Source organism: Balaenoptera physalus (assembly GCF_965194825.1).
Source record: "Balaenoptera physalus genome assembly, chromosome: 1".
Classification (NCBI taxonomy): Eukaryota; Metazoa; Chordata; class Mammalia; order Artiodactyla; family Balaenopteridae; genus Balaenoptera; species Balaenoptera physalus.
This window is the reverse complement of record NC_138882.1, coordinates 51,112,353-51,163,365: the sequence shown is the minus strand read 5'-3', so window position 1 is coordinate 51,163,365 and position 51,013 is coordinate 51,112,353. Positions and strand designations below refer to the sequence as shown.

The 51,013-nt window shown below is 53.6% G+C and overlaps 1 protein-coding gene across 1 annotated transcript; it reads left to right on the top strand.

Moving 5' to 3' along the window:
- The first annotated feature begins 6,213 nt into the window (after positions 1-6,213).
- Positions 6,214-45,344, top strand: QSOX1 (quiescin sulfhydryl oxidase 1). Its single transcript, XM_082422941.1, is given in 15 exon segments — positions 6,214-6,589; positions 15,673-15,773; positions 24,138-24,183; positions 24,737-24,839; positions 27,156-27,246; positions 29,914-30,059; positions 31,687-31,821; positions 34,109-34,238; positions 37,567-37,689; positions 38,480-38,627; positions 42,206-42,385; positions 44,431-44,627; positions 44,631-44,917; positions 44,919-44,985; positions 44,989-45,344. Coding segments are annotated over 15 exon segments (2,256 nt in total). The 5' UTR covers positions 6,214-6,321; the 3' UTR covers positions 45,223-45,344.
- The last annotated feature ends 5,669 nt before the right edge of the window (positions 45,345-51,013 follow it).

Sequence of the window (51,013 nt, the reverse complement as noted above, 5' to 3'; positions counted from 1 at the left end):
AAGACCCAACACAGCCAAAAATAAATATAAATTAATTAATTAATTTAAAAAATTTATCTAAGCACTTCAAAGATAGGCTGGAATTTTCAAAGACTTGACTAAAATTCTGAGGGCTGACAGCAAGCAAACAAATAATATGAGGTAATAAATGTACAGACATTACAGATTTCAGAAGTTTTCCACAAGCTTACTTCAGGGCTTGCAGACCTATATTACTGCCTGAGCTATCTTGAAATTGCTTCATTCTAATCCTGAAGATGTGGCAAAAGGTTTTAGCAGTTCAGCCTGGATTCCTTGCTTCCTAGCTATGAGTCTGGCTCCACATAGACAGCATTGTTTAAAAAATTAGTTAAATTAAAAAATTAAAATGTAGCAAACCAAACTGATTTTTAGATGCAGAGATCTGATGTTGAAATGCAACTCCTCCCTCATATAGCTGTGTGACCTTGGGCAAGTTATTTAGCTCTCTATGCCTCCGTGGCCATGTCTGTTAAGACGGAGATCACAATATTATAGGATAATTCTGAGGATTAAGTGAGATAAAACACGCAAAAGGTTCAGGGTTGATAAGTGAAATTTCCACTATACCCCAACCCCGAAAGAGAGCAAACTATAGGAGGAAGCGTCCCCCTTTTTTCTGGTCCTCCCTTGCCTCACCGAGAGTGAAGATGGGTGACTTAACTGCTAAGTTTGGAGAAAGGAACTCCACCGTGTGGCTCAGTCCCTCCAGAGTCTCCTTCTCTGGAACCTGGCAGCCTATGTGTGGGCAGGTGCCGTCTCATGTCTTCTCCTCCATTCAACCAGCTTACCAGACAGGCTCAGTCCCTGCAGAGAAGGCCTGGAGTTGGGGGTCATGTTTAATTAGAAACACTTTGTGGAAGCACATCTAAGCCACGTTCTCCAATCAGCTTTGTCTGTAAGGTGTAAGGTGGAGGAGTTTTAGTTTCCGTTTGTGTCTTGTGCTTATTTCTTACTTGAGAGGGGACACAGGGGTATTGTTCACTGACACCGCCCCCCATACTCCCACCCCAAGCCCCTTTACTTAGCACAGTGCTCGGTCCCTAGTAAGCGCTCAATAAGTACTTGGACATCTATTCTGGAAGCCTAAATTTCTCTCGGATCAGTCTCACAAGTATCACAAATTTGGCAAGGTCCCCAGAAGCCTCCTATGGGGAAGACAGCACCCTCTAACCCAGCGACTCAGCAATGTGGCCTTCTTGCTTTTGACTTTAGGCGTTATTTGATGACTTGCAGGTTCCTAAAAGGCTTCACTCCTCATATTGGCCAGAGAGCCCGAACAACAAGGCCTCAAGTGTACAGCCTTATATCTTCATTCCACTTTAAATAATCAGCTCGTCCTTGGAGGCAGAGGGTGAGGGGTGGGGGATGGGTAGGAGCATGCAGGGGGGCTATAAATGTGTGTATCTGGGGTGCCTATTCCCTTTGAATTGCCAACAAGTGACTTAGGACCAGGGAAGCTTTACCTGAACATGGGGTTCTGCCCCAAATATCCCTTTCACAGAGGTCCCCATCTCAATACTTCGATAGCTATGTTGGAAAGCCTGACAAGAATGGACTCTACCATTACCTTGCTATGTGGCCTTGAGCAAGTGCCTTCACCTTTCTGGGCCTCAGTCTCCTTGACAGATAAAGAATAAGACCATTGGACTAAGTGTGAACAGGAAAGAACGAGGAGCTGGGAAGGAATTGCTTAGCTGCCCTCGTGTGCTGGCTCTCTGTCTGGTGGATGGGTAGATCTCCAGTTCCCCGCTCCCACACAGGAGACTCACAGAAGGATGGTCAGGGGGTTTTGTGTTTTCCATTCTCATTTCTTGAAGAGCCCAAGTTTAGGTACAGTATTCTGCATTCTCCACCCTCCTCTAACCTGCCTTTTGTCCTGGAAGCCCACCGCTATGGGCTATAATCAGGGCATTCTCACCTCTGGCTTTGACTGTGTTTGGCCAGTGGGAGGCAATGGCAAGACAGCAGAGGACTGGGGGAGAAAGAAGGGGAAGCGAGACTTTCGCGATGCTTCCCTGCTCTCCTCCTGGCTCTGTGTCCCTGGCAATGGCGGCATTTTGGGGTCACCGCTCCTGTTGGGTGGCCACTCTTCTTGGATTCCAGCGCCCACTGGTCTTCCTCACAGAGTTCCCTCCCCTTGTCTCCTCCCCTGGAGGAGTGCTAAAAGGACTTCATCCTGTTGTCAGTTGCTAAGGACCTCACATCTCTTGTCGGTTCCCTCTACCCGCACACACCTCTGGAACCATACCATCCATTAACACCCCCGGAACCAGTCCATCCATTAACACCCCACTCAGCAAAACTTTTGAATGTGCCTTCTTTTTTCTGCTATATCTAAGTGATACAGACTCTGACTACCTCTCTTCTGACTCTCACAACTGGTATTCTAACCAACCCCAGCTATGGAAAGGTTCATCTGGAAGACCAAGAGGCAAGTTCTGAAGAGACAAAGCAAAGATTCTGGGCACTTGCCTTCCAGCTGCTCACACCGTCTCTGATCCTCAGTGCTAATGAATAAGTGGAAAGTCATCTAATGCTCTGCTACCAGATGACATATTTTACCTAACACTATTCTGTTGCTCACCATCATTATCTGTATTGGTGTATAAACTGCATTCCTCTTACCATCTATCTCATTTTTGGTGGACAGACTCCCAAATTCCTTCTCTTTTATTTATGCATAACACATGAATGATTCACAAGTGGGAAAGTCAGCAGGGCTCCTTCGACCTCAGTCTTCTCATCTGTAAAAACGGGATAATAATACTCTCATCCTCATAGGGTTGGCATGAGGATTAAGTGAGTAACATCTGTAAGTGCTCAGAACAGCAGATGTAAACTATTAGCCAATACTGTTATTATCCTCTCATCTGATTTATCTTGCCTCACTTTCCTACAGCCTCTACACAGGAAGGGGAACAGGGAAGTTAGCTAGCTTTCAATGCTTTCCTCAGCACACGTTTCCCCTCCACACCCCATTCCTGAGTAGATTTCCTTCTCTGCCACCTTTGCATCCCAGGAAGTTCCTGGAAGGGCAAGCAGGGAAGTTGTGATACTTATGTTTTCTGCTTTCAATTCTAGACCAGTGGTTTTCCAATGGTGGCCTGTGGAGCCCTGGGGTTCCCAAGAAGCCCCATGGACCACAGAAAGAGGTTATTGCCATAGGTCACAACTTTCATCTTATTTTTTTAAAATTTTATTTTTTATTAAAAAGACTCTTTTTGGAGTGTAGTTGATTTACAATGCTGTGTTAGTTTCAGGTGTACAGCAAAGTGAATCAGTTACACATATACATATATGCACTCTTTTTTTTTTAAGGTTCTTTTCCCATGTAGGCCATTACACAGTATTGAGTAGAGTTCCCTGTGCTATACAGCAGGTTATTATTAGTTATCTATTTTATATATAGTAGTGTGTATATGTCAGTCCCAATCTCCCAATTTTCCCTCCCCCCAACTTATTCCCTGGTAACCATAAGTTTGTTTTCTACATCTGTGACTTTACTTCTGTTTTGTAAGTTCATTTGTACCCCCTTTTTTTTAGATTCCACATATAAGTGATATCATATGATATTTGTCTTTCTATGTCTGACTTACTTCACTCAGTATGACAATCTCTAGGTTCATCCATGTTGCTGCAAATGGCATTATTTCGTTCTTTTTCATTGCTGAGTAATATTCCCTTGTATATATGTACCACATCTTCTTTATCCATCCCTCTGTTTATGGGCAGCTTGCTTTTATTGGAGACTCCTTTTAAGATTCTGTTTGAACAGACTTTCAAGACTTAAAGTTGAAAATCCCTGTATTGCTGTTCTGAGATATTGAAGCCCCAGATTTTACAGCTCTCAATGCTAATTTCTTTGGCCCCATTGCCAAGAAACTTTATATATTCCATTCAAATCATTTGTATTCTTTTCCATTTCTGATGTTCTGAAATAGATATGTGAACAAGCAAATCTTTGTGTACTTATGTGAGCTGTGCTTCCCAGGTGCTCTTCATGTTTAGCCAAAACTGTCCCCTTAATTCCCAGGGAATTCCCTGGGGAAGATAACTATAACATTTTTTAACAATAGAGACATGTGAAGGCACTTGACTTTTCCTGGCCCCTGATTTAGCCGCTGGAGTACGTCCACCCCTTGGAATCCAAGATTGCTAGGGGACTATCTATGCAGTTCAAGACTTTGAACTTGAGAATATGTTCAAAGTCTATTCTCTGTTCAGGCACAGAGAATACGAATTCATGAAGGGAGCAAAAGCTCCAACCTCCAGATCTCTGCCTGGAATGCTCTTATCCCACATTGCCACAAGTTTCCCTCCCATTCTTCATTTGGGTCTTTGTCTCAAATGTTACCTTGTTAGAACTGCCTTAAGACTAGGGCAAGAGAAGCCCCTACCTTGTCTTCTGAGCTCTCTGGCCCTCTTCCAGCCACGCCTCTTTCCACGGAGCTAGAAGACCATGGGGCAAGGGGATGCGTCCACCCAAAGCTCCTGTGTCTCACCCCTTCTTAGATCATACTGCGGGTACATGAGACCCTAGAACTCCCTACCCCAGTAGCACCAGGCCAGCTTCTAGAGACTGCATCAGCCTTTTCCCAAGGTCTGTTCTCTTAAGGAACCAAGGAGCGGCTATTTGCTGGAGGTATGGATGGAGCTCAGATGTGCAGAGAGGGATGCTATAGGTGTGGGCACAAGTTCCCTTGAAGTATGGGATAGAGCTGGGGGTGCAAAGAGTAGGAGGAAGGTTGCGGGCCAGGGACCAGTTACCACCTAAGCAGCCCCATTCCAGTGCACATCTTGGGGGAAGTCTGAGATTTCTAAACTTAAGTTTGGCCTTCCAGATTATTATGAAGGTATACTTGTCAACATGAAAGGACAGGAATTTTACATAACAGTTTAAATTGGTTTATAATTTTAAATTATGTAGACATATGATATGTGTGCCTCCATTTGCACTATTTACCCTGGCCCTGCAAATATCAGGGATGGGCCCATCCCTGACCTCCCTGTCTAAAATAAAATACCACTTCCTCTGTCACTTTATTCTTACCCTATTGTACATGTCTTCATAGCCTTTGTCAACATAGGATCTACATTTACATCTCTCTATCCCTATGCACACTAGAATGTAAGTTCCATGACTGTAGAGTCTTGGTTTTATTTACTGCCTCAGCCTTAGTACCTAGAGCAGTGCCTGGCACAAAGAAACCACTCAGTAAATGTTGAATGAATAACAAATCTAGTCTCAGATGGCTTACAGGTGAGGTGGCCTAACCCAGCAGACACAAAGGGAAAAGATCACGTGACAGCACTCTGAGGAACGCCTGCTCCCGTTAAGATAACTCAGCACTGGAACTACAGAAGGTAGACCACGGAAAATTAATCATCAACACTTTAGCACACATGAACACAAGATTAGTTATCAGGTTACTCGTGAGAGGGATATGTAAGTGAATATGGAGATCTGTGCGTAGGCTGGAGAGTTAGATGTGGGGTACCTGGGCTGCTGGGAGCCCCAGTTGGAGGAATCGTCCTAACAACCTTAGGTGGCCAGACCTGCGTGCTGAGGAAACTCTGATTCCACCCAATGGACCACGCCAATCCAGCCCAGCCTAAAATGGAAGGGGGCCTTTAATTCATAATTAGGAAGCCCTCAAATAATATTTTCCTTAGATGGTCACAGGCCTTGGGGGGTGTGGGGTGTGGGCACATCTGATCCCCGTGGGGTCATGGTGGTCACAGACTCAGAGACTGTCCTACCACCCGTCCTTCTCTCCCACGTGCTTCTAATTCACAACTTGTTATCGCTTGGTGGGATCCCCAGAACTTTCTGGGAACAGCATAAATCGGTCCAATCTATTCCAACGGACTCTTTTCCCGTTGGATACGGGGCCTGTGAGAAGCCAAATGACTTCCCGGAGTCCCCAAAAGCGACAGGAACGCGGGCCCGGGACTCTGCCCCGCGGATGTCCCACACCTATCATTTGGCGGTGGGGGGCTACGGGGCCTGGGCTGCGCTCCCCGCCTCCTGGGACCGAGGCGGGAACCCGACTGGCTCTGAGGTCTCGGCGGACTGCGAAGGGGGCGCTCGCAGCCGGGCCCGGACTCCAGCTTTCGTCCTTCGTCGGCTTTCCTGCCCACTGGCCGGAGGGCGGGGCGGGGAAAGGGGCGGCACCAGGCCACGGTGGGCGGGGTCACGTGGCTCCTCCCCGCGACGGAGACAAGAGGTGTGGCGGAGGCGTCCGGCACCAAGTCGTCCGAAAGTTGTGCGCAGTGGTGGACTCCGCGCAGCTGCAGAGGATGGAGTGCTGTGGACGCGGTTCCGGGCCGCAGCCGTCGCTGCTGCTGCTGCTGCTGTCGCTGCTGCTGGTGATGCCCGGCGCGGGCGCAGCCCCTCGCTCGACGCTCTACTCGCCCTCCGACCCGCTGACGCTGCTGCAGGCTGGCACCCTGCGCGGCACCGTGCTGGACTCCCGCAGCGCCTGGGCGGTGGAGTTCTTCGCCTCCTGGTGCGGCCACTGCATCGCCTTCGCCCCGACGTGGAAGGCGCTGGCCAAAGACGTCAAAGGTGAGAAACTGGGTGCGGGGGGGGGCTCGCTCCACTCGCCCCACCCGGGCGGATCCCCGCCACCTGCCTCACGGAGCCCCCTTCAACGCTGCCCGCTTCCTCCTGCCTGTCACCTCAACCCATCTTCCTCTCTGCCCCTCCCACTTCCCCCCAGTTTCTCAGCCCTCAGCTCCATCTTTACTCCCGCCCCTCCCTTTCTTTTTCCCCTTGGCCGGTGTCCCGAGTTTTCTCCCCCTCCCCGCGGTCTGGGTCCCCAGACCTGCTCTGCTTTCCTTGTCAGTCTTCTGCCGGCTTATGGCCCCCATCCCTGCGACGTGGTCTCCTTTGTTCCTCCTCCCTGACACCTTACGGCTTCCTGTAGTTCAGCCTTGCGGCAGACCCCTTCCTACCAAGTTCCCCAGCTGCGGTGGGATCAGTGTCGGGGAGAAAAAGAACTGATACTCATTCTGCCGCCGCCCCTATTCCCACTCCCGCCTTCCTTTCCCCACCCCTTGGCTAGTAGACCCTGCCGGTACGTAGACTTCCTTTCTCAGCTGTATCTTTGAGGCAGAGTTTCCCTGTTTCCTGTTTCCCGGCCGCTCCTGACCTGCTACCTCCAGCTCCTTAGCTTCTGGGCCGCATCCTTCTCTCTTCCCCTCCTTCTGCACCTTCTCCTTCTGCTTCAACCTGTGAGCCCAAAGGCCCGACTGAGGGCAGCCTCTTGGTGTGGGTTTGGCCCTTGCTCCATTTTCCCCTTCATTGGCCTGACCACTAATACCGTATTTCCTTCATTCTAAGAGACTGTCAGTTGTGAGACCCACCATTCGTTTACTAATGGCCTGCGGGGTAGAGGGATAAGACGACCGCTAAGAGATGTATAGAGATTTAAAGGTGTACTCCATTACAGAAAGGTTAATGTTTTTAAAAACTTAAGATTTGGAGCTGAGTAAATATGGCAACAATAGTAATGAATATTTATTGAGCGCTTACTGTATTGTATGTCAGACACCTTCCTGAGTGAGTACTTGATGTGTATTATCTCAGAGTTTCCTTTGCACAGGTAAAGATCCCTGTGGTGTCATCCCTGTGCCTAGCCCAGGTAGTGGGTATTTGGGGGTCTGGCGTGGCGTGATGGTAGTGGTTTGCTTCTGATTTGCTGCCTCTGAATGGAGTTATTTCCTGATAACTAGGTGGTGCTAGGGCCCTAGCAGGGCTCCTGACCTTCAGCGGTCACTGAATGAGGACTATGGGCATCTTAGGGCATAGGCCTCTTCCTGGAGAGGGAAGAACTGGAACTGTTTTTCCCCTGCTGTGCCGTTTTCTTGATAAACTCAACTCTTTGCGGTAGAGTAGTGCATTTGTAGATGTTGGTTTTCAAACTCAGGCCACCTCTTCCCTTGAGCAGCTTGCATGGTGGTTCCTGAAGTGGTTAGATGGAAAGATGTATCATCTGTTAGCCATATGGTCTTGGAAAGTTATTTTTAAACAAAACCGATAAACCGTTTTCCCTCCAATTTACACGCAGACACTTGTCTGCATGCCTCTCTGGTCCCATCACTTGAATGTGCCATTTCTCAGCAGCTCTTCACACTGCATCATTTCAGTGATGTCAGCACATCTGGTCAGGGCAGGAGGCAGGAAGAGTGTTGAACGTGGAACTGGAACACCTGAGGGGCACTAGGTGTTCAGGGGACACTGTGGGCCTGAACATCATAAAAATTCCTAGGTCAGTTTACACTTTGAGGCCATAAAAGTTCCTTAATGGCCGCAGGTGGACTCAGTCTAGAAGATTCTTACATCTTGAGAATGCTGGACAGAAAGATTAGCTTCCAGCTGACTCATGGGTTTGGCCTCTGGCAACCCAGAGCTTTCCAATGAATTGCACATCCAGATACTGACCCAGCCTGCTCCTGGATGAGGGTTGCCACTTCCCAAAGACCCAAAGGGGTCTTCTCCCCAGTGCATAGAATGAGAGTTTCCCTAAAAAAAGCGAATCAAAACTTAACCTCAGAAAGGAAAATGGTGTCTGTAGAGATGAACCACAGTCCATGGGAGATGGGAGATTCAGGTGAAAACTGGAAGTCTCCCATGAACCATGGAGGTGTCAGCCCCCTAAGCAAGATCATGGCGGGGGGGAGCGCTGGCCGAACCTGGTGTTGGCCTGCAATGATAAAGAATGCCTCCACTCCAATCCAAGGAGGTGTTTCCTGGTGAGGCCCTTCAACATCTCTGTATTCTGAGGTTCCTTGAGAAAGTTTGGTTGTGGGCCGGCAGAGGGTTGCTCTCGCACCACCCTGGACCCATGGGCCTGTGGCCCCTGCCCTCTGCCATTGGTTTGAATGCCTTGGGTAGGAGCAGTGAGACTGTGGAAGGTCATGAGGGGAGAGAAGAATTTTGCAGCCCTGCCCAACTGGCCTCAGGCATTGAATCTGACTGTCCAGGGCTCATTTCTTCAGTAAATTGTAGGCTAGGTTCTCTGGGGCAGTTGTTACCCTGGGGCAGAGAACTTGTTTCTAAGAATCTGGCTCACCCCTTTCTATTCCAGAGCAGCTCTTACTGCTTCACCATGTGTTTTGGAAATTGATTGTGTTCATTTTAGACCTTCAGTCCTCATCACTGGCTAATCAATCAGCAAATATTTGTTGAGTGACCTCTGTGTGCAAAGCATTGTTTACATTGCTATTGGGTAAATCACACAGCAGGGAAATTGACACCAGTAAGAAGCTGTATTTGAAAAGGGTCAGAAGAGCATAACTCAGCCATTTCTTGTTTTGGGAATTCAGGGAAGGGGAAAGTCACAGAGGCCTGGTCACCAAAGGCCTTTATCTAAGCAGTTATTTATTATACACTTGCCTTATGCCAGGCACTGTGCTAAGGGCCTTTATAGGCCACTGTTGTATATAATCTTTATGAGAAAATATCTGAGCAACAGATAGCCTTTTTTTTTTTTTTAACCGATAAGTAACTTGCCCAAGATTACACAGATGCTGGAGGGGGTTCTTTTTTTATTTTTATTTTATTTTTTTCTATTTTTGGCCCCGCCATGCAGCATGTGGGATCTCAGTTCCCAGACAAGGGATCAAACCTGTGCCCGCTGCAGTGGAAGCATGGTGTCTTAACCACTGGACCACCAGGGAAGTTCCTGGAGGAGGTTCTTTTTTTTTTTTTTTTAATACATTTATTTATTTATCTATTTATTTTTGGCTGCATTGGGTCTTTGTTGCTGTGTGCAAGCTTTCTCTTGTTGCGGCGAGTGGGGGCTACTCTTGGTTGTGGTGCGCAGGCTTCTCTTTGCAGTGGCTTCTCTTGTTGCGGAGCATGGGCTCTAGGCACGCGGGCTTCAGTAGTTGTGGCGCACTGGCTCAGTAGCTGTGGCTCGCGGGCTCAGTAGTTGTGGCACACGGGCTTAGTTGCTCCGCGGCATGTGGGATCTTCCCGGACCAGGGCTTGAACCCATATCCCCTGCATTGGCAGGCGGATTCTTAACCACTGCGCCACCAGGGAAGTCCCTGGAGGAGGTTCTTGAACCCAGCTCTTTCTGACTCTCCAGAGCCTGGGCAGGTGGAGAGGAGGGAGAAGGAGGAAGGGTACTCCAGGTGGGAAAACGACCTGTGCAGAGCGTGGAGATGAGATTTGTAAGGCGTGGGTGTTGAGTGACAGCGAGCAGTGTTGGTTTCCTCCCTTTCTCTCCCAGGGCATGGCCGTCCTCTCCTGCTTGTACCCCTGCGCTACTAGTGCAGAGCCTGGCGCAGGGTAGCAGCTCACTGAACACTCATGCAGACCGATGGCACAAGCCTCACGGGATTCCAGATGAGGCTGTGAGTGACCAGGCCTTCTGGGGCTGCCGTGGCTCCTCTTGACTCAGACCTGGGGTGTCAGCCAGGTGTGAGGGGCGGGGAAGGCATTTTGTCCGTGTCATGACCTCACTGCCCAGAAGCCGGCAACAAGGAGGAAGGGATGTCGTGGTAATGGCATAGGCCTGGCCAACTCGCTGTGTCAGGAGGACTCCCAGAGACTCAGGTGGGGGTCTCGTTCTGACCTCTCGACCTGACTGGCTCTTGTGGTTTGGGTGGGTCTGGCCCCTGCCTTAATAGAGGCCCAGGCTGCTTAGCCCTCAGAGGCCTCATGGCCATTCTTCTTGGCGAGAGTGTTTTGCCATCCAGCACCCACATGGTTGTCAGAGCTGAAAGGACTTGAGACACTCTCATCTTGGCCCTCGTGTGACCGGTGAGGAAACGGAGACCCAGAGAGGAGACGTGTGGAGCTCATGGTGCTTCGACCAGTTGCAGCTGTCTGCAAGCCCTGTGACTCTGGGTCCAGTGCCCCTTCCTGGCCTTGTGAGTGGGGTGGGTATGCCGCCTGTGACTCCAGAAGGAGCCCGTCCCCCTCACCAGAAAGCATCCCCTCTCCCGCCACCCAGGGTCCGCAGCTGTGCCGCCTACACTTACCTCCCCTCCCGTCCGCTCCATTTGCTCATTTACTCTGTCAGCGGGGAGATTACTTTGCCAAGGCAGTAATTGCACCAGGAAAGTTTTTTTTTCTCCCTAAGCGTAGGGCTGGACTGAGACTGCTAATCCTTTTGGTGTTAGGCCTGCAGGTTGTGGTATTAAGTCACCCGACACTTTAAAAAGCCTCTCTCACCCAGCTCTGTACCTCTTTGACCGCAGTGCACTTCCCATAAATGCAGCTTTGCTTTACCAGTGGATCACTCAGGTAAGGGTCCTCTCTATTCCTGGTACTGTTACTAGAATGACGAATAGTCAGGCCCGCAGTGATTAGGGTCAAAACAGAGCTTTATAGGTCATTATGGCTCATTAAGGTATTGACGTTGATATTCCTGAGAAACATTTCTCAGCCCGGACTCTCCCAGCACCTGACTGGCCCCAGGCTCCCCCCCCTCCTCCCCCTCGGGCTGGGGCTGGTAAGAAGAGGCACCGGTTCCATTTCATGGAGGTACAGGGAATCAAGGCGTAAAGAGAGGGAGTCACAGACCTTCCAGGAGCTGGGAGCTGAGAACTCTCAGGCATCACCTCCCGCCTCCATCCCCATTACTAACACCCACCCCACCCTGCCCCCTCTGAGTTTCCTGGCTGGGAACAGAGAAGCTCTCTGTTGTGTCCTGGGCCCTCTTGAGACCACCGGGGAGGCTCAGATCCTGGGTTCAGATCCCACATTCACCACTGATGAGTTGTGTGCCTTGGGCACAGTTATCTGATCTCTATTTTACAGTCTAGGAAAGCAGGTCTTGAGATGAATAAATACCTCCTTACTTTCTTCATAGCCTAGTTGCACACATTAAACTACATACATTAGGCACATGATAAACTCTCTGTAGGCCTGATATCACTATCATCTAAGTAAAGGCTGACTGAGTCTATGATATTGACCAACTCTTGGGCGTTATAGAGAATGGTATGTAGCTAGAAGACGAAACTGTTTTAACCATTTTCTCTCTCACGGGGAAGGTTGTGACTGGAGCAGACAGCAAAAGTATGAAGGTAGCCTCCTGACCCTGGTGAGGCAGAGGGACAAAAGTGGGGTTTTGGGTCTGGTAGCCCTTGGACCACTTGGAGGTCCCTTGGTCTCTGTCCTCGTTTGTAAAGCGGGTAAAATGGTGCCCACCTCCAATGGCGGTGGTGGAGTGGGAAAATCTGGAGTGTGCTGTGGACGCTCGCTGAACACTAGCTTTCTGTCCTCTCCTCTCTCTGTGCCTTCAGAGCCTCATGCCCCAGCGGGCAACAAGCAACAACTCTGGCCCGAGGGATGGCGGCCTGCACTCTTGGAGAGGAGAGGAGTGGAGCAGTTGAGGCCTGCTGTCCTTGGTCACCCTGCCAAGTGGCCTTGTGAGACCCCCTGCCAGGGGCCCTCACTGGTGGAAGGACACAAAAGTGCCACTCCTCCGCCCTTAGGTCTAATTGACGTGCTGATTCTTTTGCGAACAGTTGGGCCTCTCCTGGGGGTCTCCCTGAAAAAAGCCCTAGATGCAGAGCCAGAGCCAAGCCTGAAATGTGCCAGATGACCCTACGGGGTGACCTGTGCTTCCCACCCTCTGCTGGGCCTCCCTTGGGCAGGAGAGGAGCCATAGAAGGGAGGCCTGGGGTGCTCTGCCTGTGATCCAGGGCAAAACCCCATCCCTGGGCAGCTCGCTTCTCCTGCATTTGCAGGTGATGGGCATTAACCTCACCCCCTGCCTGGACCTGAGGATAGAGTAAGGCTGAGAGAAGATGTTCCAGCCCTGTAGCAGCCCCAGGACTGGGTCAGTTGTATAATTCAGTCGATAGTCACTGAGCACCTGTTGTGTGCAGGATAATGGGGAAGCTAGGCAAGGAGGATGCAAGGATGAAGAGACACTTAGGGATGGACAGGCTTGTAACTGTGTGGTGGAAACGAGAACAGGGTCCTGAGCCTTGGGCTTGGAAGGCAGCTCTTCCTGGGAGGAAAAATCCCGTTCAAACTGAGCTGTACCTGACAACTGGGAGTTTGTTGGGAGGGTAGAGGTGGCTGTGGGAATAGCCTAGATGAGCATTGTGCTTTCAAGGAAGGAGAAAACATTCAGTTTTCCTGGAGCATAATTTGGGGAAATGGTAAGAGGAAGCTGGGTGGGGAGGGACCAGATTAAGAATGGCCTGATGCCTGTTGAGTTTTCTTCTAGAGGCAATGGGAGCCACCAAAGAATATTGAGTAGAGAGTGACATAGATCTGCAGATAGAAAAGATCACTGGTGGCTGGGTAGGCTGGTGATGGGGCATATTAGAACCTTGGCCAGGAGGGAAATGAGACATTTCATCTGGACAAGAAACCGTGCACTAGCTCACTAGGAGGGTGGGTTAGAGGTGACGTGAGAGGTAAAGAACCCGGGGGTGGGGAGAGGAGACACGGGGGAGGGCAGGAAGAGACTCGGGAGGGAGGGTGGACAGGACACGGAAGCTGGTTGGGATTAGTGGTTCCGCGTGGCTGGACTGCCTGACTCTGTCCCTCCTACGTGGTGCCGCCAGTGGGGGAGGGGTCGGGGAGAGCAGAGTGTCAGGGAGGGCAGGAGGGACGCTGTGCCGAGCCCAGCGTGGAGCAGACCGTGATCACTGACCACAGCAGGCTGCCCTTCCAGCTAGATGTAAAGCTGAAGGATGCAGGCCATTCGGGTTGGCGTGTATTTGTAGCTCAAACTGTTGCCCTCCTGTGCTAGGGGAGCCGAGAGCTCCCCAGAAGGGGTTTGGTGAGATGGGGTAGCGGGGGATGTTGGGGAAATGGCATCATAGGATGTGGCTCACCTGTCTCTGCTGAACACTTGCATTCACACCCCACTCCCCCATCCCCACTCCCTCCCTCCCGCCAGGATTCAGTGCCAAGAGTAGATTGCCAGCAAGAAAGGAGAAGGGGGAGAGGGGCTGGGGAGGGAGCGGGTGTTGCCTCTGGCCTGCCTCACAGTGCCAGACCGCCTCCCTCGTGTCACCCCGAGAAGGACCAGCTTAGTTGCTCTGAACCTCCGGAGCCTTTCCTTTGAGGGATGGGTCAGGGGCGTCTGGGAGGCATCCTGGCTCCTCCATACATCTGTCCTGCAAGTGAGGGTGACACTCCTCCCCCGGGCGTAAAGGTTCTGGGAGCTCTGATGCCTTTGGAAATAGCGGTTTTTCAGATGTTGTAAGGGACAGGTTCTGGGGCGAGGTAAGAGGTCCCAGCAAAGCCACAGGTCTCAGGGATGTTATTTGGATATTAGTCTTCTGTCATTAGCGAGTTCTGCGTGGGCTGCCTGTGTAAGTCCCCCCACCCCATCCTGTGCTGCAGGTGGGAGGGGTAGGGCCCTGTGGGGAGCATGTGTGCCCTCCCCCACTCCTCAGGCAGGCTCGCTCCTTCCCTCATCGGCCTAGAGGTGCCCGCGTTCCAGGGTGCCGGGGAGCCAGCCCTGAGCCCCAGGCCGGCGCGCCCTCGCTGGCCCCTGCCTGCCTTCCCGCAGCGCCGCCTCTGCAGCCCGCCTGGTCTGTGTGAGAGCCCTCACAGCCTGCCCTGTCCACTCTGCCCTCCTCGTCTGCTCACCCCGGGCCCCGGTTGCCTGTCACCTGCACTGGCGGTCAAGGCTCCGCTCAGTTCTCGCCTTTCCTGCCAGGCCCCTGCTTGGTGCCCAGGGCTGGTCTCTCCTGCGGCCACGTTCCTCCAGGGCCCCGTGCCACACGGCGTGGCGCCAGTGCCTCGCCACCGCGCCGTCTGTGCGGCTTCACGTGCACGTCCTCCATCCCGGCGGGAGCAGCCTCACTGTAACGTGGCACTTTGGTAGGTGCTCCCGGGGCACCTGACCTGGAACCGGAGCTCAGGAGGCCTGCCCGGTTGATGAGTTTGTTTTCTGTTTCCCAGATCCGGGGCTGTGGCCCAGAACGGTGCCATTGTTCTCTCTGCCAGTAAGTTCCAGCGGAGGGAGGCCTTGTGGCCCAGGGCCTGATGAAGGAGCAGGGTGCCCAGGCAGCCGGCCTGGGGAGCTGTTATCTTCCGGACTCTGGCCTCAGGGCTTCTTTCCCTGTGGCTTCTAGATCCCAGGTGTCTTCGCCTTCCTCCCCTGGACTTCTGCCTCCACCTCTGGCCGGGGGGCCGGTCCCCACCACCCTGTGTCCCACCCACCCAAGCTGGGCTGATGGCCACTACCTCTGGCCTCAGAGGCCTTCACCGAGGGTCCACGGTGGAACTCAGCACTCCTGAGGCATGCTCTTCACCCTTCTGGAACTGATTCTCTCTAGAGGGCAGCAGAGACAGAGGCAGTGTCCCAGGGGCTTTTCCCCAAGAGGGCCAGGCTCATCTCATACCTCTCTTCAGCTCCTCCAGCCCCTGTGCCCCTCCCCCACTGCAGAATAACGGGGGACGCAGCTTGCTGTCCTGAGTGGGGTACCGGTGCTGTTTAACTGTGTCCTAAGCACAGGCTAAATGCAGAATAACCCAACTATCTCAGAGGCCGTGTTTTGAGGAAGGGGTGACCTTTCTCCTAAGAGCTTTGGGGGCAGGTGCCGTGGGCATTGGTGGTGGTGGGGTGTTGCGTGGGCGAGGTCAGCAGGCAGAGGTGCCAGCCCCTCTTACTTACCTCAGGTTTTTTTTGTTTCTTTTCTCTTTTTTTGTCCTTTCAGATTGGAGGCCGGCGCTGAATCTCGCTGCCCTGGACTGTGCTCAGGAGACCAACACCGCAGTCTGCAGAGACTTCAACATCACTGGCTTCCCGACTGTGAGGGTGTGTGACCAGGAGGGGCGAGCGGGCTCGGGGGCGGTGCTGTCGGAGCACAGTGCCCGCTGCTCCATGCTTCCCTGGTGTCTGCCTGGCTGCTGGGCTCTGTGGTGTCCTCCAGGCTTCTGGGCTTGACCTGCTTAGATCACAGCCCCTGGAGCATGTACCTATTTTAGAGGCAGAAAGGGGTGTGAACTGGGAGGCAGAAAAGAAAGAGGCTCACGTGGTCTGGCACATTCTCCCCTTTATAAGGAAAAGGGGCTGTGTGTGGTTGTGTTGGGATGGGCAGATTTTAGCTGTGAAAAGTGATCATCACCTGAGCTGGTGAGAGCTCCCAGCGCCCAGGGGCCTCTTTCCAATCACTTCCTCTCCCACCTGACCTCCCAGCCTTAGAGGGCTGATCTAAACCCTGTAAAACCAGGGTTTAGGCTCCGACCCACCTGTAGGCAGGATCAGACTCAGGGGGTCTCATGGTCCCCCAGAAAAGGTCCCCTGAGACAACTGGCCAACCTCATCCTCATCAGGCAAGTGCCTTGAACCCAAGAGGCTCACAAGTGACCTGGCAGGAGAGCCTTAGCCCAGTGCCTCAGGCAGCAGGCATCTCCATCACCGGAGTCATCACACCCAACACATGAGGGCCCTGTCACCCCGGCTCTGGCTGCAAGTAGCACGAGCTCTCTGATGAGGCCTTGCCTGCCAGCCTGCCCACCGCGGGGCATCAACCACTTAATTAACATCTGGACAGTTTCCAAGGCTCTCACATCGGAGGCCCTGGGAAGCCCAGAGCAGCAAGACTGTGCCATTATACTTAGCACCCTCCCCAGAGCTCAGGCCCGGCTGTAATCCAATTAGTTCTCTTCCAAATTAAAGAATCCAAATCAAAATCTCTCTCTCCACCTATAAATAATTAGCCTGCTCCCACCAGAATGGCATCTAGAAAAGCAATTTCCTCTGTGGCCACTAAGAATAATCAGGAAATGCCTTTGAAAACTGAAAAGCCAAGCATTGTCCCTGGAACAAGATATCCCTGAGTTCAGGGGCTTCAGTTGCCAGGCAGAACCATGAATCATATCTGAGCCTGATGACGCCAGGAGAATTCATCTGGAGAGCAAGGCCCCAGGCTCCTCCAGCAACGTCCAGCTCTAACTCCATGTGACCTTTCTGTTCTCACGGCCAGTGAAATCCTGCTGGGTTCAGGGTTTCCACAGCCCCGGAGAGCGCCCTCCCACACACCTGTTACTACTTAGGGTCAGGGCCCAAGCCCCCATTCAGCTGGCCTGGGGAAGTGTCCTGAGCCAACAGCTATTGCTGTATCATTTAGAGGTGGCAGCGGAGACATTGTTTGTCAACTGTCTCTTTTAAGTAAAAGGCTTCCATGACAGGACCATGGTCCTATCCTTGGCCCCAAGATGTGTAACTTAAAATATTCAAAATTACTCTCCAAGGGGAGGACAGAACCCTCTGTTCCTTCTGCTGAGGCAGGGCAAGCAGCCCCACGTGGGAAGCTGGGGGAAGATCAGTGTGGCAGCAGGAGTCCCTGCACAGGGGAAGGGGGTTGGCATTGGTCCTGTGGCCAGGTCGGGACATCCTGTGGGGGTTCGGTGGGGGCTGGTGCCTGGGGCATTCTGTTTCTGTCTGGAAGAGGCTGGGGCTCGGGGGGTTGGAAGGAGATGGCCCAGGTTTGTCGGGAGATCCAGAAGCTTCTCAGCACCTATCCGAGTCATGCAGCACACACAGCCTGAGTGCCCCAAGTGACTAATCATCTCCTCAACCGCCCATCCTGCTGTGGGAGGGGTGCTGGCAGGGCCCTGAGCTGGGCTCCTTAACTGCCTTCACACCAGCGGCATCTGGCTGGGCTGGGCTGGGCTGGGCTGGTAGTGACCTGTGCATTTCTTAAGAGCTCCAGAGACCAGTGTTGTGACCTCCCTCGGCCAAGCCCTCCCAGCCTCTCCTGAGGAGCCTGCAGTTCAGTTTCAGCAGGGAGAGGGGCTCGGTGCCCTGTCCTTAGGGCTCTGGTCCAGGGTGCAAGTGGTTCTAGCTCCTGATGGGTCTCTGTTCTAAGGCCCTAAGCAGTGGCTTTCAAACATTGTTACTGTGACCTACAACATTTACAGTGAGATCCAGAAGTTGGTTTGTATCTGTTATCCCTAAAACAATTGTTTCATAAAACGCTATTCTTAGTAAGTGCAGTACACGCTATTTTCTGTTCTATGTATTTTTTAAAAAGTACTGGCTGTGATTCACTAACTTGATTTTACAACTTAACCACTAGATTACTTCTAGTGTTTGGAAAACACGACTCAGATTCCAGATCTCCAGAGATTCTGGCCAATTGAGAGCCTGGTGTGCGTGTGGGCAGCGTGGCTGGACTCCCTGGGAAGCAGTACACCCTAGAGGTGGGCCTGGCTGCCAGCAGGCCAGAGAGACGGCCCTGTACCTCTGTCTGCCATCCCCTGGGGACTGGAGCCTGTCCTCGCTCCCACCCATCAAGGCTGAGAGCTCTAAGATGAGGACATGTGTTGAACAGGGGGAGGAGAGAGTGTCACTGGTGTGACAGGGACAGGCCCGTACAAGAGTATGGCCACGCCCAGTAACGTGTGTCACTGTCCCTTTCCTCTGCCTCCTGCGCCTTGTCACCGTGAGCAAACAGTGAGCTTCTACCAGCCCAGCCTGTTTAGCAAACAACTGGCCCTGCAAGGCTGGCCAGGTGTGTCAGGGCCCTATCAAACTGGAGCCGGTGCCCATCTGGAAGAGAACAGAGGGGAGGGAGGGAGAGGTAGCTTCAAGCTGGTTTTGGCTGGAGCTTGGGGACCTAGAGGCTGGAACCTCAGGGGTAGAGGCTTTGCCAGTGGGCTGCAGGAGTGCCCCTCAGTGGGTAATGGAATAGGACCCTTTTGTAACCAAAGGCCTGGCTGGGATCAAGATTACAGGAAGCAGCAGCATTGGGTGGGAGAGGACAGAAGTCTTCCCTTTGCAAGATTCTGAGGAGATAATTGACACGAGTTCAAATCCTGGCTCCCCTGCTTACTGTGACTCGGGAAGTCACTTAATGCCCTAGCCGCTGGCCTCAGTTTCTTTGTCTGAAAAATGGGATGATAATATCTACCTAATAGGATTGTTGCCAAGTATGAAATGAGGTCTTACGTGTGAGAGTGCCGAGACACTGTGGTATTAGCCGAAGTTCCATAAATGTTAGTTGTCTTCCTTCCTGTTGCCCTGTGGGCTCGTGCTAGCCCCTCTGTGATACCCCATTTGAGGCAGTCCATCCATCAACAGCTGTTGAGTGACTGTTTGCTCGGGGCACAGCACTGTGCTCATCATCGTGGAGAAGCCAGACCTGTAAGGCATGGCCAGAAACATAGGCGAGGCCGGCCAGAGAGGAAGGCGCTGCGCACAAGGGCACTCAGAGCTCCCAGCTAGTTGACAGGCAGGGAGTGATGTGTACACGGTGAACGCTGGGGGAGTTTGCCTGGGGTCACTGAGTTCCTTCCTTCCCACATCAGAGAGGACTTCATGGGGGAGGAGGAGTTCCCGGAGGACGGAGACTTCTGAGTGGATGGAGTTTGGCTGGGAGAGAGGAGGAATGCGGGCAGGATATGAGAGCAGAGGATGTGGGTGGAGCCCTGTGGGGAGTTGAGAAGGCTGGTCTGGCTGGAGCAGAGGCTCTTGTGCGGGGCTGAGGCAGGACCCCAGAAGGAGGGAGCCCAGGGATGGCAAGTCCTGAATTCAAGGCTGGGAGTGGGGAGTACCGTCTGGGCTGTTACTTTATGTGGCTCTTGTGAGATGTCAGGGAGGGGGACAGGACTCAGAGAAACATCTCCTGCCTCTCTCTGGAAAAAGGAGATAGGCCCCCCTCTCAGCAGTCACCTGCCCTCTGCCAGGTCTCTCCTCCACTGACGGTCCACAAGGTAGAACGGTTAAGCTTGTGCGTCCTCGCAGGCTCACTGTAAGGTATTTGGAGGTCACTCTCCTTAAAACTTGTTTTGAAAGCTTGGATTCAGTGCCATTGATGGTCGCCACTGCAAAGCGTGCTTTCTGTTTAGCCTTATTTGGCCCCCAGGAAGGCAGTTGCTCCTGGATAGGTTGGTAAAGACCTGCCCAGTGCCATCTGGTCACCTGCCTTTGGGGAGACAGGGAGGATTCCAGGGGCTCCACATTTGGGGAGGGCAGAAGCTCCTGTGTCAAGTGTTGAGAGGAAAGGGACTGGGTGCTGACTGCTTCTGGAGGAAAGGAGACTCCCTGCTGGAGTCTTAATTGCCTGTTTCCAAGGAGTGGTGGCCCTTTCCCTTGGGTAGGGCACACGCCTCCAACAGCTGACTTAATAAGCATGCAGATTAATAAGAGGACAAAAATGTGCCCTGACTCGATTTTAATGTGATTTTTGCTCGAGCTTCCAAGCTGATCAAAGGGTAGAGATTCTCTGTTCAACTGAACAGATGTCCTTTGAGTGTTTCCATGTCCTAGACACTGTGCCAGGTACTGTGGGGCTTGCAGAGGTGAATAAGCTATAGTCCTGCCCTCCCAGGTGGGAGGTGGGTGGGTGGGAAGTTCGGGTTCAAGCCCATCGTAGCTGAAATGTAGGGAATGGGGGCGGGGCAGTGGGAGGTAAGTGTGGGTGGAGGCAGATCCTGGAAGGACTCAAACGCTCTGAGTTTGGACATTATTCCTTGGCAGTAGGGAGTCATGGAAGGGCTTTGAGGAAGAGGGACATGATCAGACCAGAATTGTCCCTTAGAAACCCAAACAAAGTGGCAGTGAGGGTGATGGCTCCATCATTTGAAAAGATGGAGCATATGACCATTTCTGAGGGCATGAGGTGGGGACAGGTAGAGACAGTTGTAGTGGTCCAGGAAGTAGGTGGTAGGCCCTGGTCTCAAGGACTGTAGAAGAGGTATCACAAAGGTCAAGTTCACAGACCACAGGCGTTGTGGGAGAGGGAGATGCTGGTCTGGGTGATGGGGAGGAGGACGATCACTGGGTGAGATAAGGAACATGGGTGGAGAAACAGGTTGTGGGAGGGGTGACTCAGTCTTGGAGAGTGTGTGTGTATTGAGGGAGGGGTGCCCTGACACCTGGAAGAAACAGAAGTTAAGACAGGTGAGGACCTGAGACAGGGTTCAGGTCACAAACCATTTGGACAAGGTAGATGACATCAGCAAGGGAGACAAACAATGGGTTGGTTTGTCCATTCACCCGTTTATTCACTCATTCATTCAAAAGCGTAGCTTGAGCCCCTCGTTTGTGACAGAGCCTCCCAGGGCTTTTTAAACAGAAGAGTGCCATGATCCGACGCATGGCTGGAGGAGAAACTGGGGCCAGGAGATGGCACAGGAGAGGAGTCCAGAGCAAGGCTGGGACAAGGGCGAGGGGAAGGCTGTGAAGGTGGCCTTGAAGGCCTGGGCAGTGTCAGAAACACCAAGGGAGGGTGGTGACATGAAGGCAAAGAAGGAGAGTGTCAGGAAGATGTGGCACAAAAAAAACCCTGGCCAAGGGGGGAGAAACGGGCAGTGATAGCATCAGATACTGCAGAGAGAGCAGGAAGGGCCGGAAGGTCATTGGACCAGCCAAAGAGAAGGTCAGCTGAGCTTTCCTGGAGTGGTCCCAGCTGAGTGGTGGGGGCATGGGCCACAGCCAGCTTCGCGGGAAGGAAGAGGACTGAGGGCAGACACTGTTTTGAGAAATTTGGTGGCACCGGGAAATGGGACATGCAGCAACTGCAGAAGCCTCTATTTCCATCCTCCATCCCTTCGTGTCCTTTTTTTTTTTTTTTTTTTAACTTTAGATTAGGAGGAGGATCTGAACCTGTTTGCAGGCATAGAGAAGGAGCTGGTAGACAAGGGGAAAGATGAAAGAGAGATTAATTGATAGGAAAAAGTTCCTCTAGAGTGTGAGGTATGGGAACCAGCCCTCAGGTGGTGACATTGTTCTGGAAGGTGGCTGGGAAGCTTCTGGGGACAGAAGGGAAGGCTGCGTGACTGAAGTAACTGGAGAGAGGAGGGGGCCTTCCCTGTAGCCCTGCACCTCATGGAGGAGGGGAGCTCTTGGAATTCCTGCACTCCCCTATTGCAGGCTCCTGTCTGACTCCCCACTGCCCATGGCTGGGGCCTTCAGAAGGCTCAGCTGGGGTCTGGGGAGGCTGCCCTTTGATGGAAGTAATGCCAGCCCCTTTTTAAAAAAATTATTTATTTATTTATTTAATTTATTTATTTTTGGCTGTGTTGGGTCTTCGTTTCTGTGCGAGGGCTTTCTCTAGTTGCGGCAAGTGGGGGCCACTCTTCATCGCGGTGCGCGGGCCTCTCACTATCGCGGCCTCTCTTGTTGCGGAGCACAGGCTCCAGATGCGCAGGCTCAGTAGTTGTGGCTCACGGGCCTAGTTGCTCCGCGGCATGTGGGATCTTCCCAGACCAGGGCTTGAACCCGTGTCCCCTGCATTGGCAGGCAGACTCTCAACCGCTGCGCCACCAGGGAAGCCCCCAGCCCCTTTTCATAAGGCACCTGCTCAGATCTTGGAGACCTGATGGTTAAAGAAGAGTCCACCACACTACTTTACAGTAACTGACAATAACAACTGTAACCATGGAGAGCCACATGGCTTAAGGCGTCAAGATGTCAGTCATGTTTTTATGCCTATGGAAGCAAGTTGGAGTCTATTCTGTCTGTACAAGGGTGCCGTCACTGTGAATAACTGCAGCTGGGTTATTATTTGTGAGCAAACCAAACCCCAAATAGGTGTGTCTTTTATTTTGTTCCTGAGAAACAGTGTCAGCCCATAAATGCCTTAACATGCTTTATCTACTTGATTTCATGTCACAGTCCTAGAAAACTGTGCTCGTTTTTACAAGCATAAGGATAGCATATAATTTTATTAATTCAAAATGTATTCAGTGACTGCGAAGAATACTATTATGAATATATGTGGCATGTGTCAGTGGCTGGTTTTCACCCAGAATAAAAGTTTATATTAATGCTCTAAGTAGAGAGAGAATAAAACAAGGTCCAGGTGAAGTCAGCAGGAGCGGGAGAAGGTTGCAGGTGGGGAGAGATGGACGGCTTCTCTGCATCTTTGTCGTTCATGTGGGAGAGGGGGGCAGGTGGCCTCCAGATTTCAGTTTTCTGCCTACAAGTGGCTAGAACTGACAGATCTAGCTGATCAATGTTTCCTAGTGTTTCAAAGGAACAAGGGAAGGGGCTGATGACGATATAGTTACAATGTTAACATTTATTGATTTCTTACTGTGTGCACCAGGTACGGTGCTAAGCACTTTGGATGTATTGTCATTGAATCCTCGCAGCAATTCTCCAAGGTAGATGGTGTCGTCCTCATCTTAAAGATGAGAAGGTTCAGAGAGGTTAATAGAGTGCCCAAGGTCACACAGCAAGAGCATAGCAGAGCCAGGCCTTGAGCCCAGGTCCGGTAGACCTGAGGGCCTGCACTCAGCCACCAGCTTGGGATAAGGCCGAGCAGCCGTGCTACTCGGCAGAGGCCCGAGGTGGCTACAAGTAGCCCCGAGGTTAGGGACCTCAAGAAGAGGCCTCTTCCCAGACTGCAGGCTCTTCCCCGGGCAGTTAAGTGGCCATCTGTCAGGACAGCTGAACTCTGTTACCTTCTGAGCCCAGGAGAGCACAAGCCAGAGTTCTGGCAGCTCTCCCACCGCTTAGACAGGAGCTCAAGTTCTAAGGAGTTGTCCTCTGTTCTCTCTGTCCTCTCTCCCAAGGAGGCAACAGACTGGGCCTGGGTGTCATGCACGTGGGGAGAGAGTTAAACTGGCCTGTCTGTAATAAGGCTTGTTTCCTCAGGGGCTGAAGCCCACCCCTCAGTAGAACCAAACTGGTGACCCCTCCCTTCTGGAGTGTCTGCTGAGCCAGGCTGGGAGTCCTCGTGGCCAGAGACACAAGCCTCGCTGCCTCTTTCCAAGATAAGGAACCAGGACAGATCGCCTCAGAGAGCAGCTAACGTTTTCCAGGGTGTGCGTGGGGGGTATGAAGTGACTTCACTTTATCTTTTCGGATGGGTCTGCATCACTTGTTTATAGAGCAACTACTTTCTAGTCCCTACGTGCCGGGTCCCGGTGCTTCGTAGAGACAGAACCCCCTCAGCCAAGTGTCCGAGCTGCAGCTTCCCGGAGTGCTCCAGAGCTGTGAGGGCAGGGATCAGGTGCAGGACACCAGGGAGAGGAGCCAGGGTCCCGCTCCAAGAGCAGAGACCTCCTGCTCTCATTTTACAGATGAAGAAACTGAGGCTCACAGAAGTCAAGTCGTTTCCCCAAAGTCACCCCGTTTAGTAAGCGGCTGGGTCTCAAACACAGACCCACCTGGCGCGGGTGCTGTGCTCTCAGCTCCGCTGACTCTTTTCTGTGTGTTTGCTTCCAGTTCTTTAAGGCCTATTCCAAGACCGGCTCAGGAGCTACACTGTCAGGTGGGTGTCCCAGCTCGCGGGGTCTCATTGGCGCTGTCAGCGTCTTTCTCCCCCTCTTTCGCCTGGGCTTCTACTGGGGTGAAGAGAGCCCAGCAAGGTCTGCAGGGTGAGGAGGTCCCCAGTGAAAGCCAAATTTGTGTTTTCCTGGAAGTGTCGTTCCCAGCCAGCCTGGAAGATGCCTTTGGGAAAACAAGGCTGAAGAAGCCCTTCCATTTGGGCCCATCTGGGAAGCGGGGAGGGTCCCATGTTCCCAGAATAGCCCTTCGTGTCAAAGTAGGGTTGACATCCAGAGGGGCAGCCAGATAGCGTGGGGAGGGCCCTCGGGGCCCAGGTCTGAGGGACTCTCTCCTGCCCTGAGGGATGGGTCCCCCTGCCATGCTTAGGACCACAGGGGTGGGGTGCACCACCCCCCCATACAGAGAGGGATGAGATGCGCTCTGTTTTGCTCAGCTCGTGCCCTGGGCCCTTTGCTTCCATGAGGCAAGCTGACAAGGGCACTGGGATTCATTCTCCTCTCTTCACGCCCCTTGCCTGTGTCCATCTTCATTTACAGCGGCTGGTGCTGATGTGCGGGCGCTGCGGGAGAGGCTCATTGACGCCCTGGAGTCCCATAGTGACACGTGGCCCTCCGCCTGTCCCCCACTGAAGCCTGCCAGGTATTTGGGGCTGGGGCAGGCCCAGGGCAGTGTGGCAGGATGGCAGGCCGGGGACCGGGCTGCTTCTTCCTGTTGCCTGAGCGGTGGACACTCCAGTGGACCGGAGCCCAGAGCTGTCTGGAGCAGCTGGTGGAGGGCTTCCCATTGCTGGAGGTCCTACCCGAGGAGCCCTGACTTCCTGGGGCTGACAGGGATGCAACGGCCCATCCCACCCGGTGGGAAGGAAAAGACGGGCGGGGTTCTCCAGGTCATACCTGCTGCTACTTCTCAGAACCTGGAATGTCGGAGGGATGCAGCTGGATTTCACATGATCTAACCCAGGGAGGGTCCCTGAGAGGGTGGGCGTGGGGAGGAAAAAGGGAGACCAGATGCCGTTTAGAGGAAAGGGGATGGGGGACTGAGAAGCACAAAGCCCTGTAAAATGAAGGTGCTCATTTCCTGAGCCATGGCTGTGACTGGGGGATGGGGAGGTGACTCTGCTCCCTGGGCTGCAGAGCGTCAGGTGGCTGGTGTCCCATATCTACCTGCCAGGCAGCCTTCCAGGATCGCCTCTAATCTAGGAAATCAGGATAACGAGGTGCATGGCGTCTCACTCTAACTCTCCCGCAGAGGGAAACAGGTAGATTGAAAACACGAGGTGTCCTGCCCTTCTGGACGAGAACTCCGGATAGGAGAAAGCCCACCTTAAGGGGCCGAGAAGGAGCAAATCCAAGTACCAGCTGGGGCTGCTAGAGGGAGCCCAGCCACAGAACACAGTGAAGGTTCCAGATGCTGAGAAGGCCTCAGGAGGCAAACACTGGGGCTTCAGCGCCCACCCTAAGTCTGCTGGTGTCTGGAAAGCTGAGGCCCTGCTGAGGGACTGTGTTTCCAAGTGTCAGTTGGTGTTGAATCCAACTCACAATGATTCTTTTATCATCTTCCCCAATTCTCCATCCTCCCAGAGGGCCTCATGGAGCCCCTGGACTGAGTATATGGTCTTGGTTTGGGGTTCCACAGCCAGACCCCATCTCTCCAGGAAACTCCTCGCTCCTTCTTCCATTTCTCAATGATCGTGTCTCTGCCTCTCTCTCTTTCTTACACCCACCCTCCCTCATGGTGCCTTTTCAGCCCAGAAGATCTCAAAAGCAACCAGCCAGGTAAACCTGCCAGCCTCTCTCAAAGTGATCCTTCTAGAGAGCTTTAGGGAGGAGTTGGGGACCTGTGGTGGAAGGTGGGCTGCCTCTTCCAGAAGTGTGAGTGGGAATGGATGGGATGGGGGCGAGTTACATGGTCAGCCGCCTGTGGGCTCGCTCTTCTGCCAGCCTTGGGGAGGTCTGGGGAAGTTGCCTGAGAGGCCACCTGCTACCACCCCAGGGGCTGTCAGTGACCATCCGCCCACTGGGGTACACTCTGGCCCCCACCTCTCTGGCATGGCGTTTGTACTGTTGCTGGGCTGGGCTCCATTGGCCCCATGTTGCGCCTTCTGTTTGGAGGAAACCACTGCCACATCGTTGGATCTGGAGGAGGGAAATAGGTCATCAGGTTGGGGACAAAAGTAGATGCTGTTGTCTCCTGTTACATGGCTGATGATGTTCTGCTTTTAATTGAAATAAGGGAACAAATCATTTTTGTATCATGCAATTGTTTTCTACTGAAACTCTGCGTTTTTAAAACAGCTTGTATCTTAATTCTTTGATTTGGGGGGAATAATAAGATTTGCCTTCTTATTAATTTCCACCTTTGTCCTGGGGCCCTAGTTTCCTCGTCTTAAAATAAGGAGGTTAAAATCTTAAAATAAGATTAGATAGCTTCTAAGATCTCCTGTACCCAGGACTTTCTGATTCTTTAGTTCCTTTTGTATGCCTGCCCCAGGAGTAGACGAAGCACATCTCCCAGTTGGTAGTGACTTAGCACAGATCAAGGCTTGTGTCTGATGGGTAGTAAACACCAGCTTCTCAGGGGACCAATAAAAACTGCCCCCTAAGCCTGGGCCTTACCCAGAGCATAGAAACACCTGGACTCAAAGCGTGCCTCGCCTGGTCTCTTCCTCAGAATGCCCGTACGCACTCCTGACTCTGAAAAAACAACCCAAATAGGTGGGTGAAGTGAAGAACCAGGTTTCGGTAATAGGCAGAGAGAGTCTTTTGAGACTCAAGGTTTGGTTTACTCCCACTGGAGGGCTGGCATGGAGAGACTTCCTCGAAGTCTTGTGTGCAAACAGAGAAGGAGGTGTGTCTGGCCGCACTCACGGTACTGGGTCAGCCACGTCTGCTGTCGCCGGCAGTTTTGCTTTCTTCCCACCACAGAGAGAGTGACTGCCAGCGTTGTCTATTGCAGGCTGGAGGAGATTACTGGATTCTTTGCAAGAAACGATGAAGACTACCTGGCGCTGATCTTTGAAAGGGAAGGCTCCTACCTGGGTAGAGAGGTGAGCTGCCTGCAGGGTCCCACAGCTCCTGCATAGCCCCTGGGAGAGAGCCAAGAGCAGGGCTGTTCCTGTGCACTTCTTAGCCCAGCACTGGCCTGACCCCTGCTGGGGGAAACGGGAAGTGTAGGAGCTGGACCTTTCTGTTTAAAGCCTTTACGTCCGCTTGGATCTTCCTCGTGGAAACTGAGAATGATAACACCTGCTATTTATTGAGCATTGCACTAGACTGTTGACACACGTAGTTGCTGATCTTTCTAATTAACGAAGATGGTCAAATAACAGGTCGAAGATCACACAGCCAGTGAATTGGTAGAGCAGGACTTCAAACCAGGTCTGTCTGCCTCCAAAGCTTGTGTTATTTCCACACTACCCCCCAAAGAATTGGAGTTAAAAATCTGGGGGGGAGGGAACATCAGAGAGCCTCTAGTCCCTCTTGAGGAAATGGGGTCCCTTCCCAGGTGAAGCAGATAACAGAATCAGGCGAGTTGGAATCTCCACTCCATCACTTATGTGCTGTGTCTGTGATCATGTTACTCAACTTTCTTGAGCTTCGTTTCCCTGCCTTTGAAGTGGTGACAGTTACCTTTTTTCAGAGTATGGTTGGGAACATCAAGTGAGGCGGTTTAGAGGAAGAACCTGGATGAGTAACTGGCACAGAGTACGTGCTTTATAAAGGTCCATCCCCGGCCTGATGCAGAGAGTCTGGCGTTCCACTGCTGCCTCATGGACTTTGCAGGCCACTGGGCTTTTCCCAGATGCAGAGGTGGGACGGGCCGGTGCCTGGGAGAAGTTCCAAGGCAGTGCAAGGAGACAGAGAGAGAGGGGATGAAATTAAACACCACTGTTGACTCTGAATGGTTTTCCTCCTGGAACTCACGAAGCACAGTTGAGCTCTCCGAGCTGTCTCCAGACCTCTCAGCCCCGAGAGGGGAAGCATGGAGGTGGGATGGGCAGGGAGCTTTGCTGAAGGACTGCCTGACCCTTCTGGTCCCATTCCAGGCCTGGGGTCATGCCTGTACAGGTGACTGATAAATGTTCATTGGAATCAGCTCTTCCTCCTACGCTCCCCCATTCCGCTAGTAACCAAGGGCAGTGGTCCCGTGTCCATGCAGAGGTGCCCAGGGATGGTTAGTTTGAGAGGCAGGAGGGCACAGTGGCCAAGAGCCCCAGCTCTGGAGGCAGATCACCCTGGGATTTACAGCCCAGCTCAGGCGCTTGCTACATATGTGACCTGATCACATGATTTCACTGCTGAGCTTCGGTTTTTGCGTCTACTGTACGATAGGAGTTTTATTTTTTAAAGAAATACTTACGTACATAACTACTAGTCATTGTTAGAAGCACTTTTATAAAATTAACCCATTCAGTCCTCTTAACAGCCCTTGGAGGTGGGTATTGTTATTACAATTTTGCAAGTAAGGAAGTTGAGTCAGGGAGAGGTTTAGTCTGAGGGGGCAGGATTTAAACCCAAGCAGCCATGGTATACTGCACCACCTGGCTTGGTCTCCTAGTAATTGTTCCTATTTCATAGTGAGTATTATTTTGAAGATTAAATGAAGCAATCTATATACAGAACATAATACCTATTCAATAAATATTACCTAACAGTATATTTCTCCTTCTTAATTCTTTCTAAAAATAAAATCGTCACGTCTAAGTATGTTTTTCCAATTTGGAATATAGACAGAAAGTCTTACAAATATCAGAACAAAACTGAAACCACTTTTTTTTTCTTCCAAATATCAGATACATACATTTTTTTAATTTATTTTTTTTATTGGGGTATAGTTGCTTTACAACGTTGTGTTAGTTTCTGCTGTACAGCGAAGTGAATCAGCTGTATGTATACATATATCCCCTCTTTTTTGGATTTCCTTCCCATTTAGGTCACCACAGAGCACTGAGTAGAGTTCCCTGTGCTATACAGTAGGTTCTCATTAGTTATCTATTTTATACATATTAGGGTATATATGTCAGTCCCAATCTCTCAGTTCATCCCACCCTCCCCTTCCCCCACTTGGTGTCCATATGTTTATTCTCTACATCTGTGTCTCTATTTCTGCCTTGCAAACAGGTTCATCTGCACCATTTTTCTAGATTCCACATATATACATTAATATACAACATTTGTTTTTCTCTTTCTGACTTACTTCACTCTGTATGACAGTCTCTAGGTCCATCCACGTCTCTACAACTAACCCAATTTCGTTCCTTTTTCTGGCTGAGTAATATTCCATTGTGTATATGTACCACATCTTCTTTATCCATTTGTCTGTCAATGGGCATGTAGGTTGCTTCCATGACCTGGCTATTGTAAGTAGTGCTGCAGTGAACATTGGGGTGCATGTGTGCTTTTGAATTTTGGAAACCACATCTTTTTATGCCTTTTACAAATTGTTCTCATTGGAAAGAAAATTACATCAAATTGGAACTGTCCTCAAAGATTCAAGATGTGTGGTCCGCACCGTTCCCGAGCAGGCAGCGTTTGCACTCCTTACAGCGGGGCAGACGTGGTTGGCGGCAGGAGAGTCTCACTCGTCACGATAGTCTACTCTTGGAAAGGTTTCGAGTCTGGCTAGAGCACAGCTGCCACCCAGGTGCCTGCCCAGGCCTTCCCTCTGTCCAGTGGCTTGGCCTACCCCTGCAAGTGTCTCACTGTCTCTGCAGGTGACTCTGGACATGTCCCAGCGCCGGGGCATAGTGGTGCGCAGGGTCCTGAACACAGATCATGACGTGGTGAACGAGTTTGGTGTCACCGACTTCCCATCGTGCTACCTGCTGTTTCGGAATGGCTCTTTCTTCCGGGTCCCCATGTGAGTGTCTCTCTGCCCCCTCTCTCCCCGCTCCCTGTGCTCCTCCTTTCTCCTGCCTCGAGAGGCTGCAAGCCTTTCACAGGGGCTGACAGGTTCTTTCTCCTGTGAGTCTTCTGAGGAGTCCGTGGGCACCCTCTGCAGGAGAAGCAGATCTCTGCCTATGGTGGGTGGGGTGGTGGGCATGCTACAGCCAGGAGTCCGGGCCCAGAACGCTGCCCCCAGCTCAGTAGTTCAGCCTCAGGTCCCCGGCGCACTCAGCACCCAGCGTTGGCGCTTCTGCCCCATCCCCACCGCGGCCCTGGCCCTATTCCCCATCCTCCTCTCTTCACAGACAGACTCGTTGGCAGTCTGCAGGCCTGGCAAGCACTCAGATACGCCTGACCCTCCCTCCCTTTGGTTTTCTAATTGCAGAAAAGTTCATTAGGAGCCAGACAATAGCCGGTTCCGAAATGCCAAGAGAGAACAATCAGGCCAGCCGTAGCCCCTCTGTCAGGCTCCCGCCGCTGAATGGCGCCAGATGGTGCCTCGGTGCCCTCCCTGGGCAGATGATTGATGTCCACCCGGCCCTGCAGGCAGGAGTGCGAGGGCCAGGGAGACCAAGGCTGGCCTGAGATGTCCAGTGAACCGCTCCTCAGGGCCATTAGTGCCATCCTGCACCAGGGCTGGGCAGCGCGGCCACCCGCCCTCACCCGGCCCCAGTCACCTGGCAGCACTGGGCCAGGCCTCGTCAGAGAGCGCCGTCGGGGGGTGGGGGGGGGGAGGCAGCACGATGGCCGCGGGGACAGGGAGGGGCAGGAAGTGCCAGTCCTGGTGGGGAGCGGAGGCATTGTTTCCTCTCTCGGAGTTGGTGGAGGGGAAAATTGTTTGTGACGACGCTGCTTCTGAGCCATCTGCTTGTCAGTAAACATTGGGCCGGGACAGTGGAGTGGAAAGCAGTGCTTCCCGGTGCCAGGTCCCCTGGGGTGTCCCATCACGCTGCTGGTCTTCACATCCCTCCCTCCAGGGGCCTTGACCAGGAGACGCCGCCTGCCCTTGAGGACTCCTCTTTGTGAGACGAGAGAGAGAAATCAAAAGGATTGTCAGAATTTTCGTGGTTTGGGGTCGTTGCTGCTATTTTTTAAAAATCATGTATCAAACTCCCTTGACCTCCTTGGGGAGTAATGTCACCTCTGGTACCTTGGAGCAAGCTTGTGAGCTTCCCTGAGGCCACGTGCCACTTTGTAGCTTTGGTCTCTGGGGAGGGTCGTCAAACCCACCATCTGGTCAGTGGCCAGAAAGAGCACTGTCCCCAGAGGGCCCTCCTCCTCCCTAAGGTGCCCTGTCTCCCCACCTCTCCGAGGCAGGTTGAGGAATTCACGGGCCCAGCCGCTTTTCCAGGTGGGATTTTGACTTAAGACTGGTGTCAGAGAGGCTTTCCACAGCGTGAGCAGTGAATAGAAAGGTTAACGTGAGGCAGGGGTGCCCCAATTTTTACCTCACTGAGGATAAGACCGAACCAGGTTCAAGTATTTCTGAATAAACATTCCTGCCAGGTGAGCCACCCGCCTCCTCTCCTGCCGTGAGTTAGCTCTGGGGTTTTGTTCCTCCATGCTCACTGCCTCTCCCCCACGGTTCCCTTCCCTCACAGGCTTATGGAATCCAGGTTCTTCTACACCAAGTACCTGCGGAGGTTCTCCAGGGACACCAGCGAGGCTGTCCCCACCACAGCTGCGCGGAACACCTCTAGCACCATAGCCCCTACCATGTGGAAAGTTGCAGATCCGTAAGGCCACGCCTGGTCCTCCTCATCCCTTCCCTTCCCCACCCTCTCTTCTAATCACAGACACCCCCCTTCCTTCCACACTCTGTTCCTTGTCACAAGCTTGGCATGTGTCATCCTGAGCCCAGACCCCCCGAGGGCTGGCCTTGGCCTATGGGGGCCCCCGGCCGCTGGCCGTGCACAGGAGAGTCTTAAATATGCAGAGGCGGCAGCGTCTGCTGACTGTATTCTTCATGATGGAACGCATACTTTCCGATGCCCACATTCCTTAAGCTTAACTCTATTCAAGACCAAGTAGAATCAGCTTGGAAGGATAATCTGCAGCCTCCAAAACAACTTCCCACCCAAGCATTTATTGCTTCAGCACAGATTTTTGAGTTCCTGCTATGTGCTAGGCACCATAAATACCGATTGTGCAGGGCAGATGCAAGCCCTGCCCAGAGTTTACAGTCCCTTCACAGCATCCCTTCTAGGAAGGCACTCGACCTCACTTGAATGCCTCTGGTGTCAGGGAGCTCACTACTTTTCAAGATAGCCAGTGTCATTGTGCACAGTTGTAAGCACGAGGTAACTGTTCTCTCTGAGGCTCCTTGGCTCTGCCCTGGTGGTAGAATTTCTGCTTGTTGGGCAGGGAGATGGGGCCGTAGACCTCTTGCTCTGGCCCCCAGCATGGTACCACGTGGAAATGGCTGACCAGGAAGCTCAGAGCTGAGTCCAGAGGGCGGCTTCCACAAGGGGGCTGCACGAGAGAACTGGGGGCAGGGTCACTGGATTTCGGGAAGGATTTTGCATCCCAACATGAGAGACTCTAAGGGTGGAAAGTGCTAGTGGAGAGGTTTTTAGTAAATCAGGTGGGAAGGAAAGAGAAAGTAAGAGGTGGGAATGTTCATTATAATCATTCAAATTATGATTATTCAGATCATTCAAATTGCTATTATGGCTGACACTTCTAGTCTTATGTGCCAGACTGTGCTGGGCACTTGCGTCCATTATCTCCTTTAGTCAGGGGGCCACTCCTTGAGGCAGAACACAGGAACGGAGAGGTAAACCGAGGCCCCAGGACACGGAAGTGGAGCAGAGGGAGGGGACTTTGGCACGAGGGTAAAGCGCAGGTGCCCACAGTGCTCACCCCGTCAGCTGACCTTGTTGGCTTCCCACCACCTCAGGAGGCAGGTGGGGCAGGAGTCCATTTTACAGGTGAGATCACTGAGGCCGGAGAGGCGGGTTGAGTTGCCCAAGCTCCCAGAGCTAGCCCACCATAGAAGGAGGCAAGAATCTAGGGGTCAGGAGGCAGGGGTAGAGAAGCAGCCCTTCCCTCAGGACCCTGAGCCCAGATCCCACGAGAGCGTGATGGGCACGGGGTGAGCAGCCAGCTTGGAGCCTGCAGCCCTTCCCCCAGGGCTGGGGTCAGCCCGAGAGGTGCGAGATGGAGCCCTAATGCCCAGGGTCTGGCAGCTGCAAGGACGTCAGCCAAAATAAATGTAAACCCCACTTCCCCTTCTCCCCAACCCCATTCTCAGCCTTGGCGGGCAGCCAAACCCTTGGTCTTTCAAAGAGCACCCAGCTTCTCGAGCCATGTTGTGTGGGTGCACCCCTGTTGGTCTGCTTGTCTGTCCCTAGGGATCTCTGTTCAGAACAGAGAATGAAGCTCAACCTTCCACTAGTGGCCTGGCAAAAACACCTTTAGTGAGCGATGGGAGAGGCTGGCCCGGGACCTGCAGAGGGGGAACCCTGCTCTGTGCCAGGAGCTGCTGAGAGTTTTACACTTGTGCTTTTGTTTAATCCTCTCAGCAACCTACCTGTGAGCAAGTTATTACTATCCCCATCTTACAGATAAGGAATTGAGGCTCAGAGAAGTTAAGTAATTCGCCCAAGGTCACACAGGTAGTTACTGGCAGAGCCAAGTGCTAACTTATTTATTTTATTTTATTTTATTTTTGCTGAAGTATAGTCGATTTACAGTGCTGTGCCAATCTCTGCTGCACAGCAGAGTGACTCAGTTATACACAGACAGACATTCTTTTGCATTATGGTCTGTCACAGGATATTGAATATAGTTCCGTCTGCTATGCAGTAGGACCTTGTTGTTTATCCATCCTATGTATAATAGTTTGCATCTTTTAACCCCAAACTCCCAGTCCTTCCCCCCCAACCCCAAGTGCTAACTCACAGGACTCTGTGACCATCAGTAGTGCCCCCTCTTCTCTCCCTCTGGCCCTGGGTGCTCCTCCCCAGCCCCTGCCCCGTGGTTAATACCCTTTTCTCTCTCTGGCTCCCTCTGGGTCCTCAGCTCCAAGATCTACATGGCTGACCTGGAATCCGCACTGCACTACATCCTCCGGGTAGAAGTGGCCAAGTTCTCTGTCATGGAGGGGCAGCGCCTGGTGGCCCTGAAAAAGTTCATGTCGGTGCTGGCCCAGGTGCGCGGGGCCCCGCCCTCCCTTGTCCGGCAGCCCCACACCACACGGGATCAGTGCGCATCCCTGAAGCAGGCGCCGGGCCAGCCCCTCCCTCAGGAGCTCGTGGTCGGGCTGGACACCTGGACCCGCGGCTGTCCCAGTCTACCATGGGCGGCTACCCTGCGGTCTGCGCCCTCCTCCCGTCAGCCCCGTACCACCAGCGACAAGCCCCTTCCCCAGCCCCGCCCTGTGCAGGGGGGTGGGGGGGGACGCAGGGCCTGATGCCCTGGGGCTATTCCCAGCCAGCTCTGCCTGCCCGAGTCCTCCACCTCAGGCCGAGCCTGGAGCGTGGCCTCTCCCTCCCTGCCGTGGTCACTGGGAAAGCAGGGCCCGTGGACCCCAGTGAAGGAAAGAAGGCTTTTCCGGATCTCCTCTTTTCCCTCCCAGACTGTGGCCGAAGTCTGACGCAGCTCCCTGGCCTTAGCCGTGCGCCTTCCTTATTCCTTCGTAGTTTCCTGCCAGCATGGCTACTCCTCGAAGTGTAGCTCCTACTTCCTGAGGACCTGATGTGTGTCAGGCATTTAATCCTCTTAATCTCGCCGCAGGGTGGCAAGTGCTACCCCCATTTAAGAAGTACAGGTCGCTCAGGTGATGTGCCTTAGGCCTCCTGTTAGGTGATGTCGTGGCCAGGATTTGAACTGGGGTCCCAGCTTCAGAGCCTGTGCCCTTTTCTCTGCCGCGCTCCTTGCTCGCCTCTGAAGGTGAGATGCGGGCTGCCTCTTCCCTCTGCACCTGCCGCCTCCTCCCTCCCCGCATCCTTCTCTGCGGCTGCAGGTCCACCGCCAGTGCTGCCCTACTTACGTCCCGAGGCTCTGGCTGCCGAGGACTTGCTGAGTCAGATGCGGGCTCCGGTCCCCCTCAGAGGCTGACTGCTGACTCAGCCACCCTCGGCCCCCCGGGAGCCAGGTCTGAGCCCCTCCTTCTGGCGCAGGTCTGCGGGCCGCTGGGACTACCTCTGGGGGTGGTCTCCTCACCAGTCCTGGCCTTCTGGTCCCCGTGGCTTAGTGACGGGCATCTGTGGTCACACCGAGGACCCTGTGAGATGGCAAGTGCTTGTCACAGTGCTGTTCCCATCTAAGGCAAGACAGCTTTCAGCCCCTCTCAGATGTTCCACGCGGACTGGGCCCCTGTTCTTCCAGGGCCCCAGTCTGATAATAGAGCCTTTCCTCAGAGGCTCTGTGAGCCGCTTGGTCCTCAAGTTGCTGAGGCCCAGGGTGGCTGGCCCAGAGAATCAGAGGGGAAAAGTCCTCGAGTAGTTCTGTGTGCTGTCTTCCTGCCTGACACATGAGGCGGGGCCCCAGGAAGCAGAGAGGGGGTCCCTTACCCCCCCTCCCCCAGTCCAATCCACTCTGAAGAACTCATCCCAGGGGAATTGTTTATTGTGTGCTGCTTGCATCTCTCAGCTGGACTCAAAGCTGGTTTGGGTTTGGCTCCCAGTGGGACTGTTGCAGCCAGTGTGAGGGAAAAGAATGAGACCCAGGAAATGCCTGAGCGGGGCAGAGGCTTAAGCAGCACCCTCTCAGTGGTGCCCGCCGAGCTTCTGCCCTCAGCAATGCTGGAACTGAGTTTGGAGTGAAGGAGTCCTCCCTGCCAGAAGCCAGGGCCCTCAGAGAGGAAAGTGGAGGCTGGGGGGCACGGGCTCAGGGGCATCTGCTGTGCGCACAGCCCCTGGAGACTGCGGAGTATTCTGGCCCTACCCTTGCCTGGGTAGCTTTATCCTGAGTAGCAGTAATAGTAGCAGCTACCGTTTCTTGAGCTCTGACAAGGTGTCAGACTCTGCAAGGTACTCCTTTGTGTTTTAGCTTATCTGCATTTCTCAGAACGGACTCCACGGGGTGGGTACTAGCATTATCCCATCACGGAGAGGGGAATGGAGGCCCAGAGGGGTAAAGCACCTTGTCCAAGGTCCTCCAGCCAGTGAGTGGCTGAGCTGAGATTTGCGCCTACGTCTCATCTAACCCACACCCTTATGCACTACGTGCGTGGAGCACTGAAAGTCTGAGTGAACAGCGCTCACTCTGCCAGCTCAGCCTTAGGGACCTGTCAGCTGTGAGTATGGCCAGTCGGGAGGCACTGCCCTGCGGCCCAGCCCGGGATCTCCCTGCTCCCTCACGGAAGCGGCTGGCAGGACTGGCCACTGGGTGGCGTGTGGTCACCAGGGTTTCCCTGCTCCCGGCGCAGGGTGACTCCCTGTTGTCCAGAGCCCCTTAATTCATCCTTCCTCCTGACACCGTGGCCTTAGAGGGCGTCATCCTTCCAAATCAGGACGATGGGTGAAGGTCAGTGAGAAACGCTGACTTGAAGCTGTAAATTTGTGTCGAGAGCCCAGAGGCCCGTGTGAGCTGACCAAGAGGGAGCGTGTCAAAGCACAGGATTCTTTCCAGCCACTTCTCCTGCCGGGGGACAGTGTCCAGCCTGGAGATAAGAATACGCCATGACTTTCTCAGAGGACTGGGTCCCTTGGCAGGTTTTTCTGTTTAGGGATCATTCCTGTCTCCAGCACCCTTCTTCTCACCAATGTTTTTCTTTGCTGTTTTTCCTCTTGAGTTTCTCTGTGTTGCCCTCTCGACCTGCCTCTTCGTGGTTTATCTGACCTGCTCTGCTACTGCAGCCCTCTCTCTCCCTCCTTCCCCCACCCTGGGTGTGTTCGTGCCTGTGCACACACAGGCATCCATCCTCCTCCCTGGAGTCCTTGTGGTTTTAAAGTGCTGATACTAATCCGATTTGAGTTGACTTATTGTCAGAGTGGCTTTTCATGCTCCTCAGAGACTGTTGGGAGTTCCCATCAAGATTTGGATCTCGGCTCAAGCCCCTGCACTGCCTTGTCCCCATTGGCAGCCCTTGGAATACAAATGAAAGGCCATTTGCCAGCCTCGCCCAGCTGGTCAGTTAGCGAGTCAGCTGCTCTATCAGAAGATGAGCTGAACAGAGGCCCGTGTGGCCCAGGGGTCCCAGCAGCCCTGGGCAGCGACACAGGAAGGTGCTCAGCCTTCCTCCCAGTGAGCGTGTGCTCGGGTCAGAACTGGAGCCTGCAGCCTGGAGAGGGGGCGGCCTTGAGGGCCTGGTCCCACTGAGCGCCTCTGCCCACCCCTCCCCCTCGCCTTCGCAGGTGCCCCAGAGCAAAGGTAGTGAGGAGCCCACATGTGGGTGTTAGGCAGGATGTTTTCCTGGTGGTCTTGGAACATTCTAAAAAACTGCCTCGGCCCACTTCAGCCTGGCCCCCGGCCTTCCCCAGGACTGCGGAACACTGGGGGAATTCTTTCTCACTCTCCCCTTATCGCTCCCATAGCACTTCCCTGGCCAGCCCTCGGTCCAGAACTTCCTGCATTCCATGAATGACTGGCTCAAGAAGCAGCAGAGAAAGAAAATTCCCTACGGTTTCTTTAAAGCTGCCCTGGACAGCAGGAAGGAGGTGAGTGTGGGAGGGCTAAGGAGGATCTCCACCTCATGCTCTGATATCTATGGGAGTGGAAGGGCTTCGCCCTGTCACTTCTGACCTCTTTCACCGACCTGCACGCAGGAGGGAGGCAGTGATCGTGGTCGGGTCCTTCCATTAGGAGCGAGTAAACTGCTGTTTATTGAACTCTCTCTGTACAGACCTCACTTAATCCCCACAGCATGAGTGGAAGGCAGGTATTATCCCCATTTAGCAGATGAAGAAACAGAGGTCAAGTCAGTTGTCTAAGATCATACAGCCAGTAGGTGGTTGGGCTGGGATTTAGAACCAGTTGTGAGACCCCGGTGGTGAGAGAGCTTTTAATTCCAGCCCTCTGCTGCTTCCCAGCATGCTGTGCTCCTCAGCACCGGTTCTGTCCAGGGGCAGCTTTCTGGGCTCCCGCTCTCACCACTGTTTGCAAAGGTGGGCACGTCAGCCAGGAGAGGTGCAGAACCTCACAGACGTGTGGGGTGTCAAAGCTTGACGGGACCTTAGAGATGACCCCCCTCGTTCTACAGAGGAGAGGCTAAGGCTAGAGTAACGATGTGACCTGGTCTGTGTCACGGGCCCTCAGACCTCCTGCTCCTTTGATGGGTGTCGCCAGTGGAAGGGAAATGCCACCTTCAAGATGATAAACTGAGAAAGGGACCACTTGTTCTGGGGCTCCGTGCTGACCTGGAGTCTTCTGCAAGTTGCTCTCGCCACTTCCCACGCCAGCTCCTTTTTCTTCTCCACATATGCATTCGTGCTCGTATGTGTCCCTTAGGGCGCTGTGATTGCCGACAAGGTGAACTGGGTAGGCTGCCAAGGGAGTCAGCCGCATTTCCGCGGCTTTCCCTGCTCCCTGTGGGTCCTCTTCCACTTCCTGACCGTGGAGGCATCTCGGCAACACGTGGAGCACTCGCGAGAAACAGGTGAGTCTGGGCCTGTGCACCCCTTGTGCCTCCGCTGGCTCCCTGCTGCAGGCCTGAATGTAGGGGAGTCCGCGTTTGCAGCTTGGAACCAGAGCGGGGAGGGCCCGGAGTAGCCACTCAGTCCTGCCCGCTGCCCCCGAGGTGGTGCCCCACAAACCGGCGTGAGGCTGCTCCCTGGCTTTCTTGTAGCCATAAGCCTGATTTATTTTTAGTCTTCACGAGAGAGTTCTGGTTCTATTTTTTATACTCCCATAAAGAAAAGAACTATGTCTATTTCACGATTTATGCGGCTGATACCGTAGACTCTGAACCATTTTACTGCACTTCCCACTGAAAAATCATTTTCTAGGGGAACCTGGGGAAGTACTTCTCCCCCTTTGCCCTGTTTCATCCCCAAACCGTGCAGCTGCTCTCCACGACCCACACTGCCCCACAGCCACACACAGCCCCTGAACGGGTGGGCATCTAGCTCACTGAGGGGCCAGGCTGACGCCAGGCCCTGGCCCAGCCTGGAGGATACAAAGGAGGAAGAGGCAGTCCCTGCTCCCAGTGGACCGTGAGACAGGTGGGCTCAGGGCTGCCGTGCAGCCTGCCAGGGCCCAGGGGGAGAGCAGGATGTGCGGGTGGAAGAGAGGGAACGCTCCACGCCATCGGGAAGGGCGGGAGGAGGTAAGTGAGGGGGAATGATGGACAGGAGTCCCCGACAGAGGAGACGGCCTGCGCGGAGGCAGAGGGAACCGGGGGAGCTCCCGGGCGTGCGGACAGCCAGCCAGCCTGTCAGCCCGGATTTACAGAGCGTCTCCAAAGAGCCGGGCCCTGCTCTAGGGGTGGGGTACAGCAGTGCATGCAGCGAGACGTCCCTGCCTCAAGGGGACAGTAGTCCAGTGGCAGGAGACAGACAGTAAACACACAGATCATCAGGTGTGATGGTGAGTCGGTGAAGAAGACAGAGCCAGGCAGTGGGGGAGAGGGGCTGGGGAGGGGATGCTGTGTTTAGACAGGGTGTCTGGCTGGGGGAGGCTTCTCGGAGGAGGGGCCCCTGTGCTGAGACCTGATTGGTGAGAGGGAAGCATCGGTGGGACATCTGGGATGAGAGCCTCCCGGGCTGTCTGCTCAAGCTGCCATAACAAGGTGCTACACACTGGGTGGCTTAAACAACAGGAACGTATCTTCTTACAGTTCTGGAGGCTGGAAGTCCATGATGAAGACGTTGGCAGGGTTGGTCCTGCTGAGGCCTCTCCTTGGTTTTGTAGATGGCCATCTTCTCCCTGGGTCTTCCCATGGTCCTCAGTGGGTGTGTTCCTGGCTGCGTCCAATTTCCTCTTCTTACAAGGACACCAGTCATATTGGATTAGGATGTACCCCAGTGACGTCATTCTCACTTAATCACCTCTTTAAAGACGCTGTGTCCAAATACAGTCACATTCTGAAGGATTCAGGGTTAGGACTTCCAACATAAGAATTTTAGAGGACACAGTTCAGCCCATAACACAGGTCAAGGACTAGTAAGTGCAGGGAACAAGTCTGGTGTGTGTGCAGCACCAAAAGGAGGCCAGTGTGGCAGAGCCTGGGAGTGGGGGAAGCAGGAGAGGAGGTGGGCACTTGGAGGTCCTGGTGAGGGAGGGAGGTAGATTTCAGTCTCTGCATTATGAGAATCTACTAGGGACCTTAAGCAGGGGAGTGATGCACAGATCGGTGCTTTAGAGCGATTACTGGGTGGAGGGTGGGCTACAGCAGGGCAAGGGGGAGGCAGAGCAGCCAATTAGGAAGTTGTGGAACTTGTCCAGGAGAGGTGGTGGTGGCCTAGACTAGAGTTGTAGGTGTGCACGTGGAAGAAGAGGTGGGCAGGTTTGGGAATATTTTAAAGGTAGAGCTGATAGGACTCAGTGACGGATTGGGTGAAGACTATGCAGGATCAAGGACTTTGGTCGGACCGTGGACTTGTTGGGCCTGAACGTCAGGTAGATGACGGTCCTATGAGCCGAGAAATGGGAAGGCTCAGGGCAGGGAGGGAGTAGATGGGGGAGGGTACACTTAGTGGTCTGTGCCTATTGGATCTCTGAATGGAGATGTAGACAGTTGAGTCTGCAGTTCTGGGGGGAGGTCCAGGATAGAGATACAAATCTTGTCGTCATTAGCATATAGACGGCAGTTAAGGACTGGAGGAGCCCATTAATGGGTGGGCAGAGAAGAGTGCTGAGGCCTGAGCTCTGGGGCATTCAGCATCCAGACCTCTGCTAGGGAAGCAGGGGCCAACAAAGGAGACTAAGAAGGAGTGGCCATTGCAATTTCAAGAGGTCCCCCAACCTAAAGAGTTTCAAGAGCAAGGACATAGCCGCGTGGGGAGGTGGGGTGAGGCGAGGACCTCGCTGGCAAGAGCTGTTTCAGTGGATTAGTGGAGAGAAAGGCCTGGTTGGGTTGGGCTGAAGAGAGAAGAGCCGGGAAGAAGTTGGAGGTAATGGGGGAGTGATTGGGGTGTGACTGGGGTCAGAGAAGGAGTTTCTTCCTTGTAGTTCTTTTTTCTTGTCGGAAGGAGCCCATACAAGGGAGAAATTGATGATGCCATAACACAAGAAAATATTCCCAGGAGTGAAATCTTGGAGGAGGCTAGAAGGGTGAGGTCCAGAGCATGAGGCAGGCGGAGGAGGCGAGGATAGCTGCAGGGCAGGTGGTGAGTGGGTGACAGGGGTGGAGGCAGGAGCTGAGGGGGCTGAGGAGGTGAGAGGCAAGGCACAGCTTGGCGTGGGCACTGACGTTGCCAGAACTGAGGGCACGGGCAGTGGTGGTAAGTGGGACAGAGAGCAGGGTGCTGAAGTCCCAGTGCATGGAGGGGTCAGACTCGGAGATGGAGCTTTTAAAGGGCTGGGGGTTTCGCAGCAGGAAGGAGAGAGAGTTTGGAAGCAACCAGCAGCAGGGTGATTACTTCCACCTTCCTGAGTGTGGAAGACAGAGGGGTTTAAGGGGGGCGGGTTTGGGGGAGCAGTGGTATCTTCAGGGAGGAGCCCGTGTCAGAGCAAGAAGAGGTGGGGGGTATTCAGGGCCTGTGCTGTTGCCAGGCCAGAGAGCCCAGTGGGAGGAAGTGAGGAGGCCGGGGAGAAATGGAGACAAATTAGGGAGCGTTCAGGGCCAGATCGGGATGGGCTCTGGATGCAGCACGGCACGATGGGGAGCGAGTTGGAACAGGAAGCCTAAAGCAGGAGGGGCAGAGTAGGGGCCCACGGGGTGGGTGATGGGCACGCTGGCCCCTGCCTTCCTCTCCAGCCACGTCTCTAAGAGCCTGAGTGTCCTGACAATGCGTTTGGACTTTATCCTGAGTGTCCGTAAGTGATGAGGGCCTGGATAAGAGGCAGACAGGGGAGACTGAAGTTTACGAGTTTGGGAGGAGATGGGGTCAACTCTAACATGACCCCTGGGAGGTGAAGTGGACAGGGAGACCTGGGCCCCTCACCAGGTGGGCTGGGGTGTGTGTTCCCCGTGCAGAGGCGACCGCGGTGGGCCTGTGATGGGAACGGTCGTGTGGCCAGCAGGGGCAGGCAGCCGGAAGGGCCCCTGTGACTGGAGTCTCCTCTCCCCTGTAGCCAAGGCCCAGGAGGTCCTCCAGGCCATCCGGGGCTACGTTCGCTTCTTCTTTGGCTGCCGAGACTGCGCTGGCCACTTTGAGCAGATGGCCACTGCCTCCATGCACCGGGTGGGGAGTCTGAACAGCGCCGTGCTCTGGTTCTGGTCTAGCCACAACAAGGTCAACGCTCGCCTCACAGGTAAGGAAGGGCTGCCTCCAAGGCTGGAGTCACCTGCAGAGGGAGGATGAGGCGGGGGAGCTTTGGAGTCTGGGACCAGAGGCAGGAAACGGGACCTTCATTGTCCTCTAGGTTACACCCCGTGTTTCACGGTGCTTCTCAGCACCCAGAGCCCTTTCACATGCTCTACCAGCCCTGCTGATGTACGTCAGTATCATTAGACCTATTCTCTAGATGAGGAAACTCAGGCTTTGGCACCGTGAGACCCTGGTCTTCCGGTGCCATTGCTCACTCTCTCGCCCACACCAGGGCCCCTCCCTCTGGCCTGTTGGGGTCCCTTTCCTGCCTCGCATGTCCTACTTTCAGGCTCTTGGCCCCTTACTCAAACCAACAGAGAGGATAGAGCTGGGCCTCTCCCCGCCCTGGGAGGGGTATAACGATAAAATGTACTTGAAGAGAAAATCCTGGTCCTTCCTAGAGAAACCAGGGACCGATTCTCACCGGGGAGGCCTTGTCTTCTGAATATACCTCGTTTACAGTGTTTTCTATTCCCCGTGCACAGGAGTCAGATGGGTCCAACAGGCAAAAGCATTAAACTCCAGGGGTGACCAGAAGCTGGTGGCTGGGGAGGGAGCCACCTGTGGACGGAGCCTGGGCTTGTCTGTGGGGAGAGAGGAAGTGCATTTGGCTGGGACAGACCTCCCAGGAGCGGGAGGTGGGGGGTGAGGCCTGGGGCGGGGCCAAGGTCAAAGGAGCCCCTGGAGCAGGTGGCTGTGCAGGCGGCTGCACTTGGTCTGCGTCTCCTGGGACCTCCTGGTGGACTTCAACAGAAGACACGTGCCCCTCTCTCCTCCCACCCCCGCTTCTCTCCCTGCCCCTGCCCCGCCCCTGCCACCAAATGCTCATTTGACCCTCCAGCCTCATGACCTGCAGGCTCCTGGCTTCTCTGGGGGCCCAGCTGCTGCTGGAGGGCCAGGAGCCCATGCCTCTCCCTGAGAGGAAGGCCGAAAGGAAGGCAGTGTCCTACTCTCTCTGGCGCAGGGCGGGGGGGTCCTTTCAGATCAACTAGTAACAATAATGAGCAGGTGCAAATGGAGTGCCCACTTTGCAAGGCCTGATCACTATCACTTCTCACTGGACCCTTGGAATCTCCATGTTGCTCCCTCCCCAAAATAATCCTTCTGATTTTTACATCACTTAACTGCTGCTGCTGCTGCTTCATTCTGGCCAGCAACTTTTTTTTCCTATTAAACCCTTTAGGGGAGGTGCCTCCTCCAAGAGAGATGGGCTGATTGCCATTCCCCAGGTGACACTGGAAGAGGGACCGGTGGCAGGCCCTCGGGCTCAGCCTGGGGCTCTGCCCACAGTGCTAGCCCTGCTTGGGGTCCCAGTAGCCTGGTGGGAAGGGCAACTTCCTGACTCTCTCCCGAGTGTCCTTTTCCCCATCCAGGCCCCTAGGCCTCCCCACACCCCACCCCTTGGGGCCCACCTGAGGAAGAAATTCCACTAACTCCTACCTACCCCAGAGGGCCGCAGGGTGTAAAGGAGAATGCCTCATAACTACCATGTGCCTTGAACTCTTGCTTTAAAAACATTTTCCCTTTGATTACAAAAAGAATGTATCTTCACTTGCATAAAACCTGGGAAATTTTAGAAAAATGCAAAGAAGATACATACTAGTGGACCAACCAAAGTCTGCAAGACAGATCATTCTGAGTCTTCTTGCCCTTTCTCATGTCTGGTCCAGGGGTACAAACCAGCAGTGAAGTTGACAAAGAGAGACGGTGGGTTAACACGGGGAAGTGACTGGAAGGGCAGCTGTGGAGTTCTGGGGGCGGGGGAGGGTGGGAACGTCCTCTCCCAGCGAGGCACCAGTGTTGGGCTCTGCGGTGGGCCAGGCCCTGTGCTAGGTCTTTCACCTGCTGTCTCTCGTGCCCATTCTTTCCCAGGGCAGCAGTGCCCTCTTTTTGCAGATGAGGGAGCTGGCATTCTGAATGGAAGAATGCGGTCTGGGCTTCCGGGTGGCCAGTGTGTCACAGGCAGCCTGTGTGTGCTTCCCTCCCCAGGTGCCCCCAGCGAGGACCCCCAGTTCCCCAAGGTGCAGTGGCCGCCCCGTGAGCTCTGTTCCGCCTGCCACAGAGAACTCCAGGGTGCGCCCGTGTGGGACCTGGACGACATCCTCAACTTCTTGAAGACCCACTTCTCCCCGAGCAACATCGTCCTAGACCTTCCTTCAGTAGACCTGGGCCCCCGGAGGGGTGCATAGAGGATGGCAGTCCCCCCAAGGCAGGTGGAGCTGGAGCTGGCGACCAGAAATTTTACTCTGGGCCCTGAGAAGGCTGAGATCATGGTGGGCCCAGGGACAATGTCTCCTGGAACCACCATCCCAGATGTTCCAGCAGAGGGACCTGGGGCAAGTCACCCCCAGGAGACGCAGGCTGGCCTTAGCATGGCCAGAGATGAGCCAGACCAGGAAGCTCCTGAGCACATAGCGGGGCTTCACAGGGATAAGTTGGAGCAGCCAAAAGGGCGGCAACGCTTGAGCAGGCGAGACAGGAGCCATGTTGTTGGCTGAATTCCTGGCTGGGAAGAACCTCCCCAGAGGCCCTTCAGAGCTGAGGTGAGTGGGCCGCAGCTCCAAGCAGCTGGCCGGCATCCCTGACGGGGAGCCAGAGGCCGGGGCCAGGCAGCGCTGGAGCCAGTGGCTGCAGGTGCTGGAAGGGAACTTCTCCCACCTGGACATCAGCCTCTGTGTGAGGCTCTCCTCCCTGTCCTTCATGGGCCTGCTGGCTGTGTACACCTACTTCTGGGCCAGGATGAGGGCCCTGAAGGGCTATGCCAGCCACCCCGCAGCCTGAACCGTCCAACTTGGGAGGGGGCAGGATAGGGAGCTGCCATCCATGGGCTCTTCCAGCCCCCTGCACCCCGCCCTTCCTGCCTTGTTCCTTGTCCAGGAAAACCAGTTGCTGCAGCAAACCTCCCTGGGGCTTCTGGAAAGGGATGTTCCACAGACAGGAAGACATGCACAGGGTCCAGGTTCATCTGCCAGCACAGGGGGAGGACAGCCTTGGGCATTGGGGTTGGGCGACTCCGTCCTGGGCCTCTCAGCACCGAATTCCTCTTTTTCAGCTTCTTTGAAGTCCTGCCTCATTCTTCTTGAAGCTTCAATGATTCCCGCTTGGTGTTGGCCCTAAACTGGGGCAAGTGAGGCTGCAGTTTCCAAGGTTTCCCATCTCCAGAGGAGGGGCCCCTGGGGCTGGAGTGGACTCCTTACTACATCCCGGGACTCCGTCCATCCTGCTACAAAGAGCCCTTTGCACCAGAGAAGGAAGGACTGCCTCTGGCCCTCTGTGCCCGCCCGTCCTCCAGCCCCTCAGACCCCCCCTGGGTGGGGTTTGGCTTTAGGGTGGGCTCCGGAAGCTTCTGGAAGTCATGCTGGTCTCCCAGGTGAGGTCTGTGGGAGGAGGGCCTCTGGCTGGCTCCTTCCCAAACCTTGGCTACAGGAAGGGTACAGGCTGGAATTGGTATGGTGATGGTACTGGGCAGGGGGTGGGGGGTTAGAGAGGGCTGTTGGGATCTCTAGTGCCTTAGTTGTGAGAGGCTGAGTGAAGCGTTTGCTTTGAACATGCTTTGGCTTCTCCACATTGGGCGCCACCCCTCTTGGAGCTGGGTCTTTTGTCTCTTGTTGATTTTCATCTCCAAAATAGATGCTAATCTTTACTGTGGAGGGAGGGGAGTGTCGTCCCTCTCAAGGGTCCACCTCCCATCCTGTAGAGGTTAAAAGGGTCAGAGGGGAGGGTGACGCTGTACATATGCTTGATCCCCACTCTGCCCACGGTCGAGGGGGCTCTGGAATAAATTATTTTTAAGGCAAGCGCCGGTGTGTTCCTTAACTTGCTACTAGTGTCCGGGTCTGGGTAGAATGTGCAAAACCCAGCCTGACCTGGGATGCAGCCAGCTCCCGGGGGGTCAGAGCGCCCTTGTCATAGCCCCCCTCTTCTGGATGGGGCCCTCCCCCCCCCCCCGTCCACAGAGCTCTCTGTGCCCCGAGCCCCTCAGTCCCGCCCCCTCCTCCTGCTCCCCCGCCCTCCCAGGGAGCACCTGCCCCGGTGCTCTCAGTTCTGCTCCGGGAACCTTGGCCTGCGCCTGCCTGACCCCTCCTCAGGCAGGCGGCCTGCATCTCCCGCTCTCCCTGGAGGAAGGAGAGAGGGCTTGTTTGCAGGAGCCAGCCTGGGCTGCCTGCTCAGCAGGGAGGAGTCAGCCAGATTGGAGAGCCTGCCCCTAATCCGGCCTGCTGGGTTTTACAAGGATCAGAGCAGCTGATAATGAACCTCATTAAGGGGGAGCAGGAGCCTCAATCCGATTTGGGGTTTTCTCTTGGACATCTTCACTCTGCTCAGATGGCCTCGGCCCTGGGTGGAGCAGGTGGGGTGCCAAGCACGCTCCCTCTGCTAGGGCAGCTGGGTGGGGAGGGTGGAGGCGGGCAGGCAGGTCGAGCCCCCGCTTCCCTGCTTGTGTTAGCCCTATGTCACCTCCTTAGCTGCCTGGCGGCTCGGGTGGATTGCAGCCCGGAGCCTCTCTGCAGGCCTCTCGTCTGTCCACGAGGTTCCTCTCTGTGTCCCTGCTCTAGTCACCCACCTGCCCCTTCATCCTCCAAGGCGGGCTCGGCTCATCTCCCCCGCCCCGCCCCGCGGGGCCCTGGCTGACAGGCTGACAGGCCCACCAGAGGGTGAAAGAGGCTCCCGGGGCCAGTGCCCACTGGGCCAAGACCGCTTGAGTACGCCCGCTCCCTCACCCCCTGGTACCTGACACGATGCCAAGAGCAGAGGATTTCTACCAGCCAGCCCTTATGGCTCCAGTGACCGTATTTTCTAAAACCAGGCTCGGGTGTTCAGAATTAGGACGAGGCTGGAAAGGCTGATGGAGCAGCCCCAGCTCCACGGTGACTGCCCGCAGTGCCCGAGGCAGGAGGCAGGGCCTTACGTGGGGCCACCAGGGCCCTGGTGGTGGCTCTGGGTCCCCTTCGTCACCGCGGCCTCTGGCAGGCAGCCGAGCATCTTTTCACCCCGTCCCAGCCCCTCTGATTGATAAACAGGGCTGGGCCTCCTCCTTAGCAGGACTGCTGCCTTTCACCTTGATTTCCCCAGGGCTCTGAGAAGCATCGATAAACCCGCTTCGCCCACCAGCTGGTCCCCTCCCCCACCCGGGCTGCCAGCCTGGGAGCTGGGGCTTCTGTGGTTTGAACGCAGCCCGCCTGTCGTTCTAGGTTGTTCTCTGCACCTTAGGAGAGCTCCCATGCGGGAGAGGGTCCTCAGAGGAGCCCCGCAAAGCAAAGGGCCCTTGTTCTGGGGCCCGACAGAGAAATTCACCTCTGCCTGGGATGTTACATACTGAGTTCAGGGATGATTTCCGGGAGGAGGAGGGAGCTGGGCTGGGTTTTGAAGGATGAGTGGGTGTTAGCAAGGAGAGCGAGGAGGAAGAGGCGTCACAGGCAGAGGAGAGAGCACACGCCAAGTCCAACACAAGAAATTCTAAGCAAAAAGCTTCAAACAAAATTTAAGGATTTTTTTTTTTTTCCAATGCTGCGCTGGGCTAGAAGCTGGGGATAAACAGAGGAAAGAGACGTGCTGTTACGGAGCTTATGCTCTAGAGGAAAAGACAGACAAGTGAGGAAAAAATGACAGACTGTGGGAAGTGCTCTGAAGGATAAAGAACGGCAGGGGGATGGGGAAGTTTCTCTGAAGCCTGAAGGAAGGAAAGCCAAGAAGGGGTCCCATGGGCGGGGGTGGAGGGACCACAAGCCTGAAGGGCTGCTTCATTCAGAAGCCACCCCTGGGCTGTGGAGGGCCCAGAGTGGGGGCCCAACTCTCACCTGGCCCCTCCACAGCAGCCTTGGCACAGGATGGGGTTGGGCGAGCCTCCGTGACTCTGCTCGTCGCAGAGGGGGGATCTCCTCCCCAAGCCTTGGTCTCTGCCCCGAGAAGAGCACCGCTGCGAGTGGGGCGTGATGGCCTTCAGGAGGGTCACCGGAGTGCACAGGGCTGATGTCTCAGCCTTCCTGCTTACCCCCTCTGCCCCTTCCCTCTAGATGTCACCTGTGCCTGGGGGGTTGGGGGTGCTGTGTAAGTCACAGGGCAAAGGTGGAGGCACCCCTGCCGAAAGGAGGGGTAAAGCTAAGGGGGACAGCCCATGGGAGCGTAGGCCTTGGGCATGTAGAGGAAGACTCAAGGAGCATCTATTTAGATTCTAGGGTGAGATCTACCTGGCAGGGCTGGCAAGTTTCCAGCTGCTTCTTTGGCAAGACTTGCTCATCTCTACACTGGGAGAGCAAAAGGCCTCTCCCTACCTAGGGCGGCTGGGCTCCCCCAGAGGAAAGTGGGCCTCAGTGCTGCCTGTTAACCTCCTTCCTCCACCACCAAGATGGCGCGTCCTGCCCTCACCACTGTCTTCCTGGAATCCTCTGCCACGGCAGAATTGCAGCTTGTGGTTGGAAGGGACCAAAACCTTGTCTAGGTTGAATCTGCTCTACCGTGTCCCTAACAAGTTCTCAACCCTCAGCGCTTCCGATGGTCACAGAGTTCAGCAAATAATGTTAAGAATATTGATCATTTGATAAAAACGCAGCTAAGATCGCATTTTTACGCCATACACCAGAATAAATCCCAGTGACGCAAAAACTAAGGCATAGGAAAATATAGCTGAATACTTTACTGTGTTTTAAGCACAAAAACAATGGAAAAGGTAACTAAGGTGAGAGTTTGAACTACTTGATAACACCAATTTTTAAAAATAAGTTAAAAATAAAATCAAGCTACCTATTAAAAGAACTGGGAAATATATGCGATAAATATTACAAAAGAGGCACTTCCAACTGGTGGTCCAGTGGTAAAGAATCCGCCTTCCAATGCAGAGGACGCGGGTTCGATCCCTGGTCAGGGAACTATGATCGCACATGCCGTGGGGCAACTAAGCCCACACTCCAGAACTACTGAGCCCACGTGCCGTGGAGCCCATGCACCCTGGAGCCCACACGCCACAACTAGAGAGAGAAAACCTGCACGCCACAACTAGAGAGAAGCCCGAGCGCTGCAATGAAGAGACCGTGTGCCACAACGAAAGATCCTGCATGCTGCAACTAAGACCCGACACAGCCAAAAAATAAATTAAAAAAAAAATTACAAAGGAATATGTCCATTATGAAATATGCCATCTTCAGAAAGAGCAATTTGCAAGTATTGACATAAGAAGTCCAAGGATACATTTCTGTTAACATAAATATTACTATTTATTACTATCTTTATTAATAAATGTACATATTTAACACTGTAATTATTGAATGTAATTTAATGTAAATGTAAAGTTATTAAATAATATAATATATCCATATATATTAATAATGTAATTTATAGCATTGTTTTATATATATATATATATATATATATATATATATGTTAATGTTTGGCTAGGAAAAGTCTGGAAGAATATACACCAAACTATGACCAGTGCAGTTCTATCTAGAAAGTGAGGTTGGGTGGACTTAAAACAGGGCCGGGACTAGAGTGAGCAAGGAAGGTATGTAGGGTGCAAAATTTAAGGAGACGCTTATCTTCAGGGTCCCACTCTTGCAGGTCAGCCCCTGAGAGTGAGTGCCTCCTTAAATTTGGTGCCAAGGTGCCTCCATAGCCTCACCCTCATCCTGGCTCTGACTTAAATACTTAAGTATGTTTTTGAATTTTTGCAATAAACATTTTTGAAACAAAAAAAAATAAGGAAAATAAATAGAATTAAAGGATCTTACAGGTCTATTGTAAATAAGAAAAGCACTAAAGCCCTATTAAAAATGATGAGCCAAAGGATTAAAACCAGAAGAGAGATGCCACTCTTGTCTATCGGGTTGGCAAAAATGGAAGGAAAAAAAAAAAAAAAAAGATAGTGGTAGCTAGAGTGAGAGGAAATGAGATGCATCAGTTATCTGTTGCTGTGTAACAAACCACTCCAAAGCTTAGCAGTTTGAAACAACAACAGTTGTTCATTTTGATCACGAATCTGCACCTTGAACAGAGTTTAGCCTAAAATTGCTCATCTCTGCTCCATGCAGTATATCTGAGTGTGGTCCATCTGGCAAGTTGATGCTGGCCGTCACCTGGAAGCTCAGCTATGCAGTGGGCAGGAGGCCTCAGTTCCTCTCCACGTGGGCCTCTCCGTGGGCTGCTTGGGCTTCCTCACAGCATGGTAACTGATCTCCAAGAGCAAACATCCAAAGAGAACAAGGTGGAAGTGCATGGCATTTTTATGTGCTAGCCTCAAAAGTCAAATAGCATTACTTTTGCCATTCTTCATTGGTTGAGGCAGATTTAAAGGCTCACCCAGGATGCAGATACAACGGGCTTCCCAAGTTCAAGAAGAGGAGTCCCAGGCTCCACCTTTTGATGGGGCAGTGATAAAAAGTTCTGGAAAACTATAGAAGATGGAAGAGATTGTTGAGGCCACCTTCGTACAATCTGCCACAGAGCACTCTCAAACACTGCTAGTGGTAGTATAAACTGATACAAATTTGGGGATATATGTAATGTTTAATGTAATGTAACTGGTAATAAGTTTTAAAAGCTTTAAGAAAATATATAACCTTTGATCCAACAATTCTATTTT